Source organism: Odocoileus virginianus, chromosome 28, assembly GCF_023699985.2.
Source record: "Odocoileus virginianus isolate 20LAN1187 ecotype Illinois chromosome 28, Ovbor_1.2, whole genome shotgun sequence".
Classification (NCBI taxonomy): Eukaryota; Metazoa; Chordata; class Mammalia; order Artiodactyla; family Cervidae; genus Odocoileus; species Odocoileus virginianus.
In genome coordinates, this window is record NC_069701.1 from 24,436,678 (window position 1) to 24,508,766 (window position 72,089).

General features: G+C 39.8%; 2 protein-coding genes across 7 annotated transcripts; one reads left to right on the top strand and one right to left on the bottom strand.

The window, feature by feature from the left end:
• The first annotated feature begins 10,462 nt into the window (after positions 1–10,462).
• Positions 10,463–57,678, top strand: CCDC15 (coiled-coil domain containing 15). Of its 6 annotated transcripts, XM_020894957.2 has the most exons (17): positions 10,464–10,746; positions 11,106–11,294; positions 13,529–13,678; positions 14,226–14,417; positions 19,126–19,239; positions 21,896–22,018; positions 24,117–24,233; positions 24,493–25,017; positions 25,942–26,061; positions 28,560–28,634; positions 28,936–29,058; positions 29,535–29,657; positions 36,109–36,201; positions 36,357–36,460; positions 54,823–54,999; positions 55,494–55,642; positions 56,910–57,678. In XM_020894957.2, exons 2-17 carry the CDS (start codon positions 11,115–11,117, stop codon positions 57,029–57,031), a joined length of 2,487 nt encoding a protein of 828 aa, XP_020750616.2. In that variant the 5' UTR covers positions 10,464–10,746; positions 11,106–11,114; the 3' UTR covers positions 57,032–57,678. The 6 variants fall into 6 exon arrangements, with proteins under 6 accessions (XP_020750622.2, XP_070313440.1, XP_020750620.2 ...); XM_020894959.2 differs by lacking the exon at positions 28,936–29,058 and having other exon boundaries at positions 28,560–28,676; XM_020894960.2 differs by lacking the exon at positions 28,936–29,058 and having other exon boundaries at positions 10,465–10,746.
• Positions 57,679–70,031: 12,353 nt separating this feature from the next.
• Positions 70,032–70,763, bottom strand: LOC139031823 (myosin light polypeptide 6). Its single transcript, XM_070457340.1, has one exon. The coding sequence runs from the start codon at positions 70,727–70,729 to the stop codon at positions 70,274–70,276; it is 456 nt and encodes a 151-aa protein (XP_070313441.1). The 5' UTR covers positions 70,730–70,763; the 3' UTR covers positions 70,032–70,273.
• Positions 70,764–72,089: the final 1,326 nt, after the last annotated feature.

A 72,089-nucleotide genomic window follows, 5' to 3' on the forward strand; every position in this document is an offset into this window, starting at 1 on the left:
ATTGTGGGCAGTTTCTTTACCATCTGTGCCCCCAGGGGAGCCCTCTGCAGAGACGGGGTGTCTTAAAAAGATGTGGGGCTTATTAGGAGAAGTGTGTGATTCTGGGAGAGCATGGGGTCCTGGGGTAGATTTCCATAAGGCTGGGAGAAGGAGTTCCCAGTTCCAAACTGGAATACTGAAAAGCATCCAAGTGTTTTATGCTGAGAGTCAATATTTGATTTCTGAATAGAATTCCTGCCCCCTCAGAAGCTGAGAGGAACTCAGGCTTGTGTCCACAGTCGATGAACGTGCCCTATTCAGCAACTCTCCAGAGGAACAAAGAGGAGCAATTCACTGGCATTATAGCATGGAGATATCCAGCTTTCGCTGACCTATTTAAGATGCGGCGAGGATGGTCTAGAAAACAGCTCTGGATTTCTGTTTATGTAAAGCTTCAGGAAGATCCCCTGGAGAAGGAAAGGGCAATCCACTCCAGCATTTTTGCCTGGGAAACCCCATGGACAGAGGAGCCTGGTGGGCTGCAGTCCATGAGGTCATAAGAGTCAGATATGACTGATCGGACTAATCAACAACAACAAAGTTTCAGTGCTCAAACAAAAGGAGGTTGAAAACTCATGGGGAAGCCACAGATTACCCTCAGCTCGTCAAAGGCTTCATTGTTTCTCTTCTAGATGCTCAAATGGTGTCCTCCCACCAATGGTATCTGGGAAAGTGTTTGCTCCCATCCTCCCTCCCCTGCCCTCCTCCCAAAGAGGGAGGCTCAGAAATGGAAGTCAACTGCCTCCTGTGTGAAACGCGCTTGGTGTTCCAGACTTTAATAAGAGGAGCGGGATGTGGGGCAGGTGACTCGTTCGAAAGTAATAGAAAACACAATCCTTGCGGAGGTATTTAACCTTACCTGGGAAAGCTGCATCTATTAATAAATCTACAATGCTGTTGATAATACAGCTCTACTGCCCTTTTATTATCTTTTTAAGGTTATTTTTATTTACAAGTTTGGAAAAAGGTACATTTTTTTACATGGGTTATTTGCCCCAATTAAAAGAGTGATAAAGGCACACGAATTGACAATAGGACAAAGGCACATTTGCCAGCCTTGCCCCGCACTGCTACTTAAAGGTATGGTTTGTCTAAAAGTACAAATACCCACAGGAAGATGGCAGTGACTTTAAGGTTCTTTACTATAGAAAGGGACGAAGAAACTGAAGCCTGCAGCATAAACTGAGGATTTGAGGGGAAAAGAGTTTGCCACAGATATGTTCTTTTCCTTGGGCTAATTAAAACTTAAAAAAAAAAACAAACAAACCCAAAACCAAGGGGGATTACACATTTATTTATCTAGAATAGCACTGCTTCTTTAAAAAGATTAAAGGATCCCCAACTTTCCCTGGCTTAAAAACTAATGATTGTTTCCATTCCTCTGCCACACTGTCTTTTAGAATATTGTCTTATTCTAACAACTCTGTGTGGCAAGAATTTTTTTCGCAAGGAGGGACATGAAGCTCAGAGAAGTTAAGAAACCGGCTCAAAGTCACACAGGTTATGTCAACACAGTGTCCACTCAGCCCCTGCTTCTTGTTCCAGTGCTCACACCCTACACTCCTGAAAGAGGTCGCTTCCAGTCCGGCCCGGAAGTAAAAAGTGGCTAGAAAAAAAGGATGTCTCTGACACAAGGTATGAGATGAGGAAGAATAAAGGCAACCAACAGGAACTTAGGGGGAAAAAAAGAAAGATTTAGGAAGAGCATGAGTGAGTCCCCAGTGGTGACTCTGAGGACACTAAGACAATGAATGTATGATACATGGGATTCAACGTAGGGAGAGAAAAGGTTTCTTTTCTTTATATATGTATATTTATTTATTTGACTGTGCCTGATCTTAGTTGCAGCACTCAAGATCTTCGATCTTTGTTGCAGTATGCGGAATTTTTTAGTTTAGTTGTAGGATCTACTTCCCTGACCAGGACAGAACCTGGGCCCCCAGCATTGGAAGCTTGGTGTCTTAACCACTTGACAGCCAGGGAAGTTCCCTATAAAACATTCTTGAAATTCTTCTTTTGAAATTGATTTTAGACCCTTCAGTATTCTTTTTAAAGTATCTTTTAAGATAGCAATTTTTGTATTTTGGTGCTAAGTCACTTCAGTCCTGTTCGACTCTTTGCAACTATATGGACTGTAGCCTGCCAGGCTCCTCTGACCATGGGATTTTCCAGACAAGAATACTAGAGTGGATTGCCATGCCCTCCTCTAGGGGATCTTCCTGACTCAGAGATCAAACTTGCACCTCTTATGTCTCCTGCATTGGCAGGTGGGTCCTTTACCACTAGTATTTTAGGAGTACATTTTCTAAAAAAGTCAAAATATGGTGAATAATATAGGCAACAATTTATTGACAGATAAAATAATTTTGGCCCAAGCTGGCTTTGTGTTAAGGTGAAGTCTCTTATCTTAGTGAAGCTTCTTTGACTACAAAGAATAACCATCCCAGGGAAGTTACCATCAGAGGTGAAGCATGCCACATGGGTCTAGGATTGCAGCGCTCATACACTGGAACCAATTTTTGTGGGCAGCTCTGAATCTTTCTGCTTCTCTGCTCCATTCTCTTCCTTTACCAATAGCATCCCTCTATTTTGCTCACCTAGGCGCTGTCTGTGTTACAAACAACATGAAACCTAACACAAACTGGCATTCATGATAAGGGACTTTATTTGCTCACATTCGCTCACAGTCTAGAGGTGGAGTAACCTTGAGAGTTAGCTTAATCTATAGGCTCAAAAGTGACAAGAGCGAATAGGAAGGACTTTAAATTGTGGCTAGACCATCTCTTTGAAATGTGCCAGTTTCTTTGATGAATAAGAAAAGAATAATGATGATGCTAGTGATAAAAAACATGCCTGCTAATGCAGGAGGCATAAGAGATGGGGGTTCGATCCCTGGGTTGGGAAGATCCCCTGGAGGAGGGCATGGCAACCCACTCTACTATTCTAGCCTGGAGAATCCCAAGGACAGAGGATCCTGGCGGGGCTACAGCCCATGGGGTTGCAAAGAGTCGGACAAGACTGAAGCAACGTAACACATACACACATAGATTATCTATGGATTTTACACTGGGAGTAATATGGCCTGAAAGCTGTTCGTGCCTTGGTTCCTGAGGTGTAACAACACTCAGAGGTTGTGTTGTACCCGGATCGCGGAATCCCACCAAACACCACAGGAGCCAAGGATTGATGCAAAAACAGTGAGGAACTTTATTACAAGCTCCAGCAGGGACTCTCTTCACACAACGGCGAAGCAGCCCTCCCCAGTGAAAGCGGCGAATCTTTTTTATACTGTATAGCAGGGGAAGCAGAGAAGGGAAGCTTAAGGGGATTGGTCAATTCTTCAACTAAGGATGTCTTGTTAGCTACTGATTGGTGGGTTAGAGTAAGGGTGGGGGGGGGGGTGAGGGACTTTCCTGTCCTCCCCTGATTGGCTCATTGAGTTTCTTTCTCTCCTCGGGAGGGGGTTTTACTCAAAATGGTGGTGCTATCCTAAAATGGAGTCATTTGGGTTTCACATTTCACAGTTGTAGTTGGGTTCTCCAGGAAGCAGACTCTGAAACGAAGTTTCAAGTTCAGGATTTTATCAGGGACTGGATATTGACACCTGTTGAAGGGAGGAGAAGGAAATAGGAGGAGGCAGAGGGATTGATTGAGCTGTGATTCAGGCTGGACAGCCTCAGCCAAGTCCTTGGGGAGCTCTGAAGCTGAAATGATGGCTCATCAGAATTGTTCCAAGTTAGGCAGAAACACCCACGCCTTATGTATCTGGAGAAAAACATGATCGAAAAGGATACATGCGTCCCAATATTCATTTCAGTAGTGTTTACAATAGTCAAGACAAGGAAGCAATCAAAATGTCCACTGACAGAGGAATGGAGAAAGAAGACGTGGTACATATATACACATTGGCATATTACACAGCCATTAAAAAGAATGAAATTAATGCCATTTGCAGCAACATGGATGAGCCTAGAGACTGTCATACTGAGTGAAGCAAGTCAGACAGAAGAGGAAAATATCATATGACATCACTTATATGTGGAATCGAAATAGAAATGATACAAATGAACTTAATTACAAAACAAAAAGAGACTCACAGACTTAGAAAACAAATGTAGGGTTGCTGTGGGGAAGGGATAGTTAGGAAGTCTGGGATGGACATGTACACACTGCTATATTTTAAATGGGTAACCAGTATAGACCTACTGTATAGCACAGGGAACTCGGCTCAATGTCATGTGCAGCCTGGATGGGAGGGGAGTTTTGGGGGAGAGTGGATACATGTATATGTATGGCTGAGTCCCTTTGTTGTTCACCTGAAACCATCACAACATTGGCAATCAGCTATACCTCAATCCAAAATAAAAAGTTTAAAAAATAATAATAATAAACAAAAAGCACCTCGTCTTTACATTCCCAGACCATCAGTCTTGGGATGAGTCTCCTCCTCAGAGAGAGAGCAAGGCTGCTCTCTGAAGCTGATGTCCCTTAAGGAGCTGACAGCTTAAAGGGCTACAACACTCTCAGAAGCTGGGCCATCAAGTCCTTCCTTGATTCGGGATCTGGGAAGCGCATCTCTATGTCCATGTGAGATGAGCATTTGGTAATATGGAGGACAATGAAATTCTTGTGTTAAATTTTTTTTTTAATCACCCACCAAGAGAAAGGGGAAAATGCTTCTTCATCTTTGATAAATTTAGAGAATTTTTTGCAAAGATGAGTACAGCAGATGCTCTTAAGACAAGTGGGCTTAATTGGAACAATCTGTTATTGATGCCATTTACAAGGAAACACTGCTTGTAAAAAACTTGGTTGGCACAAACAAGCAGAGGGACCCTTGCCAATGATTTCAGTTAGAAAGGTTATTTTGGGATTGATACCAAGCAGGGCCATGTGGGGCTCCTGGGGACAGAGCCTTTCTGTGTCTCCCATTTCCTTGATCACAGGAAACAGCCTTCATTCAGCCTTCCTGGCCTTCCCTGAGTTCCAATGGGCAAATTCAAACAGTTTTTAATTAGGGAAGGGAGGGGATGCAAGACCAGGTAGAAACAGTCAAGAGCAGCCTTGGGGCAAGGTCCTGTTTCCCCATCACAGGAGACACACAACAATATCTTTGAGGTATTTTTTAGCTACGGAAACCCCTTCCAGGTGGGAGAAGTTATGGTATGCTCCCCACAAGCCTGTTAACCCCAGACCAGTTGGACCTGAAGGCTGACAATGTTGACACCTACTTACCTCCCCACCAACCCATCAGAAGAATGTCAGGAGCTGACATTTACTGTTAAACTTGTCACTGTCTTCCCCAAGTGGGGACACACAGTTTTGAGGGCATTAGCGCGCTGTGGCCCCCTTTGCCTGGCAAAGCAATAAAGCTACTCTTTTCTGCCTCCCCCCAAGTTCTGTCCAAGATTTAATTCGCCACCAGTGAACAGAGGAATTGAGCTTTTAGCATCATGAGTTAGGTAAAGGGGAGGAGGAACACAGAAGACTTGGAGGAAACAGCCCAGAACATTGGATGCTAACCCTGGGGAATCCTGCTCAAATGTGGGGAAGAGAGTGGAAGTGGGTGACGATTCAGCAGTTGAGCATCCAGGTCCCTAGAGGGGGGAACAGGCCATTTTCCCACTTCAGGAAAGGTTCTCCTTAGGACAGACCCTTGGGATGAACAGGTGACCACGTTTTCCAATGTGTTACAGGTTGCAGAGGGGGGGTGTCAGTCAGCCACAAACAGGTTAGTGATGATCAAGCAGCACATTTTGGAGTTCTGTGTGGGGTGGACCGCTGCCAAGGACCCAGTGACTCAGAGCTCTGAGCATTAATGGCCAGGGATCCGCCAGCCACACACATCAGAGAGCATCCCCCCGAGGAGGAGTGATTGAAGCAGGGCCGCAAGACTCTGGTGCCAGCAACACCCGTTCTTTTAAGTTTCTGAAGAAGACAGACATTTCTAAGCAAACAGTTCCCTTGCCAAGAAACTAACTCTGGCCATGGAAGATAAGCCTTGTGAAAACGTCAGCAAATGGGAGCTGGGCTCAAGATGAGATCTCTCTGGAAATGCAAGAATATAGATTTATATGAAGCCACTGGTACAGTAGCTAGTGGGAGGCACAGACCTGAGTGAGCAGGTTAGAGAAGCTACCTGAAGAGATGCTTCCTAGTGTTGGGTTGTGTGTGTGTGTTGTGTGTGTGTGTGTGTGTGTGTGTAGGTGCACAAATCCATCTCCCTCTGGCCCTCTTCAGCAGTAGCTGTTTTCTGTTTCTCACCACTCTGGGTGGATGTGGGTTTTCTTTTTTCCCCCTTACTTTCTTTTTTTTAAAATTAATTATAAAAAATTTACTTTTTAAAATCGGAGGATAATTGCCCTACAATGTTGGGTTCCCTTCTTGTTACTTGATTACTCAGTGCTATCTAGAAACCATTTTTTTAAAATTCTATTATTTATAAAAAGGGAGCTCCTTTTTCTCTGCTTCGCCCTTCGCTTTGACTCCACGTTAGGCTATGCCATGCACTAATTTGCCAGCTACACTCATCCACCAACCTCCAGGTCTTTTCCTGGAATTCCTTGAAGACTGTTGCTCCTGGCTCTCACCAACACTATTCTGGTCATGGATCTTGGTGATTTCAATAACCTCAGGAATAGTCCATTAAGTGCTCTTACCCTCATTTCTGTGACTTCTTCTGCAGCAGTTTTGTTCTTCTACCTCAGCACTCTCTCCCTTGGTCATACCATAGACTTGGACAGTACCAATATCTGCAGTTTCAAGCATCTCGAGATCACCACCTATTTTAAAAAATAGGTATTTATTTATTTATTTGGCTGCATCAGCTCTTTGTCGTGGCATGTGAGATCTTTAGTTGAGACCCACGAACTCTTCGCTGTTGCATGTGGGACCTAGTTCCCTGACTAGGGATGAAACCTGGGCCCCCTACATTGGGAGCTGGGAATCTTAGCCTTTGGACCACCAGGGAAGTCCCTCAACCAGCTCTTAGTTTTTCAGTGCATCTCGCTCTAACAAACCTTAGCCCCACCACTGGACCCTACAAGGTCTTGATCCTACCAACTTTACCAGGCCCCTTACCTACTTAGTAACTTCCCTGGTGGCTCATATGGTAAAGAATCTGCCTGCAATGCAAGAGACCTGAGTTCGATCCCTGGATTGGGAAATTCCCCTGGAGAAGGGAATGACAATCCACTCCAGTATTCTTGCCTGGAGAATTCCATGGTCAGAGGAGCCTGACGGCTACAGCCAATGGGATCGCAAAAGAGTCGGACATGACTAAGCGACTGAGCACACAAAACAAATATGGGAAAGGGTGACAAGTAGGTAAGATGATTTTTAATCACTCTGTCATGTCCGACTCTTTGCGATCCCACAGACTGTAGCCTTCTAGGCTCCTCTGTCCATGGGGATTCTCAGGCAAGAATACTAGAGCGGGTTGCCCTGCCCTCCTTCAGAGAATCTGCCCTACCCAGGGATCAAACCCACGTCTCCTGCATTGCAAGCTGTTTCTTTACCATCTGAGCCACTAGGGAAGTTTCAATACCACGGCCACTCATTTAATTACTCCCTTGCACTCATCTTTAACTCTCTTGCGCCTTTCTTGCTTATAAGTAATAGTTTGGTAAAAACTCAACCCTGGTTTAAATTAAAACCCTCACCTATGATTATGCCTGTAACCACGCAACTCAAGGAAAACCCTCAAACATGCTGACTAGTCTCACTTTAAATTCATAATCAGGAAACTCACATGGATCCTTAAGGCTGTCTGGCAACTGTACATGTTTCTAGTTCATACTTCTACTCTTCTGGACAACTACTGTACACCTTTTTCAAATGTCCAGCATCTCTTTTTTTCTATTTTATTCATTGATGAATTTGCTATTTGTAATAGTTATGTCTTTCTGTGTAACCAGTTACCTCAGAATCTAGCATGTTTAAACAACAAATATTATCTCACAAAGTTTCTGCCTGGATAGTCTGGCTCAGGGTCTCTTATGAAATTGCAGTCAAGTTGTTGGCCAAGACTACGGTCTCTGAAGACTTAACTGGGGCTGGAGGATCCACTTCCAAGATCATTCACCAGGCTGTTGGCAAGAGCCTTCAGTTCACTGCCACGTGGTCCTTCTTATATGACTTCCCATGACATAAATGGCTTCCCCCAAAGCAAGTGTTGGGAACGAGTGAGAATCACAGCAAGAGTGAGAGATGGAGAGAATGAGAGTACATGGTGGAGACAGAGAAACACAGCATTTTTTTATAACCTAATTTCTAGTCACATGTCATATACTACTGGTCACAAAGAACAATTCTACACGGTGTGTACAGTGTGAAAGGGGACGACACAGGGTGTGAATACCAGGAGGTGGGGATCATTAGAGTCACCCTGTAGGCTAATAAAAATACTATTTTACAGAGAAAACAGAGCAATCAGAAAGGAACTTCCACAAGCTCCTACTGCCATATTAGCCAATTACCAGCATATATGCTACTTCACTGCTACTGTCATAATGAACTCTCTCTCCTGCTATCTAAGGCCAATTCCTCCAACTGTTCACTAAATCCCAATCCCTCTTGTTCATTACATTCTGTTCCCTCTTACCCACTTAAGGACACAGATACAAAAATTCCTCCATCTCTCTCCTGCATTGTCAGTTTTCTTTTGTTTACTGGATAGTTAGCATCAACAGAACACATGGACTGCAATATTAAAGAAAAGAATCCTATGATCTATCTCTTTCAGATACACATTTTCTCTGTGTCACTTTACAATTCAACTCATTGTAAGAGTTGTCTAAAATGGCTGTCTCCAATTCTTCCTCCCTCTCTAGGCCTACCCAGCAGCCTTTTGATCTCAAACTATCCCCAAAACACTGTTTTTATAAAAGTTATCTATGATCTCCATATTGTTCAATCCAACAGTTAATTTCAGTCATCATCTTATTTGACCTATCAGAATTTAACACAGGTTAAATTCCTCTTCAATAAAATATTTTCTTCAAAGTATTACACACTCCTGGTTTTCTTCCTAGGCTTACTGGCTGATCCTTCCAATCTCTTTGCATTCCCCTCTTCTTCCCAGTCTGTTTAATGTGAGGAAGCCCCAGGGCTCAGGTTCTCAGCCAGGTAGGCACCCACTCTGGAGTGATTATACTTGCAGTTCACTTTGTCTGAACTTTTAGAAAGCTCTCCAGTGAAAATTAGAGTGTTTCATTATTCCATGGAAATTTGCATTGGAGTCTTTGCTCAAAATTACCTCAGTGAAGCCTTCTCTGGTCATCCTATCTAAAGTTTCATCTCCCCTACCATCCGACACACTTTTTATCCTCATCCTCAGGTTTTAATCTACAATGCTCATCACCCAGACACATTTGTTTACTTATTCATGAGTCTATTTTGGTATTTCTCATTGTCACTCCCATGAACAAGGGATATTTATGTTCTGTTCACTGCTATACATTTCCAGTGCCTAAAACAGTACTGGTATATAAAAATCTCTCAATTGTAAGTTACACGAACGAATGAATGGGTATCTCACAGGGATAATGAAGCGTCCCTGGATTATACTAAAGCTTGGAGCAGACAGGGAGACCATATTTATGTATAAGAACATGTATGAAATAGCACTCCTAATGTAGGGAGGTGAACAAAGGATCAGCATGATTTACAACTGGCTTGAAAAGTGTTAGTTGCTGAGTCCTGTCCAACTCTTTGGGACCCCACGGACTGTAGGCCGCCAGGCCCCTCTGTCCATGGGATTTTCCAGGCAAGAATACTGGAGTGGGTGCCATTTCCTTCTCCAGGGGATCTTCCCGACCCAGGGATTCTTCCCGAGTACAGGCAGATTCTTTATGGTCTCAGCTGCTGGCTTAGTTCGTTCCTGAAGGAAGCCCTGCCAGGCCCGCCTTCGCCCATCCTTTTCCTGTGCTTCCTTCTATTAGGCCCCTGACCCGCCCAGTTATGGGCTTCTCTAATGGCTCAGTGATAAAGAAGTCGCCTGCTAAGGAGGATACCCGGTCCGATCCCCGCTGTCGGGAAGATCCCCTGTAGAAGGAAATGTCAACCCACTCCAGTACTCTTGCCTAGGAAATCCCACGGACAGATGAGCCTAGCGGGCTACAGTCCATGGGATCGCAAAAGTCAGATACGACTTATCAACAACCCGCTCAGTCAACCTGCTTTTCAGCCCAACGTATTCCTTTGCCTGAAGATGCCGGACATCCCCGGCGCTGGGATATTCGAGGCACCGCCGGCAAACCAACATTTCTGCTGGCCCGTTTCCCAGCCGCCGGGGGGAAGTCACCCCGGCCGCACCCATTCTATTAGCATTCACAAGCCCCACCCACTCAGCGAGACGAAGCGGAGGTGACGCACATCTGGAGCGCTAACTCCGCCCCTCACGCTTTCCCAGTCCCGGGAGATGACGTAAGCCCGGTAGAGGCGGATATGAGGGCGCCGAAGGGCGGGGTGGGGCAGCGCGACGCGGGTTTCTCCAAAGCGGCGGTTTACTGGCGGTAGTTACCTTAGTATCCATGTTAGCTTGAGTTGTGGCCAGCTGCGATCGATACTACTAGGCCGGTGCAGTCTCAGCCAGAGTGTGACCTGAGGCCTGAGAAACAGGCTTTTCTCTGGTCCGGGACTCCCCGGCGTTCAGCGCTGGCCCCATAACCGGATACCAATTATTTGAAGTTTCGGCTTCAGACCCAGGTTCTTACCCCGCACCCTCCCAGTCCCATCGCCCTCCCGCTGCTATGCTCTTTCCTCCCTTTCCCTTGTCGCTGTGCCTCAATGGCACAGTTTCCTTAATCAGATTCTTATTTTTTCCCCGCGCTCCTCCGTGTTGCTTTTCGAGGGCGATCCTGAAACATTTCCTTCCTTTATAACACTTTATTTGTATCGTCCCTCTTCCTTTCTTTTCCCCCTTCCTTCCTTCGCCGGAATCTTTGTCAGACTACTGCCTCCTGCAAGGCTTCACTCCTTTTCAGGAGTCTGGCACAGGTGTTAAGGAATTGAGTTTTTTAAGGCGGTCGTTTGAAGATATTGAGCTTTTCCTCTCTTCTAACCAGGAGTCATAGATGCCAAGAAGTATGGCCCCCCTCAAGAAGCCTCGAAATACCACAAAGTTGCCCCTGGCTTTAAACCCCTTGAAGAGCAAGGACGTGTTGGCAGTGCTGGCTGAGAGGAACCAGGCTATAGTACCCGTTGGGGCCTGGGTGGAGCCTGCCCCGCCAGATAGTTCAGAAGTCCCGGCAGCTGTGAGTGTCAGTTTGATGCCAATGTGGTGGGGTTTCTTCTCCCATCTTTCTTTTTATTAGCCTTCCCTAATTCCTTGTGCTCGCATAAGCAGTCTGAGGATGCTGTTTGTATTCTGTCATAAATAGTTACGTTTTTGCTTTAGGGTTATTGAACAAATACGTAGTTGTTAATTAAATTATCATACTAAGATGTTTAATTGTTTCTAAAATGTGGTACACTCTTATCTTTGGTTTACACTTGAGAGCCACAATTTGGAACCAGTCATGCACTTAAGGAAAATGTTTGGTAATCTCAAGGTGAGGGCAAAAGAGGGCAGACAGACAATGGAAGTTAAGAAAATAGGCGCGGGTGGCTTCAGTTTGTCTGGTCTTGAGTTAACTTGAGTCACTTGTCCAGACTTGATATATATATATATCTCTCCTTTGGAAGTGTGTTGCCTAATTATTCATTGATACTTGTACATTCTACTCTCTGGTACATATGTTCTAGAATAGTTTATGGGACAGATTTCTTGGAATTCATAATTTTAATTGGAACTTAAATTCACTTGATTTTGAGAATTTAAAGACTGTGAAATAATTTGAGGCACCCCTCAGAATTTGGTATCACTGTGTTAGAAGAAGGGATAGACAGGAGGTATGATGGGTTTATTTAATTTGGCAGTTCCTTATGGAAGAGAGACTTAGTCCAGAGAAAAGCAATACAGTATAGGGCATAAGTGTTGGAGTCAGAGAATGTTCTAGCGTTGCTACTTGCCAGCTGTAGGATCTTTGGCTGCTACTAAAGATGAATGTTTCTGAGCCCGTTTCCTCATCTTTCATGTAAGAGATAAGAATACCTAGTATTAGAACTAGTTTTGAGGATTCAGTGATAGAAGTTAAAGTGCTTATGCTAATAGATCTTTAATCATGGTGACTACTACTATTTTCATTCTTTGCCATTCAGAGCACTTAGAGGAAGTGAACAATGATCAAGGACTCAAATGTAATAAAACGTTCCAGATTGTTTTGGAATTAAGCTTTATATAAATCTTGAGTACTTTTGTATTCTAGGCTCCGTTATAGTAGGGGAAGCAAAGGAGAATGAAATACATTTCCTGCCCTCAAAGGATTCATAATCTAATAGGGAGTTAAGAATTATTGTACTCAATGTTAGTAAGAATGAGAGGTGGTGGGTGGTGGTGGTGTAATCACTAAGTTGTGTCCGACTCTTGGGACCCCATGGACTGTCCAGGCTCCTCTGTTCATGGGGTTTTCCAGGCAAGAATACTGGAGTGGGTTGCCATTTCCTTCTCCAAGAATGAGAGGTAACAGGAGGGTATTGGATGTTCTTGGAGACTGAGTAAGCCTTTTCTAGGTGGAGATGACAGGAAGGGCATGCTCGGTTAAAAATGCAGCAGAATTCTCATTTTATAATAGCACATGGTGGGTGAGTGGTGAGCCATCTGATATGTTAATGTTAGTTTCTCAGTCATGCCAGAACTCTTTGCAACCCCATGGACTATTAGCCCACCAGGCTCATCTGTCCATGGAATTCTCTAGGCAAGAATGTTGTAGTGGGTAGCCACTCCCTTCTTCAGGGAATCTTCCTGATCCAGGGATTGAGCCCAGGTCTCCTGCCTTGCAGGCAGATTCTTTACCATCTGAGCCACCAGGGAAGTCGAGCATTCTGGTATATGTGGACTGTTTTACTCACTTTAGAAACTGAAACAAGATAGGTTTGAATTGCTTCATTAAGAATTAATGAAGATACTTTTAGTTCTCAGTACATGAAAAATTAAGATTTGATTTTTGTGCTCACAGGTTCTAAGTTTTAGTTTGTGATTTGGTTTAAGTTCTTGGTACTCACTTGAGTTTCCCTTGTGGGTCAGATGGTAAAGAATCTGCCGGCAATGCAGGAGACCTGGGTTCAATCCCTGGGTTGGGAAGATCCCCTGGAGGAGGTCATGGCAACCCACTCCAGTGCTCTTGCCTGGAGAATCCCCATAGACAAAGGACCCTGGTGGGCTATAGTCAATGGGGTCGCAAAGAGTCGGACATGACATAGCAGCTAAGCACAGCACAGCTATGTCTAGATTATCAGCTCTGAACTACTGTGACCTTCTTCACTGTACAGGGAATTTTGGATTATAGAACTGAATTATTTTTTCGGGATTGTATCCTGACCACTTTGTGTTTACAGTAGGCAAAACTAGTGGGACATTAAATTTATTTTCTATCTTTCATCTTTAAAGACTTCAGCATATATAATTGAAGAAGAACTGAAGGAGCAGCTAAGAAAGAAACAAGAAGCTCTGAAGCGTTTTCAGAGACAAGTCAAAAGCAGAGTAAATCAGCAAATCAGGCTTAGAAAAAAGCAACAACTTCAGAGGTCTTATGAAGCTGTAAGTTCAAAAGTGAGCCTGAGTAAAGATTGGATGGAACATGTGTTTGTTTTGGGAAATGTAATTAGGAAATAACAGAATCACCTTTCTTGATCCCAGGCTTTGTTTCATTAACTAGTGAGGGCAGTAGATTTGTAGGCAGAGAAACTTGTTTCTGTTTTCCTGTGTTGTTCTGACGACCTCTTGCTTTCACCAAATAGTTATAAATAATGTCAGAGTTTGGGTTGGGGTTTGGCTTTGCTCCCTATTAGCTATGTGACCTTGGGCGAAGTGCTTAAATTCTCTCAGCTATGGTTTCTTTATCTGTGAAGTGGGGACTTAGTACTTGTCTCACAGTGTTGTTTTGAGAATTAGATAATATAGATAGATTATTAGCACCTAGTAGGTGCCTGGTAAATGTTAGTTTCTTTGTCAACTAAAATTTCCCATCCCTCTCCCCAAACCCGGTTTTAAGACTTTTGGGCTGCTTGTAGATATCAGTTGGTTATACTGGGCTGGGGGGAATCAGTCTCACTAGAGGAATCTCACTCATTCTTCCTTCGTATAGGCAGAGAAGGAAGGCTCTATAGCCATGCACTCTTCAGATCCAGCACACTTAACTCCTAAAAGAACGAGCGTTTTTCCTAGCAATTTGAATGCTGCTATTGGAAGTGCCAGATTGCCTCCTCCCCAGATGCTTGAGGGTGGAATAGAAGACAGAGAGAATCAGAATGAACTGTTCCAACAACAAGCCCAGGCTGTAAGTACATATTCATTTAATTTATGTCTCTGGTTTTTTTCTTTTTTTTAGATATATGACATACCTGGCCTATGATGTAGAGATTAGGAGGTGTCACATCAACTTCAACTTTTATCACCTCCCCCCCCTTTTTACCTTTGTAAAGTGAAGATTAATGGGATGATGTTTATTTTTAATATATATTTTAAATTTATATTTAAAATTATATGAGAGTCCCTTAGACAGCAAGGGGATCAAATCAGACAATCCTAAAGGAAATCAACCCTGAATCAGTGGAAGGACTGATGCTGAAGCTGAAGCTCCACTACTTTGGCCACTTGATGTGAAGAGCCAACTCATTGGAAAAGACCCTGATGGCTGGGAAAGGTTGACGGCAGGAAGAGAAGGGGGAGATAGAGGATGAGATGGTTGGATAGCATCACTGAGTCAATGGACATGAGTCTGAGCAAACTCCAGGAGATTGTGAAGGACAGGGAAGTGCTGTAGTCCATGGGGTTGCAAAGAGTTGGACATGACTTAGTGACTGAACAACAGCAACAAAAATTTTTATTTATTGATTGGACACTTATGATACCAAAGTATTAGAGTTCAAAACTTATGAGAAAGAACTTTAAGTCAAGGAATGTAGATTTTCCAATTATACTTAAGTTGTTATGGGTAAGTGACTCTCAGTTCGTAGCATACGGACAAAAATGACTCCTAACCTCTATTGCACAAAGGTTCAGTACATATATGGGACTTTCAATGATTGTTTTTGTTTCTTTTTTCTGTCCCTCAATCTGATTATCACAATAAATTGATCTGCAAGTCAAGTAATAATAAGTAAACTCTAAATTGACGTACTCACAAGTTTTTAATATAACTTTTCAGTGATTCACTTTGTATACCTAATATTTAAAAATTAACCACCATGAACAGCTCCATCCACTCAAGTCACTTGACGCCATCTAATCAGCACCCCCACCCTACTTAGTGTACCTTGGCTTTTGTTCAGTTGATCACGTTCTTCAACTTGGTTGTGGGAATAATCCTTCATCTTATAATTTTATTTTATTTTATTTTATTTAGTTCTACCAGTTTATTGCTACTAGCCCATGTCCCTCCCCCCTCCTCATGCATGTATGCTCAGTCATGTAACCCCATAGACCTCAGCCCGCCAGACTCCTCTGTCCATGGACTTTCCCAGGCAAGAATACTGGAGTGGGTTGCCATTTCCTTCTCCTATCTTATCCTTTTAAAATGTAATCCAAAGGGTTAGTAAGAGGAGGGAAAAAAATGTGGAAAATTATGATTATGTGAAAATAAAAGTTGTGTGATGCTAACATGCTTGGTCATAAATGTGGAGCAAATCTTTTTGTGCTGTTAGGATAAATAGAGAAAGCTTTATTATAAGTACATGTTGTGTTGAGATACTTTTTAAAAAGATTTTTTTCTCTTTCCCAGACTATGACTTTTCTTGTTATTGTTTGGCTTGTAGTGGTCATTTTTTATTTTCTTTTAAATATTATGAACAATTTACCGAGCCAGTATTTATTGAGCCAGGCACTGCATAAAGTACAAAGGATAAAACATTGACCGAGACAGACACAGCCCTTGCTTTCATGGTGCTTGTAGCTATAAATCCCATTGTATTGAGGATTGTACTTCATCTGTATAATACTTAAATAGGACACATCAGTCCACAGATATTTGAATATACAGCGTTTGTTAAGCATTGTAGGGTTACTAATGATATGTGAAATAGGACCTTTCATGTGTTTACATTTCCAAGTAGAGATACAAAGCTAACAGACTCCTAATCTGTTGGTTAAAATATGGAAATATTTGCTGCATTTGGTGATAAATTTGTGCAGTGGAAGTTCAAAAATGTTTTAATTGTAAAGAAATAGTTGGGGAAGAATTCTTGGAGGAGGTGGAATTGAGCTGTATATTTTCAACTGGTAAACTGAGTTGCATTGGTAAATTCAAAAGAATTTTAAGATAGGAACAGTAAAAAGTCTAGAATATAAAAGTTTTTATACCCTGTTTTTTTTTTTTTTTTCCCTTTTTGGGCTGGGCCTTGGGGCTTGTGGGATCTTCTTGTTCCCTGACCAGGGATCAAATCCATGCTGCTTGCTGTAGAAGCAAGGAGTCCTAACCATTAGACCACCAGGGAAGTCCCGACCCTGTTTTTTTCTTAAAATAAGATGAGCTACTGAGGAGTATTCAGTGACTTAAACTACTCTAAGCCTATAAACTTTTGCTTATGCAATCCATGGCAATAGTAGCTCAACTTTTTTTAAATCTTACTGTTTCTGTTGCACTTTCTGTCCACTAGATGTCACTAAGAACTAGACAGTGAGATAGTGTCCAAAGCGGTAACTCCTTTGGGACAGTTCCAGTCAAACTGGGACAGTTGTCACTACATGTGTTCTCTCTTCTTTACTTACTTTTCTTCTACGAACTGGTATTCTCATCAACACAGCTCCACAACTTTGGCATACTTAAAACTCCTTTAGCCTCTTTGTATGCCTGTTCATTTTACATAATTTGTTATATGAACATTTAACAAATGGGGAATTTGTAAGCCCACAAACTTAATGGCTTAGAATGACAAAAACTTTTTCTCTCACAGTTGTGGAGACCAGAATTCCAAAATCAGTTTCACTGAGCCAAAATCAAGGTGTCTGCAGGGATATGCTCCTTCCACAGATTCTAGGGAAAATTTCTTCTTTGACTCTTCAAGCTTTTGGTGTCTGCTGGCATTCCTTTGCTTGTGGCCACATCAGACTAATCTCTGGCTCCATTTTCACATCACCTTTTCTGTACGTCTGGTTTTCCTCATATCTAATATGTTTTATAAAAACCACTTGTGATGGCTTTTAGTGTTGGTCTAGATAATCCAAGATCATCTCAAGATCCTCAACTTAATCACATGTGCAAAGGCCCTTTCTCTTTATAAAGTAACAATTGCAAGTCTAAGGAATTAAGACCTGATACCTTTGTGTGCGAGCTAAGTCACTTCAGTTGTGACCAACTGTTTGGGACACCATGCACTATAGCCTGCCGGGCTCCTCCGTCTGTGGGATTCTCCAGACAAAAATACTGGGTGGGTTGCCACACTCTTCTCCAGGGTGTCTTCCTGATCCAGGAATCAAACCCACATCTCTTGTACATCCTGCATTAGCAGATGGGTTCTTTACAATTGACGCCACTTGGGAAGCCTCTTGATATCTTTGCGTGACTGTTATTCAGCATACTACATCCTCATAGCAGGTCATTGAAAGGGCTTTTGGGTTGATTTAATGACAGAGAAACTGAATGTTAGGTATAGTCCAATTGCTGGACCAGTTGAAATATCCTGCTTAAAGGACTAAAATCAATCTGCGATTCTAATAGAGGTTGGACTTGATGGAAAATGAAGAATACGTAAGTAACTCTTATTTTAAATCTGTCGCACCAAGTATTTTGCATCCTTGGTCCCATTATACAGGGCAGTTATGTCTGTCATACCTGACAATGAGTTAAAGCAGGCATGTTCGTGGCTCTGTATTTTTTTGTAACTTCAACTGCAAATATACTGTGTCTTTTTGCATTGTGATTAACTCTATCTTGACCCCTTTAGCTACTCTACTAACTAAATTTAGCTACTCTACTCTAACTAAATTAAAAGTCCTCCTTTTAATAGAGTAAATTATAATGTTTCAAGCTGGTTTCTCTGGCTAGAGGTATAGCCCTTCTTAGAAGCAAAGTCAAAACAGAGATAATATGCTGTAAGGAAACTGGACTGGTAACAAGAGAATTTTCATCTCTAGTCACTATTAGTAAATATAAAAAAATATTTGTTATTTATATCTGTAAACCATAATCATTATTTCCCTTTAAGGGAGAAATGATGTCATTAAACTTTCACTGGATGGGTTGAAACTGGTCCTGGCTTTGCCATAATTTCACTGAATAGTATAGGGATATGTTTTCCTGGATTTTCCTTAAAGGAACATTCTGTGCAGATATGGGAAGTGTAAAATAGGCAGTGCTTCCCTGAAAAATAAATCAAAGTATGTGCTTACTGAAATTGCTATGTAGAAATAAGGAATAAACACAAAATTAACATATTTAATATTAATATTTATTACTAATTGTTGTCTAGAGTACTTGAAACAAATTGATTCTGTTGAGATGTTTGAATTTGTATTCTAAATTAATGTAGGAAGGCTTCCTGGAAGAAGTGACATTTGAGAAAAGACAAGTAAGTACAGTCTTCAAATGTTACAGGTGAAGAAGTAACCCATGTAAATAAGAAAAAACAATTTTAGGGGACTAGGAGTGATAAAAGTGATCAGGCATGCAAGGACCAGTTGAAGAAATAACTCTTTATTAAGAAGATAGGTAGAAGGTAAAGAATATATCTGCTGAATCATTTCCAAATTCAGATCTTTAGGTTCTAATATTTTTGTGTACTTACTTAATATAAAGCATACATTATTAAAAAAATGATTTGAGTAACAGCACTTAAATCAAGTTATGAAATGCAGTCTCTTAGGATAATAAAAACAGTGTTGTAAAAGCTTATCAGCACATCAGAAAGTCTTCTTTGCAGGTAATCCTCTGGTCTCAGCTCTGGCATTTTTTAATAATAGGGGCCTGTTTTCCTGTTGGAACACTTAGTGAATTTGATATTAAGACTTTAGCCTGTTTTTGTTTTCTTTTTTTCCCCTTTCCTTGGCAGCTTAGTCAAAGCATGAAACAAGCACGTCATCGGCTGGCATCATTTAAAACTGTGAATCAGAAAGATGCACCAGAGTTTACAGATGATATAAAGAAAAGCTTTCCCACCCAGGAGGTAATTTAAGTTCTAAAAATACAGGTAAAAAGTAGGATAAAGATTAATTTATATCTCAGCATTGTTTAGAACTAAAAAATAATTGGAAATGACTTTAATTTTCCAATAGTAGGAAGTAGTCTACAAACATGATATATCCATATATAGCTGTTATCAAAAATATCATGCTTTCAAAGGATATTTGAAGCCTAGGGAAAGTGTTTGTGATATAAAGGTAAGTGGAAAAAGTAGGATATAAAATTAGATATAGTATAAGCTCCATTTAAAACATTCATTCAATAAATATTTATGGACTACCTGTAGTTGCCAGGCATTGTTCTAGAAGCAGAACTTAACACTGGTGAAAAGATGTCTCAAGGAGCTCCTGTGCTAGTAGGGAAGCATATTCTTAAACAAGCACATAAATGCAGAATATTATTTCCAATGATAAGTGTAAAGCAAAATATCGAGATGGGGAGAGAATGCTATATGCATAGACAAAGGCCTGAAAAGAAATGGACCAAGAAGTTCATGCTGATTATTTCTGGGTAGTGTTATTACAAGTGATTTTTTTTCTTTTTTTTTTTTTAAATCATAGAAATTTTCCATAATGTATATATTTTAAATTTTAATCAGGAAGGAAGAGGTCAATGGCATTTTTTAAAAAGAAAGAAATTCTCTTAGTTTTTTGGATTTTTTTTTTTTCTTCACCATACCAAACGGCATGAAGAACTTCCCTGACCAGGAATTGAACCTGTGCCTTCTGCAGTAGAAACATGGAATCTTAACCACTAGACCACCAGGGAAGTCCAGAAAGAAATTCTTTTGTTTCAAAATATAGAATAACTTTCTGGACGTCCCTAGTGTATATTTTTCCTGGTATATATTTTACCACAGTGAAAATAAAGACTGTGATTGCAGTGAGAAAAGCTGTAGAATAAAGTTAGATCAAATTGGAACCTAAATATTAAGTTAGATTTAAAAGAATATTTAAAGCTATGCTTATTAAATTGTTTTGGTGTCTCCCTATTTCCATGTTCACAAATTTGGATCCTAAACCCATATATTTCCCTGTGTTTACTTAATTTTGGCAATAGTTTCAAGTTTTGATAGGTAGCATCGATAAAATGGATCATTAATCAGTCTTTTTTTACTTTTTTTGGTACCTTTATCAGCTGTCTCTTGTTTAGTTCTCTCTCAGTTTTTCTACCTAATTGGTATTTTTTTTTTGTTTACATTTTCCTAGATTACATGTATGTTTGTATTTATTTTTGTATTTTTACCTTAAGTATCTCAGTGCAACCAGCAACCATCAAAGACACACCTCTGTGTTTGTAGTCAGTAGAATACTTCCTCTATAGTGATAATTAAGAAACATATATTTAAATATGGACTTCCCTGTAGCTCAGATGGTAAAGAATCTGCCTGCAATGCAAGAGACCCGGGTTTGATCCCTGGGTCAGGAAGATCCCCTCAAGATGAAAGTGACAACCCACTCCAGTATTCTTGCCTGGAGAATCCCATGGACAGAGGAGCCTGGTGAGCCACAGTCCATGTGTCACAAACAGTTGGACATGGCTAAGTGACTGACACACATAATTACATATAAAAAGCAAGTAGGCATGGGTGTGCCTAATATTGCATTCCATCTTATATGCATTAAGTGTGGTTACCTCTAGGATTGCATTGTTGTGACTCAAGACCGAGTTTCTTTTGTAACTAAATTCTTGACTTGGTTTCTCGACAATTTTCATACCTCTTCCACAGATTTGGCAGTACTGAAGTTTTGGTCCATAAGACTGACTTCCCGGTACTGCTAAAAGGAGATGGTTGGACCCAGTTTATTTAAACCAGAAAAAGAAGGATGACCAGATCCTGGAGACTGATAACTTTATATTGTGCCGAACATATTCAAACCTTTCAATTGGTGTTTTTCCAGGAAGAGTACTGTTCCTAGGTCTGACTGAAGTAATTATCCAGTAGAAGGGAGGAGGTTAAGTCTGACATAAAATCCTTGTATAAACCAATTTTATACGTCAAAGGTGCCATTTAAGTGTAGTTCATTATGATAATGATGATGACTCTGGATAGCTGCTTGCTTTCAAAGAATGCATGTGCTATTTCAGGTAAAGTACCACAAACAAATCTATGCCATATAATTGACAGTGAAATTTTTCTATCGAGTATGTAGTCTTTGTTTTAAATCTGAACAGTTTTCCACCCACTCAATTATGAGCAGGAGGAATCTGCCAGTCAGAAAGGAGAACCACCTATAACCCAGTTGAGCTCTGGTTTCATTTGCTTGTTAGACTTATTTTTACTGACATTAGAATCTGTCTGGTTGTTACTGTTGTACTAGATTTAAAGGTACACGTAGAAGATAGGTTTGTTTGCCCACACTGTTAGATCACCAAGACAAAATTATAAGCCTTCTGAAGTTGTTACTAGCTAGGATAGGGGCAAATTGTAAAGTAAGTTAAAATATTCTTCTATCATCTTATTTCACTCCTAACGTTTGTTACGTAAATATTTTGTTTGTATACTTGAACTCTCTATTCTGTATTAGATTACTGTTACCTGCTAAGATTGTATCAGATATTTCACAAAAACTCCACTTAGTATTATGAGCATATTGTTCATAACAGTTTGTATTTGTATTAATTTTTCTTTTTTGCAGAAAGCACTTTGTAGGAAGCCATCATTTACCAGGATAAATATAGGCATAAGAGGAGAACTGCCCTTGGAGGTCCATCAAGGTCTTTTAACTCCTGCAGATTACCAGAAATTTATGGATGATCAGGTAGGTAAATATAAAGAGTAGAGGGGTAAATAGACACCCTGTTAGAACTAACCATACATAATTAAGGATGGACTTAAGTATTAGGATTATAATATCCAATAATTTTTTTTTCTAACGGTTTTATTGAGCTACAATTCATATACCACACAATTCACCCACTTTAAAGTGTACCCTTCAGAGTTTTTGGTATATTCACAGGATTGTGCAACCATCATGTGAAGTCGCTCAGTCATGTCTGACTCTTTGCAAGCCCATGGAGTGTAACCTGACAGGCTTCTCTGTCCGTGGGATTTTACAGGCAAGAGTACTGGAGGGGGATGGTGCAACCATCACTACAGTCTAATTCAGAAGATTCTCATTGTCCCTAAAACAAACACTGTACCCACTAACTATCACTCCCTAGTCCCTTCCTGTTTCTATCCCCAGTACTAAACAACCACTAAAGTACTTTCTGTCTCTGTAGATTTGCTTATTCTGGGCATTTCATGTAAATGTGTGTGTCATATAAATGGAATAACATAAAATGGGGCTGTTGCGACTGACTTCTTTTACTTTGCTTAATGTATTCAGAGTTCATCCACCTTGTAGCATGTATCAGTACATCAGTATATTATACTTGGTATATCCATTCATCAGTTAATAGACATTTGGATTGTTTCCACTTAGCTTTTATGCATAATTGTGCTATAAGCAGTTACATGTATTTGTGTGAACATTTGTTTCTCTAGTTATGGAATTTCTGGGTCACATGGTAACTCTGTGCCTAATATATTGAGGAACTGTCAAGCTGTCTTCCATTAGCAACATATGAGGCTTCCGGGTGTCCACGTCCTCTTCAGTCCTTGTTGTTGCCCATCTTTTCATAGCCTCCTGAGTAGGCTTGGAGTGGTATCTCACCATACTTTCACTTTGTATTTTCCTGATGACAAGTGGTTGTGAGTATCTTTTCATGTGCTTATTGCCCATTTGATTATCTCTCGTGAAGAAAAATCTGTGTTCAAATGTAGTGCCATTTTTAAATTGTGTTGTCTTTTTATTATCAAGTTGTAAGAATTCTTTGGGCTTCCCTGTGGTTCGGCGATAAGGGATCCACCTGCAGTGCAGGAGACAGCTTTGATCTCTGAGTTGGGAAGATCCCCTGGAGAAGGAAATGGCAACCCACTCTAGTATTCTTGCTGGGAAATCCCATGGACAGAGGAGTCTGGCGGGCTACAGTCCAGGGGGTTGCAAAAAGGGTCGGACTGTACTTAGTGAATAAACAATAACAAGAATTCTTTATATATTCTGAATGCAAATCCCTAAAGTTGCATGATTTGCAAGTATTTTCTCCCATTCTCTGGGTTGTTATTTCATTTTTTTTTTATGTATATGTGCGAGAAGCCTCTTTATAGGGGTACCTTCCTTTATTGGTGCAAGAACAAAAGTTCCAAATTAACCATGTCACCGCTTTATTCTCATAATAGATTTTTTTCTCCAATTCTTTTGAAATTTTAGACTCATTTGTAAATATATCTTTCTACATTAAAACTACTCCTCAACTCGCAAAGACCCCACTTACCTTTAATTTCTATGGACACATTTTCAATTACTCATTTTATCCACTATGCAAAAATCCCACCTTTTTGTAAGCGGTTTAAAGGCCCTCAAACGACTCTCCACCAATTCATCAAAAGAAAATTACCAAAATACAAATCTTTTTAAAACAATAAAAAATTTCTGTTTCCAAAACCATATTTACAAGACTGACATTCCATCAATGTAACAATGAAATTCCATCAACATTGTCATCAATGTAAATATTCATTTCACTTTCTTAATGCTATCATTTTTTAGCACAAAATTTTTAGTTTTGGTGTAGTCTTAATTTATCTTTTTGCTGCTTGTGCTGTGGTGTAGTATCTATTAAACCATTGCTTAATTCTACGTGTTAGATTCTAAGAATTTTATAATTTTAGCTCTTATAATCCATTTGGAGTTATTTTTTATATATAGTGTGAGGAAGAATTCTAACTTGATTCTTTTACATGCATTCTTGTTTCTACCTGTAATAGATACATTTGTTTGTTTGTTTTTCCATTTTTGTTTGTATGTTCTTTAGGAACCTGAGGAATCTTCATCTGCTATGATAGATAAGAAAGGGAAAAAGCATTTGTCTTGGGGGGACCAGGAGGATCTCTTTTCTGAAGACAAAGATATACCTTTCAGCAGAGTTCAGGTAAAGCAGAGGGAAGGGAGATGGTATAATAGAAATGAAAGTAATTATGATTTGGACTTGAGCTGTTGGTATTCTTGTGCCTGGTTTGGGATTGTAGATTCAGGTTCTGTTGAGTTGAGCAAAGACTGTAATTTTGCATTTTATCTTAGTAATTTGTTTGACTACCATATCCTTTTAAGATTATTTTAGGAATCTCACAGAAAACCTGAGTGTTACTGCTACTCGGCATTCTATATTCAATGTTTCTGTTCACTGTTAGAAAGTACAGTTCAAAACCCCGCTATCTGATGTGATGGAAGAGGAAGAAGTAAAGCAGTTACATCAGGATGTTTTGCCGGAAGCCCAGGATTATCTTCCAGAAGCCCAGGGGGATTTGACAAGTGTCCTCGATGTTGAGTGGGAAGCCCAGCGCTGTGAGCCGAGGCTCAGTACCCAGCACATCGATCTGGAAGGCCACACTGTTGAGCCCAAAGCCCAGGCCGTTAAGACAAAAACTAAGAGTGTTATGCTGAAACACCAAACTATTGGACTAGAAGATGGGGATATTGCCTTGGAAGTACAAGATTTTCCACTCCGAAATCAGACTTTTCTACCCACAGATCAGCACATTCTCCCCAAAGACCAGAATGTTCTACCCAAATGTCAGGACCAGGATTTTCTACCCAAAGACCAAGATTTTCTACCCAAAGACCAGTGTGTTTTACCCAGAGACCAGCGTGTTCTCCCCAAAGACCAGAATATTCAACACAAATGTCAGGACCAGGATTTTCTACCCAGCGATCAGGTAAAATAAAGTGGAAAGAAGATACAACAAAAAGAAATAAGCATGTTAAGGCTTGTAGTGGGATTTGCAAGAACTATTGCAACTGATTTAGAGAGTCATAGTTGGGGAAAAAATAACTTGCCTGATTGATTTCTCACATGTCCAGCATTCTTATTAAGTGTTAAAATTCTTAGCAGCAACATATTACCCCTGTCTGGACAATTTACTTTTAAAAAAAACTTTCTTCATTAGGTAAAGTATTTCTCACAGCTATCATCTGTTTTGAGAGCTGAAAGATGGGAAAAAAGAGTAGACCACAAGTGTCCAACAGTATTTTTAACCCAGGTCCCAAGGCCAGCCCTCCAGCAAAGATTGATTAGACTAAGAGGAAAAGAAAGGGATCAACAGGAAGTAAATTACTTAGGGCTGTGGCTAAGCTTATGTGGCATAGAGTATAGTGTATTAACTTATTCTCTAAGATGATGGCCTCAGTTAACTTCTGAATTCTCACTGCAACCTAAAGTATTATTGATTACCTTGTGTTTCTTAACTGAACAATTGCTATTTTATATTTGTTCTTTTTTGGAAAGCAGATTTGAAGCCAGCAGTATCAATGTTGATAGGTAGGAGTCGGGGAAAGGTGTTTCCTGTGGATATCTGTCAGGATCTTTTACACAGGCATGAAGATGAGGCCTTCATCAGTGGCAAGGTAGAGCAGAAAAAGGAGAGAACATGAGGAATTGCATTGTTTGGGCTTAGTTTGGAGCTTTCCAAGATTGTTCTTAGATAGATTTCAAGAAGTACGGTTTGTGTTTTATTCCATATTGTTTCACATTATCTGGAGTTGAAAAAATTACTGTAAGGCTCCTAGTAAAGCCTGGACTATTATTTCTATCATGTTACTCCCATTGAACAATTGACAATTTATGCTTTTTTGTCTTTTAGAAGGTATGCTTCAAGGAGACATATTGTGATATGGTGAGTGAGAAGAGAAAAGACTTTTCTCTGGCAAGTTATCAGTATCTGCCGCCTAAACTTCAGGACCAGGCCTCCATCAGAGATCAGGTAGAGCTCAATCAAAAAGATATAGATGGGGGACTTCCCGGGCGGCTAGTGGGCTTCCGTTGTGGCTCATACCGTAAAGAGTTGGCCTGCAATGCGAGAGATCTGGGTTCTATGCCTGGGTTGGGAAGATCCCCTGGCGGAGGAAGTAGCAACCCACTCCAGTATTCTTGCCTGGAGAAACCCATGGACAGAGGAGCCTGGCGGGCTACCGTCCATGAGGTCACAGAGTCGGACACGACTGAGCGACAACACTATTCCAGTGGTTAAGACTCTGCACTTCCTCTGCAGGGGGTGCAGTTCAGTCTTTGATTGGGGAGCTAAGATCGCACATGCTCTGAGGTGTGCCCCTCCTCCCCACCCTGCAAAAAAAAAAAAAAAGAGATAGATGGAAAATAAAGCAACTGGATTTTACACATTTCCAACAACTGGTAATGTGAAATATATAATCAGACCCTTGTTTAGTGGACTGTATCAGTCAAAGCAGTTCTGTCATTCAGAAGGCTGATAAATCACACTTGTATTCTTATTGTGGAATCAAACTATTTTAATTTATTAAGATTATGCTATAACTTTTGGTGAGGCATTGTTCCCACAGGTATACTGCTCTTACATGAATAATGTAGGGGAATTAGCGGATTCTAAATTACTTAAATTTTGAGGGGGTTGTCAGACTGTTCTGTGAATGTTTCGGGGAAAAAAATTAAGATCTATAGAGTTGGGTTAAAAGTTTAACATCCTTGTTCGTTCAAACTAAAATGTATCAGAATACCGTCATGTGGTACCATTTTCCTGGCGTTCTCACTGAAGCCCAGAGTGTTAAGGTTAGCATGTTGCCACGGTTAGACGATATGTTTCCTGTTTTTGTTGTTTCTTTTAAATGTATTTTTGAAGCAACTGTCATCTCTAATGCGAGAAGAAAGATGAATTGACGCTGGGGTGTCATCAGTGTATTAAACCTAAAATGTAAGACCACCCCACTCCCCCTGGAGAGCAGGTAGAGTAGAAGACAGTGGGAACACTGTCTGCTTTCTGAAAAAGTAACTGCAGATGGTGACTGTAGCCATGAAATTAAAAGACGCTTGCTCCTTGGAAGAAAAGTTATGACCAACCTAGACAGCATATTAAAGAGCAGATATATTACTTTACCAAAGAATTTCCATCTAGTCAAAGCTATGGTTTTTCCAGTAGTCATGTATGGATGTGAGAGTTGGACTATAAAGAAAACTGAGTGCCAAAGAATTGATGCTTTTGAACTGTGGTGTTGGAGAAAACTCTTGAGAGTCCATTGGACTGCAAGGAGATCCAACCAGTCCATCCTAAAGGAAGTCAGTCCTGAATATTCATTGGAAGGACTGCTGCTGAAGCTGAAACTCCAATACTTTGGCCACCTGATGCAAAGAAGTGACTTATTGGAAAAAACCCTGATGCTGGGCAGGATTGAAGGCAGAAGGAGAAGGGGATGACAGAGGATGAGATGGTTGGATGGCATCACCGACTCAATGGTCATGAGTTTGATTAAACTCCAGGAGTTGGTGATGGACAGGGAGGCCTGGCGTGCTGCAGTCCATGGAGTTGCAAAGAGTCGGAGATGACTGAGTGACTGAACTGAGATTACTTAAGATTTGGGCTAGAGCTTGTCAAGCTAGCTTGTGTGTAGGCTGCATAGAATTAAAGCTTCTGGCATTAGGCTAAGAGTATGATGTCTTCAGTTGTTTCAGACTGTGTCAGATCTAAAGAAAGTCCAGGTGACAAAGCATATGTCTGTCATTTGGGCCAAATAAGAGATAGATTTTACTTATATAATATTGATTGGTTGTCAGTAAATAGTTCTTGGCAAACTCAAGTCCTTCAGTAAATTTGGGTTTGGACATTTAGTCTTCTGTACATTGAAGGAATTCTACTCTTGGGCAGCTGAAGCAGTACACCAAAGCCAGACATCCAGTTTGCAGACTAATTATGATGATGAACAAAACAAGCTGTTTGCCACTCAGAACTTCCCAGACTGCACCACCGGTAGTGTTTGTGCGTGGAATTATTGGGGACATTGAGTAGGCGTCCTTAAGGGAGATGACACGAGCTTGTTTCCTGGCTTCACCTGAGAAAATGTTGGCAACTTTCTAAAGATATTTTCTTGTTGCCTTATCTTATTCTAAATGTGTTGTTGAATAAAGAGTTACCCCATGCAAAAAAGGAAAAAAAAAAAACCAGAATAATCTAGGATTTGCTTTCAAATACTCTAGGAAAAATGTGGGAGAAAAGATATATGAAAAAACATGATGTTGCTAATTGCTGATATTGGGTGATGGGTTTCTTTGGATTCCTTATACTATTTTTTTTTCTACTTTGATATATGTTTGGAAATTTTGTATTAAATACACACATGCACACACTTGTTAAATTATCCTCCCCTAGTATCATTATTTGGGGTTGTCAGTGAAGTGTGCACTACTAACCTATTACTTTTGCTCAGTTAGTTTTGTATTTTGTTGTTCCATTAGAGCAAGTGTGTTAAGCAACCCTCATGTTTCAAGAAATGGGAGCTTGGAAGAGGAATTGCTTCTGGAGTGTGGTTGGTATGTCTCACCCTGTGTTCAAGACCTAGCTTTTCCAAGCGAGTAAGTAGAACAGAATATAGTGGGGAGTAAGTGATAGTAGATTCCTTAGGATTGAATTCCACATTGGCAGGGCAAAGTCGTAACTGCTTCAGGGGTTTAGTGTTAAGGTCAGTAACAACGGGCAAATGTATAATGTCCTCTTGTTCTGTGGCTGTTCTGATCTGTTGAGACTGGTTCTGGCCTCTTCACTGCAGCTTTTGCTAGGGCCCTGGCCTGATGCTACTTCTTGGACAGTTGTTCAAGGTTTCTTTTCTTTTAGCACAGGAACCACGGGCAGGCCTCGCATAATGTGACAGATGAGAAATGGAGACAGGAGCTATTTCTGGAGCACTATGAATGTGTCATTCATGACATCCAGGATCCAGTCTCTGCCAGAGAGCAGGTAGACCTTAGTATAGTGAGGAGTAAGCAGCAGAAAGTCAATCAGTGAGAGTTTGATATGGGCTTGCCAGAGCTACGCTGCTAGCAAGCAATGATGATAGTGTTATCTCTTATTAATAGTATTAGTAATGTTATTAGTATCATTATGAATAACAGCTTAAATTCATTAAACATTTACCATAGCCACAATGGTTCTAGAACTTTGTATCCGTTGTCTCATTAAACTCTCAAAATAACTCTGGGAGATCGATGCTATTACTATCCTTGTTTTGCCAGTAGAGAAACTTAGGATTGCTTCGCAGATACAGTTAAGATCCATAGTAGTGGCAAGAAGTGTAGTGTCTGCTTTCATGCCCTAATGCATCAGATTCTTCTGACAGGTTTAGATTACATCAGGGCTATCCCTGCAGCCTAAAGTATTTTCACCAACATCATATCACTACTTATGCAATTTGGTGAACGCTTTGTATCTTTCAGAGCTTATGCTCCATACAGCAACCACCTGCTGGAACAGCTGAAAGATGGCAGGAAAATTTGCTTCTGGATGGCCATCAGCATCTTGCACCCAAGCAGCAGAGAGAGGCTTCTAGCAGAAGACAGGTAGAGCAGACTGTTGAGAGTGAGCAGTGGAATTTAGATAGGGTCATAGGTACCTACTGAGCTGGGAACAGTAAGGCTGAGCAAAAAGCAGGTTCTTGGTTTATTTCATGGTGTGTGAAACCTGTCCTGACCTACGATTACTCCCTGAAGGCTAGGGTCTTGTCAGAAACACTTGTTGCCTGTTGGGAAAATTGTGTTTTTTACATGTGTATTCTCTTATAAAAGATGTATTTTTAGTGTCTCTTCTTTTATGGGAAGGGAAGAAGTAAGTGGTTTCTGAAGGGTCGGGGTCAGGAGGATCTTGGCACCCAACAGCCAGGACTAGATCCCCATCAGGAGCCTGGTAGAGCATAAGGCAGGATCACTAAGACATTTAGGCTGGAACTTGTTAGGGTTATGTTTTCCAAGAAAATGTCACGGTACTCTGGCCTACTCAGATTTCCCTGTGGCTGAAGTCTAGTTTTTAATTTCCATCAGAATTTTACACTGTCTGCATAATTTTTAACTCGTGTTTTTTTGTTATTTTAGAAACAGAGCCTTCAGGCAACCAGCATTGTTAGAATGTATGAAAGAGAGAAAGAGAAATTTTCCCTTGGTCCTTTTAGAGAGCAGAAAGAAAAGGAGGAAGAAAGGGAGAAAGAAGGACTTGGGCTGAGCTTTTCAGACTAAGCTGCAGCTTCTTTGTTATTTTTAGTTTGGGTCTAAGGTTGGCCTAAGGGAAGGCTGTTGTGTTTTATTCTGCATCACCATTTCTGTATTCTGCAAGCCCTTTCTACTTCCGGTCCTTTGCATATTTTTTTCCCCTTTTTGAGAGGCTTCTCTTTTTTTCTTTGCGAAGCTGGTCCCTTCTCATCCTTTAGGTTTTAGCTTCAACTTCTCTGATCACCTTACCAAGATTAGGCCTCCTCCCCTTTTGTGTTTTTCCTCTGTCCCTGCATTCTGTTTCCTTCTCTATACACAAGACAGTTGGTAATTACTTACTTCCATGTTTTCCAGCAGTCTGTAAGCTTTATGAAGAGAGAGAGTGCACCTGTTTTGTTTATTGGAGTGTGGACAGCCTTTAGCTTGGTGCCTAGTACCTGCTTGCCTCTTGCTAAGTTTGTTTAGAAAGAATTGGTCAGTCAATCAAACGTTTATTGAGCACCAGTTTGATGTTAGCCATTGTTTAGGTTTTAAATATTAAAGATATAGCTGTGAGTAAGACTTAGCACTCAAATTTCAGATCGTCTGAAGAAGAGAGACTGGCAAATAAGCGATAATTATGAAGCAATGTAATTAGTGGTAGAGAATGGATAGGCCATTAACTGAGCAAGAAGAGGGGTACCTAATCCTGACCGTTTGATTCAGGGTGCCACTTTAATAGTCAGAACCTCCTCTTCTTGTCCTTCTGTCACACCAGCCCTGAAAATCCTAGATCAGTCCTTTCACCTTTCAGACTCCTGAATAGTCCAGGTTTATTGTAAAAAAAAAAACAAAAAAAAACACCTCTTTAATGGTGTAGGTTTATACACATTCATACGTAGGGTTTTACTGGATCCCCAGTGCTGCTTAGTGTTTTTCCTAATTGCCACTTGTTAGTTTCCTCACACATGGCCCACACTGATAACTCCAAATCTTAAATATTCCATAAAGTTCTTTTTGCAACGCTATACTTTCTGATTTTCATTAAAAAAGAGGCCATAATTAAATAACTCCCTTGACCATTTACTCTTTTGTCATTCTTACCTGTTTCTACTAGTCTCAGAGGAAGAATTGTCTTTTTTTTTTTTTTTGACTGTGTAGTACACAGGATCTTAGTTCCCTGACCAGGTATCAAACCCAGGCCCCCTGCATTGGGAGTGGGGAGTCTTAACCACTGCACTGCCAGGAATGTCCCATCCTAGAGTTGTCTTTTTTTGGATCCATATTCTGGATTCACTTTCCATGATTTTCTTCTGGGTCCAGTTTTGAACATTATAATGTGAGACTGACTTTTTGTTAAAATCCTCTGAAGAACGTTCCTTTTTTTGTTCTAGCAGGCAGTTGACTTGGTTAAGTTCAGGCTCCGAGTTCTCTCTCATCTTCTGTGAACAGCAGCTCCAATGTTAGTTCAGTTCTCAAAGCCTTCTTTATACTCCATTAAGTCCATCCCAGGCAGCACAGCTCAGGGGTGATTCTGGGGTGTGTGCCATTTCATACACAGAATTAAGGAATCCACTTTTCTGACTCACTCCTCTTTTTTTTTTAATTAATTTTTATTGGATTATAGTTGATTTACAATGTTGTATTAGTTTCAGGTGTCACAGCAAAGTGACTCAGTCATGCATATACATATCTGCATTCTTTTTTAGATTCTTTTTGAGTATTGAGTAGCGTTCCAAACTCACCCCTCTTCAGGGTACCCCACCCATATACTCTCCAGATACTTAGAGCCACATTTCCTACAATTTTTACTTAGAATCAGTGAGAGAGAGCTAGAGGCTCAGAATGGGCTTACTCGTTGGCCCATGCTGGAAGTCCAGTTTTTCTTACTTTAAAAAAATGTCTTTTCCTCTACTTTGGCTGCACTGGGTCTTCGTTGCTGCACGCAGGCTCTCTGGAGCTGTGGGGTGCTGGCTTCTCATCGTGGTGGCTTCTCTTGTTGTGGTGCACAGGCTCTGGGGCCATGGGCTTCAGTGGTTGAGACGCACAGGCTTAGCTGCTCCACAGCATGTGGAATCTTCCTGGACCAGGGATCAAACCTGTGTCTCCTGCATTGGCAGGCAGATTCTTAACCACTGGACCACTGGGGAAGTCCTTTCTTACTTTATGAAAGCAGAAAAAATTGTTTCATTTTTATTACAGCAAAAAGTAAATAACTAATAAGGAAGAAAGACCCCAAATTACAGAGATAGTCACCATTAACCTTTTGCTACATATTGTTTTTAGGTTTTATCTGTAACAAACAAACTTTATTGAGGTATATAGTCAGTTCTCTTTATTCATAATAGTTATGTTCTATAAGCTTGCCGTAAATACTGCAACTGAATTTTAGTCAATATTGAACCATTGCTTAACTGTTTTGTGTGAATTTCTGTGTAGACACCTTGTTAATATGTATTGTTGATTCATTAACATTGGACTCAGGGCCAGCGGCACTATAGCTCATGCCTGAATGAAGCTTATTTAATAGATGTATTTTCTCCATAAGGCACATCACAACCTTCTTATGCTAAAAACACTAGGTAGTACTTGAGCACTGTGCTTGAGGGGTGTTTTAAATAGCACAATCAACCAAAAAAAGCGCAAAAATGCAAAAAGCTTTGCACTCAATGTACATTTGAAAGGATACTTGTTTACAGTATGAAGGCTGAAACAAGGAGGCAGAGCATCACAGTGTTTGACCTTAGCTGGCAGCATGTCCATCTGATGACTCAGATTTTTCACAACACAGTTCATGTCTGGAGGTGACCACAAGCACTGTGAGCATTAATTCTGTGAAAACAAATACATCTTGGTGAATAGGCAAATTCACAAATAAGGAGTAGTCAAATAATGAAGCCTGGCTGCTTTGTATACCATACAGGTAACCCATTGAAAATGTACAATTCAGTGTTTTTACTATGTTCAGAATGTTGTGCAAGCTTTACCATAGTCACTCCTAGAATATTTCATCACTGCCCAGAAGTCACATACCTTTAGCAAGCTCATTCCCTTTTGCCCCTTACCTCCAACCCCAGCCCTAGGCAACCATTAGTCTACTTTTTATCTCTTTGATTTGCCTGTTCTGGACATTTTATATAAAAGAGATCATAGAATGGCCTTTTATCACTGAGTTCTTTCACTTAGCATAATGTTTTCCAAGTTCATAGACCTTGTAGCATGTAGCAGTGCTTCATTCGTATTTGTTGGATAATATTCCATTGTATGCATGTAGCATATTTTATTTATCCATTCATCAGTTGATAGGCATTTGGATTGTTTCTACTTCTTGACTATTAACAGTGAATAGTGCTGCTGTGAACATTTGTTTATATGTTTTTCTGTGATATGTGTTTCCGTTTTCCTTGGGTGTATAAGTAGGAGGGAAATTGCTGAGACTTATGGTATCCATATGCTTAACCTTTGGGGAGGGACTGCCAAACTGGTTTCCGAAGTGGTACAGTGCTGTTCATTCTTACCAGCAGTATTATGAGGTTTCTGTTTCTCCACATCCTCACGAACACTTGTTATTGTCTTTTTTCTTTTTAATTATAGCTCTCTTAATGGGTGTGCAATAATATCTCATTGTGGTTTTGGTTTACATTTTCTTAATGTTAATGATGAGCATCTTTTCATGTGCTTATTGGCCATATGTGTATTTTCTTTAGAAAACTATTAAAGTCCTCTGCCCAATTTCTAATTGGATTATTTGCCTTTTGATTATTAAGTTATGTGAGTTCTTAATATATTCTACACATAGTACCCTTATTTATTTTGTGATTTGCAAATGTTTTTTCCTATCCTAAGGGTTGTCTTTTCACTTTCTAAGTGGTTTCTTTTGCAGCACAGAAGTTTTTAATTTTGATGAAGTCCATATTATTTACTGTTTTGTGGCTTGTGCTTTTGATGTCATATCTAAGAAACCATCACCTAGTACTCCTTTGTATTTCTCTAAAAATCTTACATCTCTTGCATTCAGGTCTGTGATCCACTTTGCATTAATCTTCATGTATGGTGTTGGGTAGGGGTCCAGTTTCATTCTTTTCGGCATGTGTGTATCCAGGGTGACCCAACATCATTTGTTGAAAAGACTCTTCTTACCCACTGAGTTCTCATCACTCTTGTCAAAAATCAGTTGATTGTAAATATGAGTTTATAATAGAACTACCAGTTCTATTCCACTCATCTGTGGGTCTGTCCTTACGCTAGTACCACACTGCATTGATTAGTGCAGCTTATTTTTTTAATTAAGTTTTGAATTGAAAAGAATGAGTTCTCCACCTTTGTTCTCTGTTTCAAGATCGTCTCAGCTATTCTGGGTCTATGAATTTAAGGGTTACCTTGTCAACTTCTACAGAGAAGTAAACTGAATTTTTTTTAAGATTTTTTTTTTTCTGTGGACCATTTTTGAAGTCTTTTTTGAGGTTTTTTTTTTTTTTCTTTCCAATATTGCTTCTGTCTTATGCTTTGGTTTTTGTGCTGCAAGGCCTGTGAGATCTTAGTTCCCGGAACAGGGATCGAACCCCCATCTCCTGCATTGGAAGGTGAGTCTTCAGTGCTGCAGGCAGGCTTTGTCTAGTTGTGGTGTACAGGCTTTTCATTGCCATGGCTTCTCCTGTTGCAGAGCCCAAGCTCTGGGTGTGCAGACTTCAGTAGTTGTGGCACACAGGCTCTAGAGCGTGGGCTGAGTAGTTGTGGGGCATGGATTTAGTTGCCTGTGGCATGTGGAATATTCCTAGACCAAGGGTCAGACTCATGTCCCCTGCTTTGGCAGGTGGAGTCTTAACCACTGGACCAGCAGGGAGATCTAGAAGGTGAAATATTAACAATTGGACTGCCGGGGAAGTCCCATCAACTTAAATGTTGATGCAGACGGTATTAAATCTGTTGATTCATTTGCCATCTTAACAGTGTTAAATCTTCTGATTCATGAACAGGAGATGTCTTTTCACTCAATTAGATCTTTTATTTCTTTTAACATGTTTTTGTAGGTTTCAGTGTATATAATTTATATTTCTTTTATTAAATTTATCCCTAAGGTGTGTTTTGATGGTGTATTATATGGATTTTACCCTTAATTTCATTTTCAAATTGTTTATTGCAAGAACATAAAAATGTAATTGATTTTTGAATACTAATCTTCTATCTTGCAACTTTGCTAACAGATAAATAACTTCTTTTTAATAAATAACTTTTACGCTAAAAAGATCAACGTAATTTAAAACTTGTACTTCTAAAAGTTAGAGATCATAATTTGAACCATATAATGTCAAAGTAAGTATACTAAATTATATCAACAGGCTTTCCTAGTACTTTGGGAGAAAATAAGCTCTAGTTTCTTCCCTGCCATGACAGCTGATTGCTATAATATTTTCTTTCAAGCTTTTATTCTCTAAATTCACACCATCAATAATGTGTACAAATTGAAAATTATTATAGATATGAGATAGTAAGAGATCTAATTTTATATCCCTGTATTTGATCCCAGGCACACAGTCATAATAGAATGATTTCAAGTGACTATTTTAGAAGGCTTCTGAACATTTTGATTTGTCATGAATTCATCCATGTCTTTGACCTGAGTCTTTTGTTTTTGTTTGATTAATTCCTTTTATTCTTTCTTAAAATTTTATTCTTTTATATATATATATATATATATATGTTTAACTTTTTAAATCTAGTTGAGCTCAAGATTGCAGGAGGAAAGAATTAGTAGATAAAATTATCAAAAGTGTTCATAGGTCTAGCTTTTGGCAGTTTTGTCACTTTGTGTGACTGGACTTCCTAACAGGTTGGTGACGAGTATCAATCAAGATTGAACACTGAGTTTCAAACTCCCCTGGCACTTCAGTCTGGAGTAAGTCAAGAGGAAGACAAGAAAGAGGTATGTAGTGGTAATGGCTTTTGGACATCAGTATATGTGAGATTGGAAGCAATTTGTTGTGTCCTAACATACCGAGCTAGTAGTTTAAAGATATTTTCCTTTCTTGGAAAGTCTCTGAGAGCAGAGTCTTAACAGTTTTTACTTCTCTTCTTTAGCGTCAAAAGCAATACCTGAGGTATAGACGACTTTTCATGGATATTGAAAGAGAACAAGTGAAAGAACAACAAAGGCAAAAAGAACATAAGAAGAAAATTGAGAAGTAAGTTCTTTGATCCTCATTGTGAGCTGTAAATTACCTGCTAAGATCATTTTGGAAGCTGAATTTTAGAAAGAGTCAGGCAGTGGTTTTACCTTCTTATTCGTAGTGGAAACAACTATTTTTGATCTGGGTTGCAATGTCAAAAGATGGTTAAGAGTTATATTTTTTTAATAGACTTAATTTTTTGGAACAGTTTTAGATTCATAGCACAATTAAACAAAGTCCAGACAGTCCCCATTTACTTCTTACCCGTACACATGGACTACTTCCTCCACTGTCAATATCCTGTACCATAGTGGTGAATTTGTTACAACTCATGAACCTACACTGACACATCATAACCCTATTTTACATATGGACAAATAATACTCTAACACCTGGATGTACTACAGTTTATTTGTCCATTCACTTCCTGAAGGATGTCTTGGTTTTTCCCCAAGATTTGGCAGTTATAATAAAGCTGCTTTAAACATCCATGTGTAGGTTTTGTGTGGGCATAAATTTTCAGCTCCTTCGGGTAAATAATGAGTACATTTGCTAGATCATATGGTAAGAGCATGTTCATTTTTCTAAGAAACTACTGCATACCAGGATCAAGTGGAATTTATTCTGCAATTGCAAGGGTGGTTCAGATCCACAGATCAATCAATGTGATACACCAGATTAACATAATGAATGATTAAGATCATGTGATTGTCTCAATAGATGGAGAAAAAGCACTTGGCAAAATTCAACATTCATTTATGATAAAAGCTCTCAACAAAGTGAATATAGAGGACATTTACCTTGACATAATAAAGGCCATATGTGACAAGTCCATAGCTGACATCATACTCCATGGTGAAAAGCTGAAAGCTTTTCCTTTAGGATCAGAAACAAGACAAGAATGCCCATTCTTGCCACTTCTATTCAACATAGTATAGGAAGTCCTAGCCTGAGCAGTTAGGCAAGAGAAATAAATAAAAGACATTAAATTGGAATGGAAGTATTAAAACTGTTACTTGAAAGAAGGCATCATTTACCAATATTAGGAATAAGAAAGAAGCCATTACTACAGAGCCTAGAAACATTAAATGTTGATAAGAAGACATTAGAAAATTTGAACACTTTGATGAAATAGACAAACTCTTAAAAAGAACAAAATGAATGCAAGAAGAAATAGAAATCTGACTAACCCCACCAAAAAAATCATTTATGGAATGTAAACAAATTAAATCACTTTTTGAAAAAAATCTTACCAAAAAGAAAAATTCAAGTTTAGATCCAGGCTCAGATGTCTGCATTAGGGGATCCCAAATATTTAAGGGAAAAAATAACACCGGAATTTATATAAGCTATTCTAGAGGATGGAAAATAGTGAATATTTCCCAAATAATTGTAGAGGCCAACATAATCTTAGTACCAACCTGACAAGAACTTTATAAGAAAGCAACATTTATAGACTTAATTTCTCTCGTGAACATCAGTTTTACTTTAAATTAAAATAAGAAGACCTGGTGGTCTGTTAGGGGCCCTGCTTCACCTATTAGCCCCTGACCTTAGGGCTTCTGCCCAGGCGTCTGCCTTCTTCCCCAGGACAGCGTCTTAACCACCCCTGAACTTCTCCCAAGCCATGGGCCCAACGGAAGCAAAACTTTTTGCAAGAACAATGATGATGAACACAGTGATTAAATTAAGCATTCCAGGATGTTTAAGAATTGTCTTTCACTGGGAGAAATAATTTTTTTCTATTCTTTCTGCATTTCAATTTTTTATTATTTATATATATGATTCTGGGAGCCTAAGCAGTAAGAGCCCCTTAGATTAATGTCTTGTTTTTTTTATCTATAAAGACCACAAAGCCTTCTGAAATTTTTATGTGGCAGTCCACTGGTGAGAATGGTTTTCCTGTGAGGTGCTTAGTAGTTCCTTTGGTATGTTTTTATTCTCAAATTTTTTCCCCCCTTTGAGACATGTTATAATATTGTTGTCCTAAAAGTGACTTGGCAAAAGCTGCTGCAGTAAAAAAGTGTATGTGTATGTGTGTTTTGGATTGGGATTAGAAGAGAGAGGCTTGGAACAATCCTCGTGAAGTTACGTAGGGTAGCCTTTAGGCAGAATTCTAACTATTTAAACAAATAGTTCAAGGATCTTTTCTATTTCAATGTTCTTTGGGACTGTAGTTATATAATACCCTGGATAATAGTTTCAGAATCTAAGGACATTGGCTCTCAGGAAGTCCATTCTTATATCTAAGCCAGATTTGTCATACTACAATTTAGTCATTTTGCCATAATTATGATCTGATCTCCATCAAAAAGAAAAAAATCTGAATTCTGTGGTGCCCATATATAAGCATTTTTATAGACTTATCAGGCAAAACACAGAATGGAAATTTTAGTTCATCTAATTGAAGTCAAGACATCTCTGCTGTGGGTATTTTATGTCTACCTTAAATCTTCTTATGACATGCCTACCACATGGTATAGTCAGTGGGGAATTCTTCTTTAGCTGTTCTGCTGACCTTCTTTGAAAGCTTTTCTGCTTAAGGCTTTTGTTTTATTGCCATTTTCTCAATGGATAATCTTTTTCTTGTTGGATTTATACTCTTGACCCCAGAAGAAATATGAAGGTCTCTGTCTTACAGATGGTATCAGAACATTAAATCTGTTGTCAATGACAGTTTGCAAATAATATAAAATTATTTTTTGCTTTTTACTGTTGAAGAAAAGAAATGTATGCCCTTCTTTGCATGGGGGTTATTTGTTTTAACTTAAAGACGAAAAACACTTTAGCAGCATTCTAAAATAAACATTTACCTGCTTTCTACATAGGAATTGATAGTAACCACTTTACCTCACCCAGTTGTTATGAGAATCAAATGATATGTCTTCATTTATTCATTTAGCAGCTGTTTACTGAGAATCTATTAATTGGTAGACATGCTAGATTTAAAGCATACAAAATATGGAAGATATGAGCCCATCTTTCAAGGATCTTAGTAGAGAGATTCCACTGACTAATGGAGAGGCAAATAAATGAATAATTATAGTGTGATATGTTAAGTATTACAAGACAATAGAGCATGTGATTAAGAACCGGGGGAGATTAGTGTTCAAGTCCTAGCTCTGCTGCCCACCAGCTTTGTGACTTTGGGAAAGTTACTTTCTATTAGTCCTAGTTTCTTCTCTATAAAACAGGTAAAAGAGGAATATACACCTCAGAAAGTTGCTGTGAGGATTAAATGAGGTAACATGGCAAATGAACTTAGTGTAGAATCTGGCATGTAGTATGTGCTCAATAAATGTTAGTTGCCAAATATTTAAGGGAAAAAATAGCACTAAGTTTTACATAAAATATTCCAGAGAATGGAAAACAGGGATACTTGCCACATAATTATAGAAGCCAATATAACCTTAAAATCAACCTGTCTTGGATATTAAAAGATAGCAATATTACAGACTAATTTCTTTGATCAACATAAATGTAAAAAATATCAAGTAAAATATTAGTAAAATCTTTCTTCTAATGTCAGTAGAAGGAAAAAACTAGAAGGAATGAGAGCACAGAGACTGTTTTGAACTCAAAGTTGGGGTCCCTGTGTGGCAGCACAGGGAAGACTTCCCGGGCTGAGCTGTGAAGGGTCAGAGGAAGGGTATGACAGCAGGAACCGGCTGGACCACGAGGAGGCAGGAACTGCAGCAGAAAGACTGACACTGTGAAAGGCGCAACACGGGAGGACATGACTCGTCTGAGTGGGTGTGACTGCAGCTGATAGAATGGCAGGAGGTAAGCCTTGTGAAATGAGGAAAGGTTATAAAGAACTTCGTATGTTATAAGGATTTGGGATTTTATCCTGAAAATAGGAGTCACTTAGACACATTGTGAGGAATGGGTAAAATGGCTAAGACTAGATATTAGGAGATTATTCTTTTTATTTTACAAATGAGAAAATGAGCCCCAGAGAGGTTAACTAAGTTGCTTAAGATAAAGATCAACTTAACAGTGGCAGAACTGGGATTCAATCCTGAATTTATTCAATTCTATCACCTAACTGCTTTGAAGTTTGTAACTTCATTAAGTTATAAGCCAGGGCCAGGGAGGCAGTGAGGAGGAGGCAATTTTAAGAGCAAAAGACGTAGAATTGATAAGATACTGCTAGAGGAGAATTCAAAGATAAGTTCCAGGTTTATGGCTTAGGTCACCCTTAGCCCATTTACCTAATGAACTGCTTTGAAACAGATTTTCCAGCAAGGAGGTAGAGGTGGAGAAGATAAGTTTAGTTTGGGGCAAATTGGATTTGAAGTGCCTAAAGGAAATTCAAGTAGAGCATCCAGTAGGAAATATTATTTTTAGTAATGATTTCAGGAATCACTAAGGAAGAATACTATCAGAATCAAGCAAGAGAGAAAAAGGTTGAATAGGAAAACAGGATTGGCAGGCAGAGATTTAGACTGTGCTAGATTAGACCTTAATCCTGTTGTACTGAAGAGGAAGATTTCATTCATCTCCTTAAGTTATTTTTCTAGCAGACACCTCTTTAAACCCCTGAAATAAAGCTACTTCTTATTCTTGAATGCAGAGTTCCCTTTATTTGACAGTGTTAGTGTTGGCAGATTTCTGTGATTGCTCAAGAAGTATGAATTCATAGAGCCAAAAAGTCTTCAATTTTAGTTCTAGATCTCTATTACAAAGTTTAACTTTGTAAAGGATTAGTGGCATGACCTTATATGAAATATGGCTAATGAGAGATTTTGAGTTGTTGTAATTATAAGAATGTATTTTTAGTGTACTTTGCCTGTGATACTGCTTTCTCTTCAGGCTTCTTTTCAAAATGTAAATGTTGCCTTCTACTTGCTGTTATGCAAACACTCAGTATAGCAAGTTGACAAATCAATTTGCAGAGTTTTATATTCTTATCCTCTTTTACTGAAAGTTTGACATTGGGTTTAGCATGACCCGAGAACCACTGTAATTGTATTCACGTCAGTGCCCTGGGAAAAACCCCTAATGTTGACATCTTGATTTCCAACCTAATTAAGGTTCTGTTGTGTGTATCAACTAAAAGGTATATTTACGCAAGAAGCTTTAAAGACATTTGAGAGGTTTATAAAGTAATTGTTTTTATCAACTTTTTAAGTTGGTTTTGCCAATTTTTATTGTTAAGATCCTTTCTGAAACTACTGTGTGGCAGTAGTTCTTCACTTGAGAATCTAACCAAAGCTGTGGATCCTTTTCCCAGATAAATACCTTTGAGACACTCAAGTGGAATGTCAAACTGGCAGGCAGTTAAATAGGTTTAAATCTCAGAGGAATGGTCTTTGCTGGAGCTGGAGCTTAATGAGTTACAGATGATAGGGGTGGTCGCAGAATCAGATGGTATGCAAAAAGTCACCTAGGGAGAAGGCATAGAATAAGAAATGGAGAATGCCCTCTTCTAGAGTAAGAAATAGACATGGTATACTTCTGCTTATGTACTATGACCTTTTTGAGGGCCACAAACTATTTTAACATCTAAGATATTTTGCTCCCTCGAATCAGTTTTTGCTGCCTTGGGTATAATGTCACCCCTGTTGAAAATGTAAATGCTAGATGGATTAACCTGTAGGCCACCAATGACCTTAGGGTTTTTTTGTGGAGTGATTGATGGGTCTTAAAAGCCGTATTGGAGGGAAGAGGAGATCAGAGAGGAAAAGGCTAGACTCAAGATGTTTGACTGTGAGAAGAGGACTGACTAGGGGGGAGAAGGGGAAAGGGCTGATTCCATCACTGCTAGTAATTGTCCTGTTACCAACAATTTCCAGTAATTTCCTGTTACCCACGTTTGAGAAACAATGCTGACATGTTTCCTTAGCTCTTAGTTTATAGGTATAGAGAATAAATGGTATAGAGAATTATGTGTGTGTGTGCTAAGTCACTTGAGTGTGTCTGATTCTTTGTGACCCTATGGACTGTAATCCTCCAGGCTCCTCTGTCCATGGAATTCTCCAGACAAGAATACTGGAGTGGGTTGCCATGCCCTCTTCCAGGGGGTCTTCCTGACCCAGGGATCGAACCAGCATCTCATATCTCCTGCATTGGCAGGCAGGTTCTTTACCACTATTGCCACCTGGGAATCCTGTGGAGAATTATACCAGTAACTAAACCGTTATGTTATTATTCACTTGGCTCCATTTAAGTTTCACTCTTGAAAACCTGAGGCTTCCCTGGTGGCTCAGTGGTAAAGAATTCGCCTGCCAATGCAGGAAATGAGGATTTGATACCTGGGTGGGGAAGATACTCTGGAGAAGGAGATGGCAACCCACTCCAGTATTCTTGTCTGAGAAATCCCATGGACAGAGGAGCCTGGTGGGCTATAGTCCATGGGGTTGCAAAACAGTCAGACACAACTAAACAACAGCAACAATTGAAAACCTCAGTTCGATTTCTCACCTGTAGAAAAATCTTTTCACATTTGCATTTTTCACCAGCTCAGGAGTTATTGAATTAATCAAATATGAATGTCCTCAAAACATTTACTTTTTTAAACTGGCTCTCTTTGGGAAAAGATCTTTATGTAAATAGATCCTTAGTGAAGGGCACCTATGATCCTAGGCTCATATTTAAACTTTTATACTTTTTTAACCTCTTCCTTTTGTTCTCTTACTTATATCATGCATTATATTTTCAGAGAGCAAATTGATGTATATTTTGAAGTCAATTGTGGGGAATTCCCTGGCAGTTCAGTGGTTAGGACTCTGCACATGTACTGTAGTGAGCACGGGTTCAATCCCTGGTCAGGGAAGTAAGATCTTGCATGCTATGCAGCATGGCCAAAAAAAGAAAATTCAGGTGTAAATAAGCATGTGTGCTGTGGCTCTTCTCCACATTACCTTTCTCATGTTCCTAGTGCACTGCCTGATACGCCTTTATATCTTGATCCTTACTAGGAATAAAACATCTCTCTACACAAGTTGGAGTATTTAGATTTCTTACTTCTACCTTGTTCCAACTTTATATTGCATTTGAGTTTGATTGTGATCCCCTTCATGGATCACAGCCTTGTCATGGTGAAGGGACTTATATAATGCAGTGAAGCTATGAGCCATGCCATACAGGGCCATCCAAGACAGACGGGTCATAGTGAAGAGTTCTGACAAAATGTGGTTCACTGGAGGAGGGAATGGCTAGTATTCTTGCCAATTCTCCAGTATTCTTGCTGCGAGAACCCCATGAACAGTCTGAAAAAGCAAGAAGATATGACACTGGAAGATGAGCCCCCCAAGGCCAGAAGGTGTCCAGTATGCTACTGGAGAGGAGCCGAGGACAATTACTCATAGCTCCAGATAGAATGGAGTGGCTGGGCCAAAGCAGAAACAATGCTCAGTTGCAAATGTGTTTGGTGGTGGCAGTAAAATCCAGTGTTGTAAAGAACGGTATTGCATAAGAACCTGGGATGTTAGGACCATGAATCACGGTAAAGTGGACGTAGCCAAGCAGGAGATGGCAAGAGTGAACATCGACATCTTGGGAATCAGTGAACTAAAATGCAGGGGAAAGGGCGAATTTAATTCAGATGACCATTATATCCACTACTGTGGGCAAGAATCCATTAGAAGAAATGGAGTAGCCCTCATAGTCAACAAAAGAGTCCAAAATGCAGGACATGAGTGCAGTCTCAAAAACACCAGAATGACCTCGGTTCATTTACAAAATAAACCATTCAATATCACAGTAATCCAAGTCTATGCCCCAACCACTAATTCCAAAGAAGCTGAAGTTGACCGGTTCTGTGAAAACCTACAACACCTTCTAGGACTAATACCAAAAAAAGATGTCCTTTTCATCATAGGAGATTGGAATGCAAAAGTAGGAAGTTTTGTCAATAGAACACACTGGTCATAGCAAACACCCTTTGCCAACAACACAAGAGATGACTCTGCACATAGACATCACCAGATGGTCACCGTGCATGCTCAGTCGTTTTTGACTCTGTGGGACCCCATGGACTGTATCCCGCCAGGTTCCTCTGTCCATGGAATTCTCCAGGCAAGAATACTGGAGTGGGTTGCCATGCTTTTCTCCAGGGAATCTTCCCAACCCAGAGGTCGTACCTGGGCCTCCTGCATTGTAGACAGATTCTTTACCATCTGGGCCACCAGGGGTTGGTGGCTATCCCAGATTGTCAATATCAAAATCAAATTGATTATATTCTTCGCAGCCAAAGATGGAGATGCTCTATACAGTTGGCAAAAAGAAGCCCTGGAACAGACTGTGACTCAGATCATCAGTTTCTTATTGCAAAATTCAGGCTTAAATTGAAGAAAGTAGGAAAAACCACAAGGCCATTCAGGTATGACCTAAACCAATCCATTACGATTGTACGGTGGAGGATCGAATAGATTCAAGGGATAAGATCTGGTAGACAGTGCCTGAAGAACTATGGATGGAGATTCTTAACATTGTACAGGAGACAGTAACCAAAACCATTACCAAAAAAAAAGAAACGCACGAAGACAAAGCGGTTGTCTGAAGAGGCTTTACAAATACTGAGGAAAGAAGAAACCGAAAGGCAGGGGAGAAAGGAAAAGATGTACCCAACTGAATGCAGAGTTCCAGAGAATAGCAAGGAGAGATAAGAAGGCCTTCTTCAATGAACAGTGCACAGAAATCGAAGAAAACAACAGAATGGGGAAAACTAGAGATCTCTTCAAGAAAATTGGAGGTATCAGGAGAAAACTATGTAAGGATGGGCATGGTAGCGAGGACAGAAGCAACCTAACAGAAGCAGAAGAGATTAAGAAGCGGTGGCAAGAATACACAGAAGAACTATATGAAGAACTATACGAAAAAGGTCTTAATGACCTGAAAACCATGATGGTGTAGTCACTCACGTAGAGCCAGACATCCTGTAGTGTGAAGTCAAGTGGGCCTTAGGAAGCATTACTATGAAAAAGCTAGTGGAGGTAATAGAATTCCAGCTGAGCTATGTAAAATCCTAGAAGATGACGCTGTTAAAGTGCTGTACTCAGTTCGTCAGCAACTTTGGAAAACACAGCAGTGGCCACAGGACTGGAAGAGATCAGTTTTCATTCCAATCCCAAAGAAGGGCAGTGCCAAAGAATGTTCAAATTGCTGTACAATTGTGCTCATGTTACATGCTAGCAAGGTTATGGTCAAAATCCTTCAAGCTAGGCTTCAGCGGTAGGTGAACTGAGAACTTCCAGATGTATAAGCTGATTTAGAAAAGGCAGAGGAATCAGAGATCAAATTGCCAACATTCGTTGGAGAAGGCAAAGGAATTCCAGAGAAATTTGTACTGTTGCTTCATTGGTTACACTAAAGCCTTTAACTGTATGGATCACAACATACTGTGGAAAATTCTTAAAGAGATGGGAATACTAGACCACCTACCTATCTCCCGAGAAACCTGTATGTGGGTCAAGAAGCAGCAGTTAGAACTGGACATGAAACAACTGACCGGTTCAAAACTGGGAAAGGAATACAACAAGACTATATATCATCACTCTGCTTATTTAACTTCTATGCGGAGTACATCATGTGAAATGCCAGGCTGGATGAATCACAAGGTGGAATCAAGATTGCCAGGAGAAATATCAACAATCAGATATGGAGATGATACCACTCTAATGGCAGAAAGTGAAGAGGATCTTCTTTCCTCTTCCCAGAAAGTGAAGGAAGCTCTTTAGAGCTTCTTGATGAGGATGAAAGAGGAAAGTCAAAAAGCTGGCTTAACACGAAACATTTGAAAACCTAACATGACATTCGGTCCCATCACTTTATGGCAAATAGATGGGGAAAAAGTGGAAGCAGTGACAGATTTTATTTTCTTGTGCTCCAAACTCACTGCAGACAGTGACTGAAGCCTTGAAATTAAAAGACACTTGCTCTTTGAAAGGAAAGCCACGACAAACCTAGGCAGTGTATTAAAAAGCAGAGATATCACTTTGCCGACAAAGGCCCGTATAGTCAAAACTCTGCTTTTTCCAGTAGTCATGTACAGATGTGAGAGTTGGACCATAAAGAAGGCTGAGCGCTGAAGACTTGATGCTTTTGAACTCTGGTGTGGAGAAAACTCTTGAGTAGTGTCCATTGGACAGCAAGGAGATCAAACCTCAAGTCCAAACCTAAGTCCATCCTAAAAGAAATCCACCCTGAATATTCATTGGAAGGACTGATGCTGAAGCTAAAGCTCCAAAACGTTGGCCACCTTATGCAAAGAGCTGATTCACTGGAAAAGACCCTGATGCTGGGAAATATTGAGGGCAAGAGGAGAAGGGGACAGCAGAGGATGAAGTGGTTAAGATACCTTCGCCGACTTCAGTGGAAGACAGTGAAGGATAGGGGAGCCTGGCATGCTGCAGTTCATGGGGTCCCAGAGTCAGACATGACTTAGCAACTAAACAATGACAACAACATACCATAAAAGCTTTTTTTATGTTCTAGACTGTTTGAGGAATACTCCTAGTAGACTTATAGCTCAAGAAAGAATGAAAAGTGTGCCCAACAGTTATAAGAAAATCCTTGTTTAGAATGGACTTGTCACCTCTACTGGAGGTGACAGAATCTGGATGAACTTAGTTGCACATCAAGTTTCTTGTACTTTTCCAGTGCCTGATCTTTGAGCCTTTGTAGGACAGCTTCCTGGTTTTTAGTGTATACCTGTATCAATCTAACAAAGGAAGCCCAGAATTCCCCTGGAGTAAACAGGCTGCTACAAATGGATGGAAGCCCAGAATTTTCAGCAGACCATGCTTTGTTGAAGAGGTGTGTGAATTGACCTCATACTACTGTTCAGAAAATAGCAGCTCATTTGTTTCAAAGTCATTTTTAGCAATTAACATTATCAGCATACATCTGTAAGTTCTAGTCTTGAATTATATTGCTTTTTTAAAAAAATATTTACTTATTTGGCTGTGTCAGATCATAGTTGTGGCATGCAGGGTCTTTCGTTGAGGTTCCTGGGTTCTCTCATTGTGGCACAGGCTCAGTAGTTGCAGGGCACAGGCTTAGTTGCTTGGTGGCATGTGGGATCTTAGCTTGCCAACCAGGGATTGAATCTGTGTTCTCTGCATTGCAAGGCGGATTCTTTACCACTGAACCATGAGGAAAGTCCTGAATTAGTTATATTTCTTAACAAAAGCTCTTAAATTAGGTTTTCTGACAGTTTTCTCATTGTACAACTAGAAGGTGTTTTTTGCTCTCTGCTAGAAGGTGTTTTTTCAAAATAAGTATAATTGATGTTCAGTAAACTGCACATATACAATTTCACACGTCCACAGACACACACATGAAATGACTGTTGTAGTCAGCACAGTGAACACGCCGATCACCCTCAGCTTCCGCGTGCCCTCGGTGGTTCCTCTCCCTTTGCAGCCCGCGCTTCCTCAGGCAGCTGCTTGCGTGCTGTGTCTGTAGACCAGTGTGCAACGTGGACTCCTGTGCCCAGCGCCTTGTAGCTTGAATAAATTGCGTTGGAGTGTAGTTGCTGTACAGTGTTCTGTTCGCTTCCTGCTGTCCAGCAGAGTGAGTCAGTCACACGCGTACACGTGCCCCCTCTTCTGTGGGCTCCCTTCCCTGGCCCCCGCGGAGCCCGCAGAGCAGGCTCTCCCCAGTCACATGCTCTGTACTTAGCAGCGTACATGCCAGCCCCAGTCTCCCAGCCCATCCCGTCCCCCTTGGCATCCGTGAGTGTATTCTCTGTGTCTGTATTTCTGCTTTGCACTTAAGTTCATCTCTGTTGTTTTTCTAGATTCCACAGATAAGCAATATTATGCAATATTTGTTTTTTTCTTTCTGACTGAGTTCACCTTCTGTGACAGTCTCTAGATCCATCTACATCTCTGCAAATGGCAGTATGCTGTCCCTTTTATGGTTGAGTAATATTTCATTGTATATATGTATCACATCTTCTTTATCCATTCCTCTGTCAGTGGACATCTGGATTGCTTCCATGTCCTGACTATTTTAAATAGTGCTGCAATAAACACCAAGAGTGCATGCATCTTTTCAAACTATGATTCTCTCTGGATATATACCTAGGAGTGGGATTGGCCCAGTTCCTTTTTTAAAAAATTAATTTTATTTTGTGGAGGTTGCGCTGGGTCATCATTGCTGTGTGTGGGCTCTCTCTAGTTGCAGAGAGTGGGGACTACTCTCTAGTTGCAGCGTGTGGACTTCTCCTTGTAGTGGCTTCTCGTTGTGGAGCACAGGCTGTCAGTGCGAGGGCTTCAGTCGCTGCAGCACACGGGCTCAGTCGTTGCATCTCGTGCGCTCCAGAGCATAGGCTCGGTAGTTGTGGCTCATGGGTTTAGTTGTTCTGCTGCAGGATCTTCCAGGACCAGGGATTGAACCCCTGTCCCCTGCATTGGTAGGCAGACTCCTATCCACTGTACCACAGGGAAGTCCTGGCCTACCTCCTTTTATGCAGAGTAATTATTTTGAAGATTTGTCTTTGTTGTGGTGGTATCAAGAGTTTATTCCTTTTTTTATAGACAGTATTCCATTGTTTGGATATACCACAATTTGTTTATACATTCAAAGGTTGACGGACATTTGGGTTGTTTCCAGTTTGGGGCTAATACAGATAAAGCTGCAGTCTTTGGAAATATGTTACCTTTTCTCTTGGGTGAATACCTGAGAGTGGACTGGATCATCATAGTAGGTATGTATTTCAGTTGTTAAAGAAACTGTCCAATGGTTTTCTAAAGTAGTTGTACCACTTTATGTTACCACCAGCAGTGTAAGAGAGTTCAAGTTCCCTTACATCATTGCCAACGCTTAGTATGATCAGTCTTTTTCATTTTAGCCATTTGAATAGGATATGTAGTGATACCTCATTGTGGTTTTAGTTTACATTTCTTAAGTGACTAAAGAGATTGTACTTTTGGTGTCATAGTCAAGAAATCATTGCCTAACCCAAGGTCACAAAAATTTGTTATTGTTTTTTTCTAAAAAGATTATCATTTAAGTCTGTGATCCAATTTGAGTTCATTTTGTGTGTAGTGTGAAGTAGTTTTTTTGTATATGGATATCCTCTTGCTGAAGTTATTCTTTCTCCACTGCATACTTTAGTGCATTTGTCAAAAGTCATTTGTCCAACGAACAGTAAAAGAGAAGATTGATAAGTCGGACTTCATCAAAATTAAAAACTAGAAAGAAGGTGAAAAAAACAACTAAAGATAGGAGAAATTATTTGCAAATCATTTATCTGATGAGAGACTTGGAGTCAGAATATATAAAAGGACTCTTACAACTCAGTAATAAAAAGATAACCCAATTAAAAAGTAGACAAAGGGTTTAAATAGACATTTCTCCTAAGGAAATAATATATAAATATGGCTAATAAGCATTTGAAAATATACTCAACAGCATCAGTGCTTCTAATGAATATTCAGGGTTGATTTCCTTTAGGATTGATTGATTTGATCTCTTTGCAGTCCGAGGGACTCTCAGGAGTCTTCTCCAGCACACAGTTCGAAGGCATCAATTCTTCAGTGCTGAGCTTTTTTTATTGTCTAGCTCTTACATCCATACGTGACTACTGGAAAAACCATAGCTTTGACTATATGGATCTTTGTAGGCAAAGTAATGTCTCTGCTTTTTAATAGACTGTCTAGGTTTGTCATTGCTTTTCTTACAAGGCGCAAGCGTCTTTTAATTTCATGAGGATGTTGATCAAGTCTATATCTTTGCCATGTTTATGCCTGGTTTTTCTATCAGTCATTGAGAGAGGGTATTAAAAATCTCTGCCTTAACTGTGGATTTATTGTATCTTCTTTGCAATTCCATAAGCCTTTGCTTCATGTATTTTGAAGCTCTTTTATTAGATACATAAATGTTTGGGATTGTTATGTCTTCTCAGTTAATTGACTCTGTAATTATGAAATGACCTTTATCTCTGATAGTTTATTTTCTCTGAAATCTACATTGTCTGATATTAATATAGCTGTTCCAATCTTCTTTTAACTAGTGCTAGCATATTTTTTGCATTTCTTGTATTTTTAATCTGTTTCTTTTTATTTAAAGTGCATTTCTTGTCAGCAGTGTGTAGTTGAATCAAATCCTACAATTTTTCCAGCCCAGGTTGGATGCATGAGACAAGTGCTCAGGGCTGGTGCACTGGGATGACCCAGAGGGATGTGTTGGGGAGGGAGGTGGGAGGGGGGAATCGGGATGGGGAACACATGTAAATCCATGGCTGATTCATGTCAATGTATGGCAAAAACCACTACAATATTGTAAAGTAATTAGCCTCCAACTAATAAAAATAAATGAAAAAACAACAAACAAAAAACAAATCCTACAATTTTTATCAGATCTGACAATCTCTTCCTTTTAATTGGATGTTTAGACTATTTACTTTTAACATGATTATTGGTAGGGTGTGATATGTTACCTTGCTGTTTGTCCCATTTCTTCTTAGTTCTCTTTTTATACCTTTTTTGAATTACTTTTATATTTTTATGATTCTATTGCATCTCCTTTTTTGGCCTGTAAGCTATGACATTTTTGTTATTTTATTGGTTGTTCTAGGATTTATAGGGCTTCCCATGTGGCTCAGTGGTAAAGAATCCACCGGCTAGTGCATGAGACTCAGATTCAATCCCATGGAGTAGGAAATGGCAGCTCACTCCAGTATTCTTGCCTGGGAAATTCCGTGGATAGAGGAGCTTGGCAGGCTCTAACCCATGGGGTTGCAAAGAGCTGGACACAACTGAGAGACTGAGCATGCCCACACTAGGGTTTATAGTTGTACATCTCTTAACTCTTCACACTCTACCTCTAAACGATATTATACTATTTCACATAGAATGTAAACATTTTAATGTAAGAATCTTAGAGCAGTGTACTTCCATTTCTCTCATCCAACCTTTATACTGTTGTTATACATTTTACTTTTACATATAAAATACATTGTTATTTTTGTTAAAGAAGTCTGTTATTATTTAAAAGAGATTTAACTAATAAGAATCTTATACATATTACCTAAAGTATCATTTTGTTCTTGTCTGAAAGATAACCTTTAACATTTCCTGCCATTGTGGGTATACAGGCATACCTTGTTTTACTGTGCTATGCTTTGTTGTACTTTGTAGATACTGCATTTTTTTTTTTACAAATTGAAGGTATGTGGCAACCTTGTGTTGAGCTAGTCTGCTGGTGCCAATTAGTTTTGAATTAAGGCATGTACATTGTGTTATCATACACTTAAAAGACTACAGTGTAAACAGAATTTTATATGCACTGGGAAACCAAAAACTTCATGTGATGTGCTTTATCTCAAGCTTCCCTTTATTATAGTGGTCTAGAACCAAGCCTGTACTGTCTCTGGGTTATGCCCTTACTGGGGATGAATTCTTTCAGGTTTTGTATGTCTAAAAACAACCTGATCTCATTTTTTTCCCTTCATTTATTCATTTATTTATGTGGTGTGGTTTTTTTTTTCTTTTGATGGTAAAAAAACATGTATAATTTACCATTGTAACCATGTTTAAGTGTGGTTCAGTAGTGTTCATAAACAAATAAACATATCCATATTGTTGTGAATATAGTATGAGGTGATAATCTCATTGAGATTTTGATTTGCATTTGAATGAAGATTCGTGATGTTGAGCAGCTTTTCTTATGTTTGTGAGTCATTTATAGATCATCTTTGTAGAAATATCTATTCCAGTCTTTTACCCATTTTTAATTGGATTCATTGCTTTTTTGTGTTCTTTTTAAATTTTTGGATTGTCTCCCTGTGGTTTATTTTGGATAATTTCTATCATTATGCTTTCAGATTTAGTTCTGCAATGTTTAACCTGCTAGAAATCCCATCCAGTGTATTTTTTTTAATAAAGAATTTATTTTTATAGAGCAGTTTAGGTTCATGGCAGAATTGAGAAGAAGGTAGAGCAATTGTCCATATGTACTGTCCCCTGACATTCAGAGCCACCTCCATTATCAACATCCCCCACCAGTGTGGTACAACTAACACGTGATAAGCCTGCACTGATACATCATTATCAACCAAAGTTTATAATTTACACTAGGGTTCACTCTTGGTGTTGCACATTTACGGGTTTGGGCAAATGTATAATGACTTGTATCCATCATTAAGTATCACATAGAATAGTTTGACTACTCTGAAACTCCTTTATGCTCTGCCTGCTCACCTTCTTTCCCCCTCTCCAACCCCAGCTTCTGGCAACCACTGATCTTTCACTGTCTCCATTGTTTTCCTCTTTCCAGAATGTCATATGGTTGGAATCATACAGTATGTAGCCTTTTGAGATTGGCTTCTTTCACTTAGTAATAGGCATTTATGTTGAATGTCTCTTCATGACTTGATAGCTCATTTCTTTTTAGTACTGAATAATATTTTGTTGTTTGAAAGTACAACAGTTTATTTATCCATTCATCTACTGAAGGACATATTGGTTTCTTCCAGCATTTGGCAAATAAACTATTTCAAACATCCATGTGCAGGTTTTGTGTGGGTGTAAGTTGTGTAAATACCAAGGGGTACTCCTGGATTGTGTGGTGTTTGATTTTGTCAAATGCTTTCTCTATATCTTTTTATAGAATCGTGATTTTTCTTATTTAACTTTTGATGTGATCTATTACATTAATTGATTTTTTTCATGTTGAACCAGCCTTTCATTCTTGGCCTAAATTCCTTTTGATCGTGATATATGTGTGCATTGTTAGATTCGATTTGCTAATATTTTTGAGGATTTTTGCCTCTTGTTCATGAGAGAGATTGGTAATACTTTCTAATATCTTTATCTGGTTTTGATTTTAGAGTAACGCTGACCTCATAGAATGAGTTAAGAAGCATGCTTTCTGCTTCTGTCCACTGAAAGAGATTGAAGAGGTTTGGTGTAATTTCTTCCTTAATTGTTTGGTGAGCCCATCTGGGCCTGGTGCTTTCTGTTTTGGAAGGTTGCTAATTATTAATTCTATTTCTTTACTATATAGACTTATTCTCCAATGTATTTTTTATTTCAGAAATTGTAGTTTTCATCTTGATAAGTTGATTTCAGTCTTCTTTATGTCTAAACTTTTTGAACATATAGGATCTATTAATAGTTTTACTATCTTGTTTTAATGTCTTTCTATGCTAATTCTAATCACTGTCTATTCTAGGTTGATTTTGAGTGATTGATTACTCTCTTCATTATGAATTGTATTTGCCTGCCTCTTTGCATGCCTGGTAATCTTTGATTAGACATCCAACATTGAATTTACCTCATTGGTTACTGGTTATCTTTGTATTCTTATAAAATTTTTCTGAGCTTTGTTTAGGGATGCAAAAGGAAATGGCAACCCACTCCAGGATTCTTGCCTGGAAAACCCCATGGACAGAGGAGCTTTGCGGGCTACAGTCCTCGGGGTCGCAAAGAGTCGGACGCGACTGAACAACGAGCACTTTTATTTAAGTTACTTTAGGGCTTTGCTTTTACGGTGTTGGTTGTGTGTGGAACAATCGTTATTCCCCACTGCTGAGGTAAAGTCTCCCTGAAAGCTCTGCCCAATGCCTGTACATGGTGAGTTTCTCAAGGCTTACGTGGTGGGAAGTCTCCCTTCTGTGCTGTGTGAGCACAGGACGCTGTCCGCTGTTCCTCCTTTGGATGGCTCTGTCCTTGGTCTCAGGTCTTGTCCTCACATGCATGCTCAGCGCTCTGCTGTGTATTCAAAGGAGCCCCCCTGGATCTCTGGGGTTCCTCTCTGAGCAGCTCTCTCCCCTGGGTTTCTGCCGTAAGTACTCTGGTTGCCTTTGTGTCCCTGCACTTTCAGCGTCATCTCCCCAGCTCAGCAGATCTTCCAGGCCCCACCTCAGCTCGCCTGCCCTGTGCTGCTGCTGCCTGGAAACTTCCAAGGCAGTAAGCTCGGGCACTTGTAGGACTCACTGCACTTGTTCTCCATCTGCCAAGGATCACTGTCTTTCATTGCTGAATATCCAGTGTCTAGCAAACCATTGTTTTTTTTGTTTGTTTGTTTTTGGTCTGGTTGGTTTCTGGGTTGATTTGTTGTTTTATTTATTTGGTTGTTTAAGGTGGTAGGGCAAATCCAATCCCCGTTAATCCATTTTAGCTAAAAGCAGAAGTCCTGTCTACTTGTAATTTTAACCTCAGAAAGTTCTTGTGTTAGATTTCTTACAGGAACACTCTCTTGGTAGTAACTATTGGTCATTTCCATTCAAGAGACTATGTGTACACATGAGCAATGAGATAAACGTAAATAGCCAGCAGGGAGTTTTGAGGCTTTTCTAGGGTTGTTAAACTGATTTCCTGACTCCCCTCTTTCTGGGAATTTCTTGAGGTATTTGGATCTAAAAGCTAATTCTAAATAATGACTTGATGAAATTCCTAACCATGTTATGATTTTATTCTCAGAATTAAGAAAAAGAAAGAACAGCAACGTTATGCTGAAGAACAGAGGATATTAAGAATGAAATCCCATGAAGAACCATGTTCAGAGGAGAAGATGAGTGATATATTAGCCCAACTACAACTTGAGGAAATAAAAGGAGCCAGAGAAAAACAACAGCAGAAAGAAAAAGAATACCAAAGGTACTTTGGAAAGTTCTGCATGAAATTTTGGCCCTGGAGGAGACTTGTTAGGAAGTCGATATTCTCATTTTCCTTAAAATGAATTGACTGTGTCTTTTTATGCTTTAGGAAGTACAGAACTTCATCACATTTTTTTTTAAGACTTTTTTTTTGATGTGGACCATTATTTAAAGTCGTTATTGAATTTGTTACAGTATTGTTACTGTTTTATGTTCTTTGGCTGTTTTTGGCCATAAGGCATGTGGGATCCTAGCTCCCGGACCAGGGATCGAACCCTCACCCTGTGTATCAGAAGGTGAACAGATTTCTTGATTGCCTGATACCTCTCTGGAATAGCACTACATTTTTCCTTCTACGCTTCCTAGTACACAGAGGAAGGGTTGAGGCACAGTGATATGAAATAGTTTTAACAGTTCAAGCTAGGAGTAAAACAAGGACTCACGCTCATTCTCTTTTAGTGGTTTACTTTGCTTGGTCATTCTGTACTTTTGTAGATATGTAGAAGCTTTAAGAGCCCAGATCCAGGAGAAAATGCGGCTATATAATATTACTTTACCTCCACTCTGCTGCTGTGGTCCTGATTTTTGGGATGCTCATCCTGATACCTGTGCCAACAATTGTATTTTCTATAAAAACCACAAAGGTAAGTGTCTTCAAGGAATGGTTGGAGCCTGGTGGCAGATAAAAAATAACAGGGGTAAAAGAAGTGATTGTAGTAGAAATTAGCATTTATTGACTAAGTGCTTATTATATACCAAAGACTGTTATACCCCCTTTACAAAACAACTCTGAGGCAGTAAAAATAATTATAGTGAGTTATATTTCTCTTAGAGATATGTTATCTTCTTGTCTTCATTTATGCTGGGGAAATAGTTCTAGCCCATTGTATAGTAATGAGACTAGGGTTGCAGGTTCTCCTGTAAATGAAGAAGATTAGAGGTTTATAGCTATCTAAGTTAGGCCTCTGTCCAGTTGAATACACTGTTATCCAAATTCTTCAATGTTATCTAACATAGACTTATCTGTATATTATTTATAATGTGTGTATATCCATATTAGACTGCCAGTTCAGCTAGGGGTCACTGAGAAACATGAGGACCAATATAAACTCTGTTAGGAATACCAGCTAGAAGAAATGGATTCATTTCCTATTGCCACTAATATTTCTGTTTCCTGTCCATTCTTAAGTGTATTGATTTACATAGTATAGAGATTATAGAGGCTTCATACACACACCAAAAATATTGGCGGTGTTTGTACTCCTAATGTTCCATCTGCGATACGAGTTTCTTATCAGTCCTGTGAATTATGTTTTAAAAACACACTTCTGATTGTGCCGTTCCCCTATCATCAGACCTGTAGGACTTACCACTGAAGTGCAAAATACAGTGCATAACCGGCATATTTTCTCTCTGGCTCCAGGCAACACTCCAGCCATGTCGAACCTGCTATTGTCAGTACACACCACATTATTTAAAAATACATCCTTGTACTCCCACACACTCATTTCTTTGCCTAGAAGGCCTCCTTTTCTTTACTTCTATTAATCCTTCAAGACCATCTTAAATGTTACTGATTCTTTTTTTTTTTTGGAATGTTGCCACTTCTGGAAATCTTTTTCATCCTCTCCCAGTTTCTTTCTCATTTTGAACTTCATGCTGTGATGACATTTTGTATATGCCTCTGGTTTGGAAATAGTGCACTGCAATTTAATTTTTGTGTCCATCCTCTTATGATTTTTTCTGTAATCATAGAGTACTTGGCATGTGATAAATACTCAATACTTATTCAATGAATTGTTAAAGTTAATGCCTATGAGACTGGGCAGAGAAGCAGTACTAATAGGAAGAGGTTGGGAGAACTGTTTAGAATCCTACTTCATTCATCACTATGTTAATCTTTATTTGCAGCGTATACCCGGGCACTACATTCAGTCATCAATTCCTGTGACATCCCTGAGGGGAACTCAGATCTTCGAGTTGCCATTCATAATTTTGCTTCTGCACATAGACGGACTTTGAAAAACCTGTAATAAGAATCTGAAATCAACTGTTAGTATTTCAACCTTCACTTAAAATCTACCCCAAGAGATTATTTTAGGAAAAATTGTCAAAGTGTATAAGATGTGTAATCTGGAAAGAAAGACTGTCCCACACAATTGGTATCTTTTTAATTAAATCGTGACCATTACTTCACTCTGTGCTTGGGACCAGGATTGAAAAATTGGGTTACAGACTTGTCTCATTACTGTAAACCATCTGGTATGTATTGTTTTAAAAATGATCACTCAGGCTGGTGAGGTTTCTCTCACTTTGCTCTGTTCTGCTTAGAAGAGATTATTAAAAATCTTTGAGGTTGTCTCATTTATTATCTTTATATAACTGTACCACTTGAATCTTGGCAAAATTGAAAATATTTGGATGAAGGAGAAGAGAAGATGAAGAAATGAATTTCTGAGCACCAGTGGCCATCTATATTGCTGTTAGCTTTTCTGGTTGTGTACAGCAGTTGGAGATGAGAACAATCTGAATTTGATGTACGTTTTTTCCTCAGAATTTTTTCTCTCATGTTTTTAAATTTATTACCTCTTTGCCCATTCAGTGACGATGAACACAGGACTTTTAACTTTTATAATTTTTATAGCAAAAAAAGGCAAATAAACCCTCTGCCTTTTGAGCATCTTTTATGTGAAATAATTGTGAGCGACATTTGAAAAAGTGAATCTGAAGTCAAAGAGAGTAAAGTCCTACTGTATTTTCCTATCTCTAAAAAATCTGGTGAATGCCATACCTACAGAGCAGGTGAAATGAAAATTGCTGTAGTTAGTACGGATTTGTTATTTGTTTACAGTGTTTCTTGACACAAAATATGAAAAGTTTTAACATTGTGAATTAAGGAGAGGTACTGACATTTTCTTTTTCCTACTTCTAATGGTCAGTGTTGAAAAAGCACTTAAGTTATATCTCAGAAAACACCTAAACATCTAGCTAGGTCATTGAAAATAAGTGTCAGAATTACTTGTGTGACAAGATTGACTGGTTATTTAATCAGATTAATTATCCAGTTAGTCAAAATCCTTATGCAACTAAATCCTTGCTTTAGCCTTTCTGAGTTGTATTTTTTAACACCTTCATTGAGATATAATTCATATATCGTTTGATTCACCGACTTGAAATGTATAATTCAGTGGTTTTTATTATACTCTATGGTTGTACAACCATTACCACTATCACATTTTAGAACACTTGTCACTCTAAGGAGATGCCAGTGTGATCCAGCAATCCCACTGTGGGTATATATCCTAAATAACTGAAAGCAGAATCTTCAACAAATATGTTCATAGTGGCAAGAGGTGGAAACAACCTAAGTTTCCATCAACAGATGGGTGGATAAACAAAATGTGGTGTATACATAAAATGGAATACTCTTCAGCCCTAAAAAGGAAAGAAATCCTGTCATGTAGTGTAACCTGTATTAGCCTTAAGGACATTGTCCTAAGTGAAGTAAGCTAGGAACAAAAAGACTAATACTGTGATTCCATTCATGCTAGCAACCTAGAGTAATCAAATTCAAGCGGATAGAAAGTGGAGTGATGGAGACTTCCCTGGTGGTCCAGTGGTTGGGAATGCACCTTCCAGTGCTTGAAACACGGCTTCGATCCCTGGTTGGGAAACTAAGATCCCACATGCTGCAGGGCTGCTGAGGCCCCACACTCTAGAGCCCGTGCTCTGCAACAAGAGAAGTGTGCATGCCGCAACTAGAGAAAAAGCCCGTGTGCTGCATCAGGACCCAGCACGGCCAAAATTTAAAAAAGGAAAGTCGAGTAATGGTTGCCAGGATCTGGGGTCAGGAGGAAATGGGAAGTTATTAATGAGTTGAGTTTCAGTTTTGCAAGATGAAGAAGTTCCAGAGGTCTCTTTCACAACAGTGTAAATATAAATACACTTAAGATACACTACTGAAAAGTATCCTTAAAATTGGTTACAACTGTAATTTTTATAGTTTCTTTTTTTTAACAATAATCAAAATTTTTTAGAATAGAAAAGAAAAATCCCATACCCACTAGCAGTTGTTTCCCATTTTCTCCGCCAATCACTAGCCCACTTTCTGTCTCTCTAGATCTGCCTGTTTTGGACTTGCCATATAAATGGAGTCATGTAATAAATAGTCTCTTGTGACTAGAGTCTTTCATTTAGTATCATGTTTTAAAGATTTCTCTATGTTGTAGCTTATATCAGTAATTCATTGCTTTTTATTGCTGAATAATGTTCCACTCTGGATATACTCCATTTCATTTACCCAGTTGATGAACGTTTGGGCTCTTTCTACCAAAAAAGAGCTGCTATGAATAATGCTGTTATGAAGATTTGTTTACAAGCTTTGCTGTGTCTTTATTTCTCTTGGCTATATACCCAGGAGGGGATTTGCTGGGTCATGGTAGCCTAATGTTGAACATTTTAAGGAACTGAAAACTTTTACAAAGCGTCTGCATCATTTTACATTCACACCAATTGTGTATAAGGGTTCAGATTTTCTTCACATTCTCCAACTCTTATCCTTATCTATCTCTCTGATTATAGTCATCCTAAAGGATATGAAGTGGTATCTCATTGTGATTTTGATTTTCTTGATGGCTAACAATGGTGAGCGTCTTTATTTTTCTGATGGCTAACAATAGTGAGCATCTTTTCACGTGCTTATTAGCCCCTGGTATATCTTTTTTGGAGAACTGTCTTTTCAAATCCTTTGCCATTTTGTAATTGGCTTATTTATCTTTTGATTATTGAGTTCTGAGAGTTGTTAATATATTCTGCTTAAGGTCCCTTATTAGACTTAACGGTTTGCAAATATTTCCTGTTCTGGGGATTGCTTTTTCACTTTCTTGATGGTTTCCTTTGCAGGACACAATTTTTAAGTTTTGAGGAAGTCCAATTCATCTGCCTTTTCTCTTGTTGCTTTGGTCATTACCTAATCCAAGTTCAGGTCTTCCCTGGTAGCTCAGTGGGTAAAGAAGCTGCCTGCAGTACCGAAGGTACAGGAGATACAGATTCAATCCCTGGGTTGGGAAGATCTCCTGGAGGAGGGAATGGCAACCCCCTCCAGTGTTCTTGCCTGGAGAATCCCATGGACAGGAGCCTGGTGGGCTACAGTCCACATGGTCGCAAAATCGGACACGACTGAAGTGATTGAGCACCTGTGCACACAATCCAAGCTCACAAAGATTTACTCCTGTGTGTTCTTTTAAGAGTTTTGTAGTTTTAGCTCTTCCACTGAGGTCTATGATCTGTTTTGAGTTAATATTTATGTATAGCATTAGACAGGCATCCAACCTCCTTCTTTTGTATGAGGATATCTAGTTGTCCCAGGATCATTTGTTCAAAAAACTATTATTCACTCCACTGAATTGATATGACACTGTTGTAAAAAGTCAATGGACCATTAATATTAGGGTTTATTTCTGAAATCTCATTTCTATTCCATTAATCTATGTATTTATACTTAAACCAAAGTATTCTGTTTTGATTACTGTAGCAAGTTATGAAATTGAGAAGCATGAGGCTTCTATCTTTGTTCTTCTTTTTAAAAATTGTTTTGCTATACTGAGTCCCTTGCATTTTTATACGAAATTTTAAGATCACCTTCCTGCCTAAAAAGCTAGTTGAGATTTTGATCAGGGTCACATTGAATCTATGAATCAGTTTGGGAATTGTCATCTGATTCATGAATGTGGGATGTCTTTCCATTCATTTCTTCCAACAATGTTTTTTAGTTTTCAGAGCATATAATGTGTACTTTTCTGTTAAATTTATTCCAAAGTATTTTGTTCTTTTTGATGCTATTTTAAATGGAATTATCGCCTTAATTTTATTTTCTGATTGTTCATCATAAGTGTATAGAAATAACAGTTGAATTTTGTATATTATAATAGCTCAGTTGGGAAAGAATCCTCCAGCAGTGCAGGAGACCCCAGTTCAATTCCTGGGTTGGGAAGATCCGCTGGAGAAGGGATAGGCTACCCACTCCAGTATTCCTGAGCTTCCCTTGTGGCTCAGCTGGTAAAGAATCTGCCTGCAATGTTGAAGACCTGGGTTCGATCCCTGGGTTGGGAAGATCCCCTGGAGAAGGGAAAGGCTACCCACTCCAGTATTCTGGCCTAGAGAATTCCATGGACTCTATAGTTCATGGGGTCACAAAGAGTCAGACACGACTGAGAACTTTCATATTTCAGTCTTGTATCTTGTAACCTTTCTGAACTAATTTTTAATGTCTTTGTTCCTGTTCTCATCACATTATCTCTTGAATATATTGTAGTAAGACTTATCTGCCTTTACCTCTCCAGTGAAGAGGGTTTTCAAAGCCATCAGTGATTTCCACATTGCTAAATTCAATGGTCATTCTCAAAGTTTATCTTGACCTGCCATCAGAATTAAACACAATTGATCACTCCAGTTTTTATTGAAATATCTTACACCTGGCTTTCACAACCCCCGAAATTTTAAGTGTACCCCAGGGCTCAGTCCCTGGACCACCTTTACTCTCTACACTTGCTCTTCTGGTGACCTGTTCTAGTCTCATGGGTCTGTTATCTGTATACTGATAACTCCTACATTTATATATCTGGCATAGACCTCTCTCTGAAAATCCAAACTTTTAACCTGAACTGCCTACTTAACATTTCCTCTTCATTGGTTCCCCTCAGTTTGCTCTTCCTATAGTCTTCCCCATATTGGTTACTTAGAAATTCCATGTGTCTAGTTATTGAGGTCAAGAACCTTGAAGAAATCATTGATTTTCCCCACTCTGTCTCTTTCATCCTTCACTTCATCAGCACATTGTGTCAGCTCTACCTGCAAAATACATTTCCAGTTCACATTACTCCTGCTGTGAGATGCCTGGTCCACACCACCATCGTCTCTCTCATAGATTAACTTAAGAGTTGTAAGTAGTCTCTTCCCAGGTGGCTCACTGGTAAAGAATCTGCCTACAGTGAAAGAGATGCAGGTTCAGTCTCTGGCTGGTAGGATCCCCTGGAGAAGGAAATGGTAACCTACTCCAGTATACTTGCCTGAAAAATCCTATGTACAGAGGAGCCTGGTGGGTTAAATCCAAAGGGTCACAAAAGAGTCAAACATGATTTAGCAACTAAACAACAACAAAATAATCTCTATTTGTACCTGTGCACTTTCTCAATACAGCAGCCAAACTTAACACATCCAAAACCAAACCTCATGATCCCCACTCTCTACACACAACACACACAAAATCTGGTCCCACTTACTTCTCACACTTTATCTCCCACTGCTTTTCTCCTTGCTTGTTCTGCTGAGCTACACTGACCTGGTATTTGGATGGACATTCCAGGGACTCTTGCTTCAAGTCTTCTTTATTAGCTCGCTGTCTGTCTGGAGACACTTCTTCCTCAGATAATTTTTGGATCACTTTATTCCTTATCAAGTATATTTTAATTAGAGGACATTCTGTGTGTGTGTGTGTGCGTGCGTGTGTGCACTCAGTCACCCAGTTGTGTCTGACTCTTGTGACTCCATGGACTGTAGCCTGCCAAGCTTCTCTGTCCATGGAATTTTCTAGGCAAGAACGTTGGAGTGGGTTGTCATTTTCTCCAGAGGATCATCCTGACCCAGGGATCGAACCTGTGTCTCCTGCATCTCCTGCATTGGCAGGCAGATTCTTCACCACTGTGCCACCTGGGAAGCCCCTGACCATGTGTTTTAAAATGTGACCCTGCTATCCACCTGCTCCCCTTAGGTCTCCCCTCCCCTTCCCCTGCCTTACTTTTCTTCATGATATTTACAGCTGTATTGTTTAGTCACTAAGTTGTATCTGACTCTTGTGACCCCACGGACTGTAACTAGCCAGGCTTCTCCGCCCATGGGATTCTCCAGGCAGGAATGCTGGAGTGGGTTGCCATTTCCGTCTCCACAGCTCTGTGGAGTACTGTATAGTTTACTTAGTGTTTGGCTTCTTTACTAGATTGTATACTCCACGGACACAGGGATTTTTGCCTATTTTTGTTCAGTGCTGTATCTGACACGTAACAAGCTCTCAGTAAATGTTAAATAAATACACAGACTTGAATTTTTTAAATTCCAAATGCTCCTACATGATTAGTAGTCTTACCTAATGTTTTTGACGTCCTTACAGACATCATTTTACTTTGTTTTTCGTTCTGTAATTATGACTGTAATTCAGGGCAAGTAATTTAATTTCTCTGGGCTACAGTTTTCTGTAAAGAGGGTTATAGTAAGTGAACTTCAATCTCCCCTGTAGCTCTGACATTCTACAAATTCATTAATTATGTTTTACACCTTTGACCTCACTAATTCTCCATTTCATTTGCTCTTCATGACGAGTCGTGGACTCGTGGTACAGTTTACTTGTAGATAGCACGATAGTGTTAGACAAGTTCACTCTCTTCAACTCTGACTCCAATATTAATTTTGTCAGAGTAAATGCATGTTCAGTAGGGTCATAGTGGACTAGGACAGCAGGACAGGAGGGTGTAGGACAGTATCGGTGTGTGTCTGGCAAGAGGGGGTCAGTACCCCAGAGCTCAGCTGTGCTGTTCCCCAGAGAGACCTTTATCAACTTGGAGAATTCAGGCCAAGAGACGGAATATGTATGTGATAGAGGCAGTTCCAGGATTATGGTAGTTGCAGAGGATATTCATGTACTCATTTTCATGCAATAATGATCAAAAAGCTGATGCGTGACATATTTTCCTAGGCAGTTCAACCTAAAACAGCTTTCTCAAATTGCTGTGATTTAATGAACCCTGTGTCCTCTCCCTGGCATTGCTCCAGCGTGTTACTGGAAGTTGTCCAGTATCACTTACCCTTACTTTCTTAGCTGTTTTATGATGGGCAGGAATAAGATTGTCAACAACTTTATTGACTACCCACTCAGTGCAGAGGCTAGAAACTGCTGCTTTCTTTCATATCTTCCAACACTTTATGGTATGATTAGGTAGCAGGTAAGCCGCTTCTGTGTTTACTTAGATTCTGGTTTCTGGAAGCAAAGTATTTCCTTTAGTGTCCCTTTAAGTGTAGTGATCACAGTTTACTGTGTGTCCCATCTTGGGTGTTCTCCCCTGCTTCTCAGGAAAGCATGCGTATGTGTGTGTGAGTGTGTGTGTGAGTCGCTCTGTTGGGTCCAATTCTTTGCATGCCAGACTCCTCTGTCCATGGAATTCTCTAGGCAAGAGTACTGGAATGGGTTGCCATTTCCTTCTCCAGGGGATCTTCCCCACCCAGGGATCAGATCTGGGTCTCTTACATTGCAAGTGGATTCTTTACCATCTGAGCCACCAGGGAAATACTGTGCAGAGCTTAGTCACTCAGGCATGACTGACTCTTTGCTACCTCATGGACAGTAGCCCGCCAGGCTCCTCTGTCCATGGAATTCTCCAGGCAAGAATGCTGGAATGGGTTACCATGCCTTCCTCCAGGGGATCTCCCCAACCCAGGGATCGAACCTAGTTCTCCCACATTTCAGGCAGATTCTTTACCATCTGAGCCACCAGGGAAACCCAAGAATACTGGAGTGGGTGGCCTAGCCCTTCTCCAGGGGAACTTCCCGACCCAGGGATCAAACCAGGGTCTCCTGCACTGCAGGCGGATTCTTTACCAGCTGAGCTACCAGGGAAGCCCGGAAAATGCTATAGAGGAAGATAAACGCAAATGTTCTCCTGGCCGGCTATACCCGTTCTGCTGGGTAAAAGACTTTGAATATGTTGATTTTGATTTTTAAAGCTCTCTTAGGGTGTAAATCAATGGTTTGTGTCTAGTCTTGCTCTCAGTATTACTGACCACTATTATTGGGTGTGCTGATGGGGAGAAGTCAAATTGATTTCTTTTGATTAAGATTGATGAAGACAGTTTGGTGTTGCGTGTGCTGCATGAGTCATCATCCTGTCCAGGCCCTAAGAGGAGATCGCCTTTGGTAAATGTTTCACTCAATTCTTCTCTTAGGTTCCTCCCCCTCCCTCAGAATATCTATGGCAATCATTAATGGATGCAACTATTAGTCATTAGCATCATCTGAACCCATTAATCCATCTTCCTGTCACTAAAAGTGAGAATAGACGTTGTACCTCCTGATAACCTGCAGTATGAAGCATTCAGTGCCTTCAATGGAGTATTTCTGCAAAAAAAAAAAAAAAGTTGAAACGATATAGTCAAGACTTTAAACCTTTTTCATTTGGGTTCTGAAATTTAAGTTCTACTGCCCTAAGGAATCCATTATGTATAATAAATTAACTTCTCTTCACTCTGTCCATGGAATTCTTCAGGCAAGAAGACTGGAGTGGGTAGCCATTCCCTTCTCTAGGGAAAGTGAAATTGCTCAGTTGTGTCTGACTCTTTGTGACCCCATGGGCTATCAGGCTCCTCCGTCCATGGGATTTTCCAGGCAGGGGTACAGAGTGGGTTGCCATTTCCTTCTCCAGGGGAATCTTCCCAACCCAGGGATTGAACCCGGGTCTCCCACATTGCAGGCAGATGCTTTACCATCTGAGCCATCAGTGTGTGTGTAAGTTGCTCAGCCGTGTCCGACTCTTTGCGACCCCATGGACTATACAGTCCACGGAATTCTCTAGGCCAGAATACTGGAAGGGATCTTCCCAACCCAGGAATTGAACCCAGATCTCCTGCACTGCAGATGGATTCTTTACCAGCTGAGCCACCAGGGAATCCTTCAGTTGAAACAAAGTTCCCCTAAAGCTGAGTTCTCTGGACCAGTTTATGATTAACCTCTTTATCTAAAATGTTATTCCCTTTCTTGTCCTGCCTCTAGTCCCTTAGGGGAATGGATACAACTGAAGAGTATCAAAGAAAAGGGGATTGAAACTGTGGATGGTGGGGTCCTCCCGGGCACAAAAGTCCCTCTGTGTCCCCGGTTTCTTGTAGAAAAAGGTTTTCATCTACTAAAACTTCCCTGAGTTCTAATGAGCAGACTCAATCAGTTGCTAATTGGGGAAGTGAGGGAGCGCAGAAACAAAGGAAAATCAGTCTACCAGTAGTTCAGCAATAAAAGAGAGTCCTAGTTCCTCCTCCAGGAAGGTATGTTATTTCCCGACATGTATTTTTGAGTTGTTCTGCTGGAGCTTAGAGCCCCCCACCCACCCAGGTGGAGGATGGTAACTAAATGCTGAACATAGGCACACAGACCCCAGACTGGTTGGAACCAGAAGATTGATGATAAAGATTCCTGAAACATCACCCTGTTACCTCATCACCAACCAACCAGAAGAAAGTCCATGAGCTGATCACGCTCCCTGCAACCTCCACCCCTAAGGTTGTCTTGGAAAATCAGTCCCTGAAATCCACTGGGGAATTCAGGTCTTTTGAGCACCAGCTACTCTGCACTGTTTGCTTGGCACCTTACAAATAAATGCTGTCATTTCCTTCAAGACACCCTGGTGTTAGTGAGTGGGCTCAACTCCTTGTCTGGCAAATAAGAGTTGAGAAAACAGTCTCAAATCATTTTCTGTGTTTTCTAGTTTAAATGAAAAGAATATGTAAAGAGGAAAATGGTGAAAATTCCCTTTATAGGAGATAGGGAGAGAGAGGGAAACAAATTCTACCATGAGAAAGCAGATATCCAGAGGAGAGACCACTCTGTAGGAAGACTGACCCAATTTCTTCAACAAGTTAATGGCTTGAATTTGAAAATTGGGAAGGTAGCTCTAGATTAAGACAGATTCATAGAGATTACAACCCTCAAATATAATGTATGGACCTTGCTTAGATCCTGATGTAAAACAAAACAAAAGAGTCTGAAAAAGGTGTGTATGAAGCAATTTTGAATAAGCTATTCATTTTGTTAAGATAAACTAGTATTATAGTTATATAAGAAAATATCTATACAGGAATGGATACTGAAGTATACAGGGATGAAATAAAATTATGTTTGAGATTTGCTTTGGAATAGTGCAGCAAAATGGGACAAAAGATATAGATGAAGTGCAGCAAAACTTTGATAATAGTGAATCTAAGGGGCAGATATATTGAGGTTTTATTATGCTCTTCACTCTATTTTTGTATAATTTTTTTAAAGTAATTAAAAAAAAAACTTGGGACTAAAATAAACTTGTTAGCCTTATAAAATGTCTTTCCCTTTCCCCTTCCCCTTCCACCGCCCTGCCCAATAATAGGAAGTTTAGGTAGGGAAGTAATATCCCTTAGTTGCGTGACTTTTTAAAAACTAATTTTTGTAGTTGTGTGACTTCTGACATGATTGTTATTTTCAGGTGGTGATTAGAACCTAGAGGCTGCAGCATTTTGTGGTCTTTTTTTTTTAAGATTTTTTTTTTTTTTGATGTGGACCATTTTAAAGTCTTTATTGAATTTGTTACAATATTGCTTCTGTCCTATGTTTTGGTTTCTTGGCTGCAAGGCATATGGGATCTTAGCTTCCTGACCAGAAATTGAACCCCCTGCATTGGAAGGCAAAGTCAACCACAGGACTGCCAGGGAATTCCCATTTTGTGGTCTTTCTTTTTTATTTTTAATTTTATTTATTTATTTATTTATTTTTTCCCAATTATTTTTATTAGTTGGAGGCTAATTACTTTACAATATTGTAGTGGTTTTTGCCATACATTGACATGAATCAGCCATGGATTTACACGTGTTCCCCATCCTGAACCCCCCTCCCTTGTGGTCTTTCTATAAGAAAGACTGGGCACTCAGTCACTTGGTTTTATTATTTGGTAAATTCCCAAGCATATAAAAGTTGGGAAAATCAGGGATGAAAGATCATGGAAAAGAGGGTTGTTGTTGTTCAGTGTATAAGTTGTGTCTCGCTCTTTGACACTATGGACTGTAACATGCCAGTCTCCTCTGTCCTCCACCATCTCCCAGAATTTGCTCAAATTCATGTCCATTGAGTCGGTGATGCTATCTAACCATCTCATCCTCTGACGAAACCCTTGTCCTTCTGCCCTCAATCTTTCCCAACGTCAGGGTCTTTTCCAGTGAGTCAGCTCTTCACATCTGGTGACCAAAGTATTAATAGAGTTTCAGCTCCAGCATCAGTCCTTCCAATGAATATTCAGGACTGATCTCCTTTAGGATGGACGGGTTAGCTCCCCTTGCAGTCCAAGGGACTCTCAAGAGTCTTCTCCAGCATCACAGTTCAAAAGCATCAATTCTTCAGTGCTCAGTCTTCTTTATGGTCCAACTATCATGTCTGTACATGACTACTGGGATAACCATGGCTTTGACTAGATGAATCTTTGTCAGCAAAGTGAAAATAGGGTAGAGATTTAAAAAAATTATGAAAGGAAATAGAGTAGAAATAACGAAAAGAACAAAATGGTAATTTAGTAAAAGAAGCTTTGAAATCTTAGGGTAAAATGGGACTAAGAATATTTATATGTTGTAAATCAGAGATGGGAAAAGTCATTTAGATTTCTATCCTGCCTCTGAATAGGATCTGCTAGAGATTGTCACACTGTTTTTGTTGTTAGATCTCTTTCGTGCTCTGTCTTCATAGGCCCTACTTCTGTGGGACAGTTTGGGCTGTGGTTAAGGTCACAGTCACAGGTTCAGTTCTTGTTGTACCACGTATCAGCTGGGTGATCTTAAGCAAGTTACTTGAGTTCTCTGGGCCTCCATTTCATTATCTGCAAAATGGGAATAATAATAGTACTTATTTCATAGAGTTGTGAGAATTCAATGGGATAGTTCAGATGTTCCATTTGACTTTTTGTATTAATGCCTAAGAGAAAAGGTTTCCTAAGTCCCAGAATTATGATGACATTTACCTTTATTTGAAGTGAAGTGAAAGTCACTCAGTCATGTCCAGCTCTTTAAGACCCCATGGATATACAGTCCATGGAATTCTCTAGGCGGATTCTTTACCAGCTGAGCCACCAGGGAAGCTTTGGGTATTTGACTGTATTCATTGTTGCATCCTCCTATGAGCCTTCTTACCACTAAAGCCAATTTTTTTTTTTTTTTGAGGTGGAGAATCAAGGAAAGAGAGTTTGCCCAGTTGCCAAATGGATGGGTGTGCCGTTGAAGTTGTAAATTAGCACACCTTGTTTATAGCTCAACCCAAGGATGAGATGATGTCTACCTTGAAATCCTTCCTAGTTTAGAACTGCAGGTACCCTCCTCTCACAGGATTTGGCCACCTTATCACACTGGCAAGACTGAATTGCAGTTCAGCTGGAGGAGGAACATGTCTTACCCTGTTTCCCCAGATGGATCGTGTGTTTTCTCTAAGGAACTCAAAGCAATCGCCATTGAGATGACCAACAACACATCTCTTCCTGTCACTATTGAGACTTTATAGCCTACACATAAAACCTGACTGTCACACAGTTCAGTCTTTAAGGGTTCAGCCTCATGAGTCTTTTTTCACGTAAGTTAACTCTTTGTTCTTTTCTTACCAGTAACTTGCGTCAGGGATGGTAGACAAGGGCCTTTCTGCCTGTGACCCCTGCTCTGTAAAAAGACAAAAAGCATGGGAAAGGAGTTTGGGGGAGAATGGATACGTGTATGTGTATGGCTGAGACCCTTTGCTGTCCACCAGAAATTGTCACAACATTGTTAATCGGCTACACTCCAATATAAAATAAAATTTTTTTTTTTTTGGATTGTAACATGACTTTTATTTATTTTTTTTTCCATTTATTTTTATTAGTTGGAGGCTAATTACTTTACATCATTGCAGTGGTAAAATAAATTTTTTAAAAGGAAGAAAACAAAGGCAATACAACTAGAAAATTTTTCTAAAACAAAAGAAATTTAAAGGACAGATGTACTCTATTTAAGGACTTCCCAGGTGGCGCTAGTGGTAAAGAACCTGCCTGCTAATGCAGGAGACATAAGAGACTCAGGTTCGATCCCTGGGTTGGGAAGATCTGAAGGAGGAAATTTCAACCCAAACCAGTATTCTTGCCTGGAGAATCCCATGGACAGAGGAACCTGCTGGGCTATAGGTCATAGGGTTGAAAAGAGTTAGATATGACTGAAGTGATTTAGCATGCACACAGGCAGACTGTATTTATTTATTTATTTATTTTTTTTTTTTTTTTTTTTTTTAGAGCAGAGAACAAGTTTATTTGGTGAATGCTGATGGCAGACATATCCAAGAGAGAGAATCTGGGGAAAATACTGTGACAAGAGAGCCTAGGAAGCCTCCAGGCTACATACAGTCTCCCACAAGGACGGTGCAGTGTCCACGCACACTGGGGACATCCTCAGCCATTCAGCACCATGCGGACAAGCTCCGCCCCACGGGCCCGTCACCCCGACAGGATATGCCTCACAAACGCTTCGTAGTTGATACAACCGTTGCTGTCCTCATGCCCTGCCACCAGCATCTCTACTTCTTCCTCTGTCATCTTCTCACCCAGTGTGACAAGAACGTGCCGGATCTCAGCGCCCATGACGGTGCCATTCCCTTCCTTGTCAAACACCCGAAGGCCTTCCACATAGTCCTCGTAGGTGCCCTGGTCCTTGTTCTTGGCCACAGTCTGCAGCATGGGCAGGAAGTGCTCAAAGTCCAGTACCTTCACGTTCATCTCATCACTCTTGGGGTTCCCCAGGACTTTGAGCACCTCGGCGTTGGTGGGATTCTGGCCCAGGGCCCTCATCACGTCCCCACACTGACTGTACAGGATCTTGCCATCCCCCGTTCGGTCAAACAGCTGGAAGGCCTCCTTGAACTCTGCGGTCTGATCCTCGGTGAAGTCACACATCTTGACGCTCGGCTCTGCGGGACCTTTTCCAGGCAGACTGTATTTAAAATAGATAACCAACAAGGACTTACTGTATTGCATAAAGAACTCTGCTCAATGTTCCTTAAAAACCTAAATGGGAAAAGAATTAGAAAAAGAATAAATATATGTATATGTTTAACTGAATCACTTTGCTATACACCTGAAAGTAACACAACATTGTAAATCATTACGTGCTTAGTCGCTCAGTCATATTTGACTCTTTGCTGTAGTCCAATATAAAATAAAAATTAATAAAAAATAATTTAAAATAACAAACAGCAACAACAACAGAAAAAACAAAACAGCTGAGACTGGGAGGGGGGACCACATAGACAGAAGGCAAGAAACAGGTTGAGACTGAGATAGAAGATGAAGGGGAAAAACAGTTTGAAGTAGAATGAGATTGCAGTTTGAGCCAACACAATTGGAAGTACGGTTTAGCTAGACATGGGTTTCTGAAAACTGTGGAGGTATTTGTTGTTAGTCTAGGAGACTAATATAGTCTAAGTGGCTTATACTATAACATTTGCAGCAAGTAATGGTAAATCTATAGTAAGTCTAAACTTATTGACTCTTGCTGGAAAATCCATTTATGAAGAACACTGATAAACAATAATAGCCAGAGACTTAGTTAATGCTCTGCTAACCCTACCTTAAATCCTGTTACATTTTCTGAGCTTCTTACCTACCTCTTCCTCTTTACTATTGTCAAAATGGAAATGTATGGGTTAAAAGTCATTAATGGAGCTAATTTGACTCCAGGAGTAAGATGCGATTAGATCCATCCATACAACTACACCCATGGCCTACGGAGGCAGTATGGTGTGGGGAATTTGTCTAAGCTGTGGTGTAGTTCTATCTGACATACAGGAAATAGGCTCTGATACTCATTTCAAGACACAGTGCTTTGAACTGATAAGTCACTTGTCCCAGTTACATCATGCTTCACACTCCTGGTCTTGCCAGGTGTCTTTCATCAGCTGAGCAGTGGGACTGTAAGCCTTGCCAGGTCAGATATAAAAGGAGGTTCCCTGATATTGTTTACAAATTGGGTATTGCTCCTACGTGAATCTCACAAAATTGAGTCTGGCCTTTCCTTGGGAGCCAAGGGTGCTGGGTCCTGACTCATAAGATTTGGGTCAGGAGAGCCCCTTAGGATTACTAGTCATTTTGTTTATTCTTCCAGTTCTCAGTCTTAAAATTTTACTCACCCTTAAAGCCAAGTATTACTACCATGGGCATGCTTAATTTTGTATGACTTTTTGAGACCCGATGGACTATAGCCTGGCAGGGTCCTCTTTCCATGGGATAGTTCAGGTAAGAATACTGGAGTGGATTG

Coding starts and splice junctions, on each gene's coding strand:
- CCDC15 (XM_020894957.2), top strand. CDS start 11,115: ATGCCAAGAAGTATGGCCCCCCTCAAGAAGCCTCGAAATACCACAAAG. Junction 14,418..19,125: donor TCCAACAACAAGCCCAGGCT/GTAAGTACATAT, acceptor TTTCCTTGGCAG/CTTAGTCAAAGCATGAAACA. Junction 36,461..54,822: donor CATAAGAAGAAAATTGAGAA/GTAAGTTCTTTG, acceptor TTTTATTCTCAG/AATTAAGAAAAAGAAAGAAC.
- LOC139031823 (XM_070457340.1), bottom strand. CDS start 70,729: ATGTGTGACTTCACCGAGGATCAGACCGCAGAGTTCAAGGAGGCCTTC.